Source organism: Bidens hawaiensis, unplaced genomic scaffold, assembly GCF_021521415.1.
Source record: "Bidens hawaiensis isolate Kalapana, Puna unplaced genomic scaffold, B.hawaiensis_p1.1 tig00024799_1, whole genome shotgun sequence".
In the NCBI taxonomy this organism is placed as follows: domain Eukaryota; kingdom Viridiplantae; phylum Streptophyta; class Magnoliopsida; order Asterales; family Asteraceae; genus Bidens; species Bidens hawaiensis.
Window position 1 is genome coordinate 180,153 of NW_027493916.1, and position 72,089 is coordinate 252,241.

The 72,089-nt window shown below is 36.3% G+C and overlaps 4 protein-coding genes and 1 pseudogene across 6 annotated transcripts; 3 read left to right on the top strand and 2 right to left on the bottom strand.

Moving 5' to 3' along the window:
• The first annotated feature begins 792 nt into the window (after positions 1-792).
• LOC143569909 (vacuolar protein sorting-associated protein 55 homolog) lies at positions 793-3,479 on the top strand. Of its 2 annotated transcripts, none has more exons than XM_077055706.1 (5): positions 793-1,019; positions 2,599-2,650; positions 2,777-2,816; positions 2,919-3,003; positions 3,132-3,479. In XM_077055706.1, exons 2-5 carry the CDS (start codon positions 2,618-2,620, stop codon positions 3,313-3,315), a joined length of 342 nt encoding a protein of 113 aa, XP_076911821.1. In that variant the 5' UTR covers positions 793-1,019; positions 2,599-2,617; the 3' UTR covers positions 3,316-3,479. The 2 variants fall into 2 exon arrangements, with proteins under 2 accessions (XP_076911821.1, XP_076911820.1); XM_077055705.1 differs by lacking the exon at positions 793-1,019 and adding an exon at positions 1,052-2,516.
• A 339-nt stretch (positions 3,480-3,818) lies between these two features.
• Positions 3,819-5,455, bottom strand: LOC143569905 (uncharacterized). The gene is made up of 3 exons (XM_077055702.1): positions 5,059-5,455; positions 4,909-4,962; positions 3,819-4,076 (listed from the first exon to the last, which is right to left on the bottom strand). Exons 1-3 carry the CDS (start codon positions 5,353-5,355, stop codon positions 3,843-3,845), a joined length of 585 nt encoding a protein of 194 aa, XP_076911817.1. The 5' UTR covers positions 5,356-5,455; the 3' UTR covers positions 3,819-3,842.
• Positions 5,456-6,439: 984 nt separating this feature from the next.
• On the bottom strand, positions 6,440-13,094 carry LOC143569910 (sorting nexin 1-like). The gene is made up of 11 exons (XM_077055707.1): positions 13,021-13,094; positions 12,792-12,914; positions 11,860-11,995; positions 11,626-11,759; positions 9,024-9,098; positions 8,784-8,943; positions 8,531-8,664; positions 7,945-8,013; positions 7,768-7,847; positions 7,489-7,549; positions 6,440-6,783 (listed from the first exon to the last, which is right to left on the bottom strand). The coding sequence occupies exons 1-11, from the start codon at positions 13,030-13,032 to the stop codon at positions 6,574-6,576; spliced, it is 1,194 nt and encodes a 397-aa protein (XP_076911822.1). The 5' UTR covers positions 13,033-13,094; the 3' UTR covers positions 6,440-6,573.
• A 1,888-nt stretch (positions 13,095-14,982) lies between these two features.
• LOC143569906 (protein S40-7-like) lies at positions 14,983-16,152 on the top strand. The gene has a single exon (XM_077055703.1). The coding sequence runs from the start codon at positions 15,016-15,018 to the stop codon at positions 15,718-15,720; it is 705 nt and encodes a 234-aa protein (XP_076911818.1). The 5' UTR covers positions 14,983-15,015; the 3' UTR covers positions 15,721-16,152.
• Positions 16,153-56,243: 40,091 nt separating this feature from the next.
• On the top strand, positions 56,244-68,885 carry LOC143569916 (polynucleotide 3'-phosphatase ZDP-like; annotated as a pseudogene). Its single transcript, XR_013141826.1, has 13 exons — positions 56,244-56,348; positions 59,999-60,007; positions 60,158-60,202; positions 60,291-60,483; positions 60,581-60,640; positions 65,667-65,741; positions 65,916-65,972; positions 66,057-66,133; positions 66,855-66,936; positions 67,015-67,131; positions 67,193-67,314; positions 67,382-67,510; positions 68,807-68,885. The product of XR_013141826.1 is annotated as a polynucleotide 3'-phosphatase ZDP-like (transcript).
• The last annotated feature ends 3,204 nt before the right edge of the window (positions 68,886-72,089 follow it).

A 72,089-nucleotide genomic window follows, 5' to 3' on the forward strand; every position in this document is an offset into this window, starting at 1 on the left:
AAATGATGGACTATTAAAATATTAAAGTCAACCCACTTTTTAAACCAACCACCACCACCACCCCATAATAGGCGTCAACACAACCCCCACACCACCCCACCACTACTTCACCCCCGCGATATATGGGGCGACAAGATTTTGTCGTCGATAAAGGTTAGAAGAATATTATTATTTTATTAAATGGACCAATAGCAAGCTTGTGATTTTTTTGGCTACAACATTACTACAACCTTAAAATAAAAATCGCTTTTTGCTGACGTGTCAAAAATCGCCCCTATTTTGTAGCCCTCCACTATACATAGCCTAACAAATAATCACTATTAAATACTAATAACTAATTATTAAAGTCAATGATCTTGTGATGAAGTGATAAGAAAAAGAGTTTGGTGTTTTATGTAACCCAGATTTGATTCTCGCTTTCATCATTTAGTTTCGGCGGCATAACTTTTTCGTACGTTAATATTTTTCTCAAAAAAAGTTGCAACATAAAAACGAGAATTTTATTCACTTTTATTCGAGTATGGTATTGCAATAGATTTATAAAGAAAAAATTAATATGTTACATAGGATATTCACGACCGGTTTCGACGGTCCTATGTTAAACATGTGACTATGAGCCCGACCGTTAGTAACATCTTTTTGACTTCGAAAACCAAAAGGTGAAATCAAATACCCTCATAATTGTTACGTGATTATCAGCATCTGTGTTGCCGTATCGCGCAAACACCCGTCTGGTAAACGGGATCATAATATAACTGGTACTTTTTGTATAATACAAAACTCACCCCTAACTTTCATTATTAGCACTATGCTCATAAGTCTCAAATAAGCGAAAGTAACGAAACACGCAACTAGCACTAGCAGTAGCACCGTGGATTCCGTTATCTTCCACCTCGTCGCGTCGTTAACCGTCCGTCATAAACATCCACCACTAGCTCACCGTCAACTAACACCTTTAATTCGTCAGCTCTTCATCGCTCATCTAACAAAGTTAACGGAGATGGCGATGACAGTTGAAGGTTAGCCACTTTTAATTCATTATTATTATTATTATTATTATTAAGTTTTAATTCAATCGTAGTCCGTAGACTTGATTTTTGTTAATTTAGACCTAGAATTTGATGCTCGGATGTTATGAAGGTATGCGGTTAACTGTTGTAGCTGATCTAGGGCTAGTAATTATAATTATAATAATGATTCCAGTTGGAAGTTAGTTATTAGGCTGATTTTGACCTAGAATTTGATGATGTTGTTATCGAGAAGGTGTGCGGTTAACTATCTGAAGCTAATTTTCAGCTCAGCATCATAATGATACTTGTTAGAACTTACTTATTTGACTAATTTTGACCTAAAAATTGATACTAGGATGTATGTAGTATGATGATGTTGTTGTTGTTTGAGAAGCTATGTGGTTAACTGTTGCGGTTGATCTAGGGCTAGTTTTCGACATCATGATGATACCGGTTGGAACGGACTTATTAGGCTAGTTTTGAACTAGAACTTGACACTAGGATTTACGTAGTATGATGATGTTGTTGTTGTTATTGAGAAGCTATGCAGTTAACTCTCACAGCTGATTTAGGGCTGATTTGAACATAGTAACGAATTAGTGATATCAGATGGAACAAACTTATTTGGCTGATTTTGACATAGAGTTTGATACTAGGATGCATGTAGTATGATGATGATGTTGTTATTGAGAAGCTATATGGTTAACTATAACTGTTGGTCTAGGGCTAATTTTTAACATCATGATGATACCAGTTGGAACTCACTTGTTAGGATAATTTTGACCTAGAATTTGATACCAGGATGTGTGTAGCTTGATGCTGTTGTTACCGGGAAGCTATGAGGTTAACTGTCACAGCTGATTTTGGGCTAATTTGCAACAACACAATAATACCAGTTGGAACTTACATGTTAGGCTAATTTTGACCTAGAATTTGATACCAGTATGTATGTAGTATGAATGCATGATGAATTGATGATGCTGATAGCCTGTTATTGCGAAGCTATTTGGTTAACTGTCACAGCTGATCTACGGCTAATCTGAACGTCATAATGAATTTATGATACCAGTTGGAGCTTACTTATTAAGCTAATTTTGATTTTTGACCTAGAACTTGATATAATTATGTTGTTATTGAGAAGCTATGCAGTTAACTATAGCAGCCGATCTAGGGCTCATTACAACATCACAATGATACCGGTTGGAACTTACTTATTAGGAACCATATTGGTTAATGGTTATAGCATTAAAGGTCATTAATAGTACAACATATAGACTGCTATTGGTGCATCATATGTCATAAAATCCATTTCCTTTGTTAATTTGATTGTTCGACCTCAAATTTGAAGTTGTATCTATGTAATGAAGCCATGCCAGTTAACTATAAATCAAACACATACTTAAGCTAGCTTTTCAGCTCCATCATTCTTTGAGTTCAACATAATTTTAACGTCTCTCCCTTTTTGTTGCATGTCTGCCACCCCTCTCTTGGATCGTGGACTACAGTGTAAGCTAAAAATAATAATTATTACTTTTTTTTAAATTTGTTTCCACTTGACAAAAGTTAATAAAGACATCATTGTTTTCAGGCTTGCTGGACTTGCCCTTATGTTTTCGTCTAGTCTCCTCTTACAAATCCTGGTATGTTTGATTTAAATTCTTTGATGTATTTAATAAAAAAGTAAATAATACATGAAAAGAAAGATATCATAAGAAAACACAAATGTACTTACAGTTTTCGTGTCTTATTTTCGTTATAATTTCCAGGCTTGTGCAATTTACAGCAACTGGTGGCCGATGTTATCAGGTATTATTACAATATAGCACATTTTTAACATATTAATTTTGCATGTTTTATTGAAAGTTGAATCGGAAATAAAATAATAGATTATGAAATGTTCATTTGCAGCACTCATGTATGTTTTGGTCCCTATGCCTTGCATGTTCTTTGGTGGTGGATCCACTGAATATTTACTCTCCCGTGATGGTGGCGGGTAAGTATTTGTAATTTCTTTAGTTTTTACGTTAGGTATTTGTATATATTTTCTCTCCCGCGACCCGTTTAGCAGTCCTAACTTTGACCCGTTTAGCAGTCCTAACTTTGACCCGTTTGGTATGACAGGTGGATAGATGCTGCCAAATTTTTAACAGGTGCTTCAGCAGTAGGGGGCATAGCTATCCCGATCATATTAAGGCATGCACATCTAATCAGCATGGGAGCTATGCTAATCGAGTTTATGTCATTTTTCATATTTGTGGGCACGGTTATGTGCTTTCATCGTGCTAATCTTGAAGATGAATGGTGATTCATTTGTCACGGGATTAACATGGTGAATTGAAGAAGAAAGTGAGAGCTACCAAGTAATTTTTGTTTTATAAAAAAGAAATGAGTATCATCTAATGTAAAGCTAAACAAAGTTTGACTTAATTGTGTTGGCTTATGCTTGTGATGAAGTAAGTTGTATTTTCTCGGGTTCATGCGTATATAAGTAAACGAGGCACGGTTTTCATTTCGAAAGATGGTATTTTGGTTGTGGTTTTGATTGGGTTTAGCTGGTCAGTATTAGAAGTTATATATTGAGTCGAAAACTTGTTTATTAAACCGAGCTTCGATCTTAAACTTGATTTTGGCTTTGAACTTGTTTAATCTTGATTCGATTCAAGTCACTCAAGAAGTCAAGATAGATAACCTCGGGTATTAACTGTCGATGGATGTGATTGATGGTTGGTTGTTTGCGATAACAAGACTGCTATATATGACAACCAAAAAAAGTACAAAAACAACATTGAACTTGTACAAAGAGAAAGGTATTTCAAAAAACCACAAGTAGTTTCATATTGCAGCCAATTGAACAGACTTTTGAAGGGCTGCTAGAAGACTTTTCATGATTCTAGGTTCTCCAGGAGGTGACTTGTCTTTCATGGGCCCGTCTCTTATCGCCCGAAAAATGGGTGGTTCACCAGCGGTGGCCGGAAAAACCAAACAGTCAATGTACACTGGAGTCTCGGTCACTCCGTCTCCGATTGTAATGAAGCCTAGCCTTACTCCTCCTTTAACTTTGTCCACCTGTTTCATGTTAAAGTTGAAAATCATTTACCTTTTAAGTTGTAAATAAGTAGGTGATAGTAAAAAAAGATGTATTGGTTTTTATTAATTCCCAACTAACATCTTTTGGTCGCTTCTTGTCCTAACTAACGAAATGGCTGCTGACGGTCCCATCTTTTAACGTATTTGTTCTCAACGGTCTGCAACTAACAGAATCCTAACACCGGGTCGCCGAAAAAACGCTTTTGGCAGAAAAAGTAACATTTTTGCCGGAAAACTCAATCTGAACATTGTCACCGCCACCAACCGACTCACACCAACGAGCCACCACACTTGAGCACCACCAACCAATTCTGACGATGGTTCTAGGGTTCCGACGACCTCAATAACTGATGCTTTTACTAGAAAAATGTTACTAAAGGTCCGATCCAAGGTTACAAAAATGTTTGGGACGAATATGTTGAGTTTTCCCGAAAAACGTTTTCCGCCCAAAAATGTTTTCCGACGACCTGCAACTAACGGCGTTAGAAGTCTGTTAGTCGCGGACCGTTGAGAACAAATATGATAAACGTTGGGACCATCAGCAGCCAATTCATTATTTGGGATAGACAGCGACCAAAAGATGATAGATGGGATTAATAAAAACCAATACCCCGTAAAAAACACTTTCAGTAAACCGTTCAACAAGAAGTCAGTTTAGTTATTGAAAGGAAAGTTTAATCAAATACTAATCAAGTTTATTAATTTTTCCACTAAAGTTCAATATGTCCGGCTGTTAAAGTTAAATGAACAAACACAAACAAACCCTTGTTCGTATTCGTTCGGTTCACTTCAATAACATTACATCACTAACCTTGAGAGGCATAGGAAGTGGTATTTGTGCACCTTGATTCATACTATTAGCCCACTGCCAACAAACACATTTCCAATATCATCACTTTTAAATTTATCAATCCACAGAATCAAATAGTAACTCAAAACACAAATATTATCAACACCTTACTTGAAACAATAACGTTTCAAACCGATCAAGATCAGTATTGACCGGAAGCTTCATCGTCCCCAACGACACTCCTTCGTCATCATCTCCAGCCGGAGTAATGCTGCTGCTTCCCGGCGTTGCTCTAACAACAACACTGCCAATAAACTGACCATTAAAAGCTAGTTTTGAACTCGGTTTTTTAAAACTTTTGGATGCATGAATTTGATAAGTGACTGGATTAGATGAAACTTGTGGTTTCGGACCGGCGGATTCTCGTATCTGTGGGAAGAGTTGTCTGCTGCTACATAGAGTAGCCATGGCTTGTGAATTGGATATGTTAGGAAAGTTGTGTTTGATGAATATGTTTACAAGATATGGTTTTTGGGGTGGTTGTGTGTTTTCAAAAGGTTGTTGATAATTTATGTGGTTGATAACAAAAATAGTCTTTTAACTATCAAGTGAATACTATTTCAACCCCTTGTTTATGCAACAAGGTTAGTAAGCTTTTGTATTACACATGTCACATGATAAATAAATGTTTTTTTATAATATTTATTTTAAATAATATATCATATTTTCATCAAAGACATTTTATAAAAATTAAAGAGACTAATGGAGTAATCATATTATTTAACAAAATAAAGAAAATCATTATTAGAAGAGATTAAGAGACTAGATTTCAGCTAAAGTCGACACGTGACATGCAATATTTATTAGAAGAGATGTGAGAAAACCAACTTTTAGATGGCCTACAAAGCTGACACGTGCCCCCATTATTTTTATTTATTACATATAGATATTCCGTTTAATTGACCGGATTGAAATGATGGCTTTTATTTATTTATTTTAAGAGACTAGATTTCAGCTAAAGTCGACACGTGACATGCAATATTTATTAGAAGAGATGTGAGAAAACCAACTTTTAGATGGCCTACAAAGCTGACACGTGCCCCCATTATTTTTATTTATTACATATAGATATTCCGTTTAATTGACCGGATTGAAATGATGGCTTTTATTTATTTTAATGACAACTCACACACCCTCTAACTCTACTCCTAAACTACACTCTTATCCAACACTTTGGTACAGCTAGGCCAAAATGCCCTTTGATATGTATGATTGAATCACTTGTTACTTTGAGACAAGTGACTTCGGTCCTTAGAATAATTTTGGTTCAAGTACCCCGCGTAGATCAACAAGAACCTGCATATTATTTCCTAAGATTAAATCCGTCTCTCAACGATCACCTTCAACTACATATGTTTCAAAATAGAGTCCCAAGGTTCTTTATCTTCTCTAGCGCGTACTAGATTCTTGATTTCTCAGTGAACGAACACAACGAACATGATTTATATGTTCATAGTCGCTTACAATCCCATACATCACACTAAATCCTAAAAACCAAAAAGCACCCAAATATTTTTAAAATGTTCCTTATGATTGTTAGGCATACACAATATACGCGCTTGCACGTCTTAAAACGTGTTGGATACTAAGATACAAACAGAACAAAAATACATAAAATGAAACATGTTATGAGACAGAGAGTGAGTCGAGTTTAGGAATAAGACTTCGCCAAGCGTCCGCAATAGCATGGGCTAAACGGGCTTGGCCCTTTGCAAATTCATGAAAAGCCCGGCCGAGATCTTGTGTTTTTTGATCTTGAAACCGCACAATTTCTTCGTTCATTAACAGTGCGATTGCCTCAAATCTTTTGGTTGCTTCCTGACCTTCAGCTTTCAACTGCATTCCAGTTACAAAAGAACAGAAAAAGGTCATGCATATAGACATGTCTTCGGGTGGAAAATGAGTAGGGATGTGCACAAAAACCGAGTAACGGACTCGTAACCAAAATAATTGACGTAACCGAACCCAACCCAAAACCAATGATTTGGTTTATGCTTTTTCAAAAACCAGATTTCTGGTTCGGTGTCAGTTTTGCGTGTACTTAACTGAAAAAAGCCCGTAAAAACCGGAGAGACCCAGCTTTTGTTACTGAATTTATGGATTATAATTTTTATTTTTGATTGTTAAATGTTTAGTAATTTAAAAATAAATTAATAAATATTGTACCCCGAAAATTTTAGGCCCAAAGTTTCAGGTCCAAATTCATTATATTGGGCCACATTTCCCCCAAAAAAATCAAGTTCACTTGGCAACACCGAAAAACCCAAAGCCAAACCGAACCCATTAAGAAAACTGAAAACCCAAAAAACTGAAACCGAAAGACAAAAAGAAACTTGAATTGTGGGGTTCTGCTGGCAAAATCTAGTCTTTTTGCAAGCTTTTTTTGCAAGTTTGCTTAAATATTGTTTACGGTATAAATCGATAAAAAAGAAAAAAAAATTCCAGATTTTGGGAGTATTTATTCAGGAGTTTGCAACCACTATTATATACTCTTTAAATTATAAAAATCTTAGTAGAGAAAGTACAAATAAGAATGCATACCTCCTCATATTCATGCTCTGCATCTAACATCCTCTCAGAACGAAGTATCCTTAATTTGTTGCTGAAATAGAAAAAAATTTAATGCAATTATGTTACATTGATACAAACAAATACTATATCTAATGCATCAAACCTCCTAAATTATATTATTCAAGAAACTAGATTATAATTGAAGTTATACAGACTTTGTTTTCATAATTAACACATGAATTATTTACCAAAAACTGATAATGAAACAGAAAATAATGCAAATATAATATATAAACATGGAAATCATACAGATCAATTTCCTTCAGTTTTATTTGTTCAGCCAATTCACACTGCTGTCTGAAAGCATTGGCCCGCTCTGCTATAGTACCCTGTTTTACAAATCAGAGATGAGAAAATGATGAATTTTATAAAATTATGCCGGTAAACATATTGTTCAACGTCGGTTTTTGGGAGTAAAAAGATTACCTTGATGGATTGTACCGCACGCACGTAGTCTTTCAAAGGTTTCTCAAAATTCATCAGAAGATGGTGAGCCTTCACAATACAAAACATAAAAATTAATCGGGGATACATCTACAACATAGATATATAATAGGTAAAACTAAGAAACGGGACAAATAGGTCAAAGGTAAAATTACAATAAAATAAATAAACAGCTTAAGAAATGGGTCAAATGGATCAAAGGTCCAACATATACTTCTAATGTATAGGCCTCCTAAATCATTAAATTCAATATTGAAGAGTGACATGGAGATGATATAACCTTCGTAATCTTATCCGCGACACTAATTACTATTTAGAAACTTAAAGTGTTTCATGCCCGTCCACTCAGACTCTACAAAGGTCTAATTTTTACGATTTCAAATCTCTGTTTTATAATTTAAAAATAGATACATGTTGGGATAACCCTAATCAAGAGAAAAAAGGAGATAAATCAGTCAGTTGGAGTTGTTTACCTGTTTACCTTTTTAATTAAAATAGCGTCAAACTTTGCTTGTTCAATCAAAATAAACATCTAAAAGATAAATAAAAATAAAAAACAGAAACTGACTTCTCGTTGCAGCTTAATTGATAGCATCTCTGATTTAGCTCCAAGCTCAGTAAATGCAGTCCCAAGAGCATCTTTTTCACATGCACCAAGAAGTTTAATTGCCTTACCGAAATCAGCAAGAGATTGCCCCAATTCTGCAACAATAATTGAACGAATTGTCATTCCAAAATATATATTATTTAAACAATAGTCTTATTTTTTTAATAATACCCATCTGACTTGTTTCCGTTTAAGATAAAACATAAACTAATACCTCTGTGTCTCTTTACTAGACGATATGCGTGTTTTTGGGCTTCGGCTACATGATCTTCAAGCTCAAATATATAACGCTTTAATTTCTCGTATTCAGGATTTGATTCTTCAACTGGTTTTTCTTTCCCCATGACTACATCGGTCACTTTAGATTGAACATCCTGTCACATTCATAAGATTATTATAGTAAAATATTAAATTACGTAAAAAATACCAATTTACCAAGAATTGTTTATTTTACCCTAAAAATCTGCATCAAATCAGTTTGTTTCTTCTTGAAGATTCCAGTATCTTGTGACCTAGCTCTTTCCATTGTCTGCAATATACAAAAACATGTAGAATAGATAATATAAACTACTGGAACGAACAAACAGCATGTTACGCAAGTAATTAATATATTAAATATACATTTGCATAATAGTTAATACTACACTTCAAATTACAACAAAAATAACTAAATTGTATATTTTATGTTAATATCAAAATTTATAGTTATATACCAAAAATAATCTATACTACTAAATAAATAAAGCTTTCCTTATGCCACGTGGCATCTTCTTATCACATCCTACCTCACCAATTCCCGCCTCCCACAACACCCCTTTTCCAAACCGGGTCCTATCCTTACCCGACCCTATTTATCTAATAACCACATAACAACATTCATCTTTTAGATAAAACCTAAATCTATCTTTCCCCATTCCAATTGATTTAGTTTATCTGCAGATAGACACTCAAAATCGACATGTCTTTCTAGATCCGACAATCCTTATCACACTATCTTATCATCATCTTCATCATCCATGTCTCATCGTTATGCCTACCGAAATATTTTATTCCGTCTGTCGCATACCTAGGACATCCTTCCTCTCAAAATCCCGCCTCCCACAATACTTCATCCACGGTCACGGGTTGGATCCCTTACCCAACCCAAATATAATTAGATTCATCATAATTATTTGGAAACCCTAAATTAAATTCATTATTCTCCTATCGTGTATCAGATCTCTCCAAGCGTATTCCCAGACTCCAAAATAGCCATCCAGTTTCATCTCCATCACCATCAACGTAATATATACTCTTAAAACCTTATTCTTAATGATTTATTTAAACATATATTTTATGTAACTGTTAATTTTCAACTCTATTTATAAAATATAATTCTAATCACACTCCTCAATTTACGCCCTAATTATACTCCTCTAAATTAAAAGTATTTAACCACGACTTTAATATTCTGAACAATTTATCGACTTCATTATTTAACATTTTTGTTTGAAGTTTTAATTTATTTATGTTAATTGCATATTTCCTGGCATTTTAATCAATTAGGGAGCCCTTTTTGAATTATAATCCTATAAAAATAAATTTATTGATTCATACTCAAAATAGTTATTCTCATTCCAAAATACCAATTAATTAACAAAAATATAAATACCAATTAACTCACTAAATAATTGGTAATTTTATAATGTTATAAATATCATAAGGTGATGACAAATACATATCGAATTAAGTCGCCTGCTCTTTTAGTAAATCGATTTCTTGACAACCTGGATTCTAAAATCCAAGTAAGTTTGTTTTTCCTATATTGATCATTATACTTTGTTACCACTTACCACACACAACAAAATAGGTAATTCTTTTATAAATTTCTCTAATATTAAATTCTTTATTTATTATTCACACATAAAACAAACATTAAAATGCTTACGCTTCCAACTTAGACATTATTGGATTTGTCAACAAACACTGTGAAATGGAAAAGAAACTAACAAGAGGTGGCAAAGATGCAATAAAGATCGATGGACATCAAATTAGAAGATCTGAAGTGAGATTTTTTAATGTTTATTTTATTATTTCATTTTTAGTAACTTATGTTAAATTATATAACTTATATTTGTAATTCACCATTTTCTTTTTCAAACTCATGATATGATTAATTGTATCATTATATTGTGTTCGATTATAGAATAACTTTTTCAATTTACGATCAATTTATTAGTAAAAAAGATATATTATTTAATTGTAATATATGTTTGTACCTTTTATATCTAATAACCAAATTTATTTATCATGATCTCTTTTTTTAAACGGTCAATTCGGATCACTAACGGGCCACTGATCTACCCGGTCATCTTCATTTCACCCTCAAAAGGAATTACACCTTTATATGTTAGAAAATTCGCTACCCAACTTGAGTCCCCTATTTTTTATTTTTTTTGGGTCTAAAGTTGGGCTTGAATCCAAAACCTCGTTTTTAAATTGAAGTCTTTAATTATGCGCTTTTAATCAATTGGACTAGAGATCATTGTCATTTATCATGACTTATTATTATTGATATTTTGATGGTTTTGGACTTATAAAATTAAATTTATTAAAACCGTGTTGTACACGGGTACCTATCCTAGTTATAAATATAGATAAACAAAATAATCAAGTACATAGCAAACGAGTTGAGCCCGGGTCGAGCTTGAAAAACTACTCACCAGCAGAGCTCGAGCTCGAGCTCTCTTAAGTTAAACGAACCAAGCTCAAGCTTAAATGAGCTCAGAGTGAACATGACCCAATAACTTAATCGTGTCAAAAGATTAAAAACCCAACTCAGACCTGAGTAACCAGATTATCTAAATGGGCTGACAGGTTAAATGCGTTGTAAACGGGTTGATCAGGCCAGTGAACTGCAATCAGATTGAATTAATACTCCATAAATCTTTAGTTCTAGTTTTGAGGTGGGTTGGAAACAGGCTGGCTAGGTTAACCAATTCTGACCCGTTAATCAAACAGGTTAATCGGGTCAACCCATTTACAAACCGACTGTTTCACTCAACCATAAAGGTTACCTGTTCATCAGCCTCTAGAAAGATTCTCAGATCATCACTTTGTTGAAGTTGATGATGTGATGCAACCCTATTAACAAATGTATCCAATGCTTGACGCCTCATTTCGATAAACTCAGCACTGAATCTAAACTTTTCTGCATTAATAATGTCATAATTGGTCATTTATAAGGGAGATTTAAATAAAAAATAAACATTAAAGACAGAAACAGAGTGATTAATGAATTGATACCATACCTACAGTGTTCTTCTCTGGAAGTGGAGGAATGAAGTTCCCCTTGTATTTCTCAAACAGACGATCATACAACCAAAGGAAATCAGAATATCGTCGTATCACAATCTTCTCTGAGCCCTGATATTCTGGAAAATTTGTCTGCAAAACAAACATTTTAATGAAATTCAAGTAGTATTTACGGCTGTTCAAAAAACTCACAACTCGCTCAAAAAAAGCTCGTTTACAAACGAGCCAAGTTAGCTCGGTTTGGTACTTTGGTCTATAAACAAGCTGGGCATGAGCCTGAGCCTGAGCCGGTTCATATAAATTAAAGCACATACACACACAGTGATTTTAACCTGCAAGGCATAGGGCGAAAATGACATGATGGCATTTTGGTAATCACACGCATAGCGTAATTACACTACAACACAATACATAACTAGCGTAATTTTATAACACTACCGTTTTATAAGTGGCATAATAATATTATGACGGATTTTAATAAAAATTGAAGGTTCTCTTAATATAAATAATAAATTATGAATTATGTAGTTTATAAACTACAGTCAATGTATACTACAAATACTTTTCATGTTTTTAGGTACGTAACAAGTACAACATTATAAAAACAGAGCCAGCTCGACCTTCTGACAAGCCTATCCGATCCTAAGCACAACATTTCAGCTCGTTAAATTTAACAGACGCGTTATTAAATGATTTAAATCCAAACACGAAAGTACGAAACGCGTCATTCACCTAAACATGTTTACTAAACAGGTTACACGAGACGAACCTACATAAGCCTACATTGCAGCTAGGTTTTATTTAATTTCAGGAGTTTAATCAGTTTATGAAATCATAATACATTAAATAATTAAACTACTATTACCTAATGAATTCATGAATAGTGAAATTAATATTAATAATATGAATATGAATATGAATAATATACCTTGGTGATGACCTTATAAGAGATGTAGGCTTGAACACCGTTGCCCATTTTAGCTGGATCCGTAACCGATACCGATAGAAATGGTGATCTAGGGCTCTGTAATCCATCGTTAGGGTTTACTGACTGCATGTTATTATTATTATTGTTAGTTAGGTCTTAATTAATCGAACTGGATAATGAATTGAATTGATTAATAATTAGGTTAGGTATTGTGCGTAATTAGTATTACCGTTGTCGTCATGATTTGATTGTTGCCTGCCGGAATTGAGATTCAAGCTTCGGGATGATCGATCAACATTTGGTAGTGTTACTTGACGAATAGTACTTGGTAATAGAGGTCCACAATGGTTTCGGTTGGGTTAAAATCGGTTATGGTTGGTTTTGGTTCGGTTTTCACCGGTTTTGTCTAGTTTTGGCCGGTTTTAATTATGTTAACCGGTTTTGGCTGATAAAATTACAAACTAGTTCTGAATCTACGGTTTCAATCGGTTCCAAAGCGATTTATATATAATCGGTTTAAAAGCGATTTCTTTACCAGATTCGGTTCAGGTTCAGGTTTTGACGGATTAAGGTTCGGTTAACCGGTTTTGGTGGAGAAAATTGCAAACTGGTTCCGAACCTACGTTTCAGTCAGTTCCAAACCGGATTCTACATAATCGGTCTCAAACTGGTTTGGTTTCGATTCGATTTTTGGATCGGTTCAGTTAACCGGTTTATTTGTCCACTTCTAGTTAGTAATAATATTTTGTTGACGTAGCATTTATTTTGATTAAAAAAATAATAATTTAAATGACAGGATATGTTTAACTAACCCACATCACAAAAGATACGAGTAAGTTTAAAATGGCATATACCAAAATGGCATGAAGTTATAAAAACGATCAATAAAATAGTATGTAAATCATAGTCAAGTGGGCCCCAAATCTTAGGTTACTCCACCGTTTCGGCGTCCACTTGCCACACTATTCGAAACTGATTTCATATATTAATGTATTTAACAAGTTTAAATTGTCATAAAAGACACGCGGTGTCGTAACAGATTTTGACAAACACATGCATTCATATGCTTGTTATACGTTGAGGACTATAAATATATAAAGTGTACGCTACGTCATAGGCGATCGTCACTAAACCTTGTACAAACTAGAAAGAATAATATGATTACGAAAGAGGACCATTTAGCTGACGTGCCGGAATCAGATAGAATAGAAAAAATCATTATTAATAAAAAATATATATAGGTTGTTATCAAGCCTTTAAAGCGATGCTACACATCAAATATTTCACCTTTCCAGTATTATACATATCCATAATATTATACGGGTGTATAGAATATGTATACCAATGTATAACATGGTTTGGAAAGTAAAGTCACTAGTCTAATATAAAGAATACATTCGATAGGAGGTTTGAAATATAAAGTCATAAAACGAGTAGCTAATTCCATTTACCTCACCGCTCTCTTTTTTATTTGTTACCCTCTTTTGTTCTTTAATACAAAAAGAAAAAACTAAAATGCCTTTGCTTTATATTCCAAGAATACTTCCTTCGGATTGAGGTTTAATAATTAACACTTTAATAAATAGAAAGTCATTTTTTATTGTAGTGGTAAAAAATATGAGTTTTTTAATGTAGATTCAGGTTCGAACTTAACTAACAACACTTTAGGAAATATTTAGGTGTCGCAACAAGGAAAACCGGGCTGTTGGTGATCTCAAGTTTGATTCTGAAGACGTCTGGGCTTTACCAGAAGTGGGCGTTTGGGCGGTTGTGTTTTTCTTGGAGGTAACTTGAAGACACTTAAGAGCTCCGTAAGATAGATCAAGCCGGCTGTCGGTGACCTTTTGTTATTGGATCAACTCTACGGAGTCCGTTCAAATAAAAATACTTTAATGAAAAACAATTATTAAAAAATTAAACAAAGTCAGAGTCCAAGTGGGCCCCAGCACTCTGATATTAACTCCACCGTCTCGGCGTCCACTCGCCACGTCATCTCATAACCACCTCCAAATCCTATCGATAAACCAATACATCACCACGGTCCCACCAAACCCCAATCTCAACCGTCCATCAAAACAACCACACCGAATCACCGAGAGTCCGTTCGCACCAGATAATTACCTCTCACCAACAATACATCTCAACACTCCATTTTACAGTAACAATAATAATAACAATAATAAATTAATAATAATAATAATCCAGTGTATACAGTATACCTCCGATGGACTCTAACGCTGTCGCTAGCTACCGTCACCGCCGGTCACCGTCATCCGACCGCTTCCTCGGCGTCTTCTCTCCACCGTCGTCCTCCGCCGTCATTTCCGTCGCCGGCGATGATTTCAGTGAAGATGACGTCTTCTGGACCGGAGATTTCGCCGAACATAAAAGTCAGCCGTTAGATCCGGTTAATCGTAACGGTAACGGTAACGGAAACAGTCAGTCGTCGTTCCGGCAGCAGGACAAGTACGGTATTCTGGCAGCATTACCGGAAGATAACGGCGTTAACGGAGATAACGGTGTTAACGGCCTAAAACCTAATTTATCTGTTATGAACCGTAGAACCTCTACGATCGCGTCAAATCCGTCACACACGCGCCTAATTCCGTCAAACACGCGCCTGATTCCGTCGATTCCACGGCCGAATAAGCACGAGAAGGATGTGGTGAAGTTTCAGCAATCGGCGCCGGTGAACGTGCCGTTGTTTGCTCGAAAACCGGTGCTCGGACGAGAGCTTGCTGACGTGGACGTGGAGGATGATGATGATGAAGAGGAGATGCTTCCTCCGCACGAAATTGTGGCCCGAGGCTCGTTGAGGTCGCCGAATACGACGTTTTCGGTTCTCGAAGGCGCGGGGAGGACGTTGAAAGGGAGGGATCAAAGGCTGGTTCGGAATGCGGTGTGGCGGAAAACAGGTTTTCTGGACTGAGTTTTGATTATTATTATTAGAATTATAATAATGATGATGATAATTATTATTGTTATTAGTTTCTGGTGAATTTGCAGTTTGGACTGAGAAGTTGAGGTTTTTAGTTAAGCTTTTACAGTCTGGAATATACTGATATAATATATATATATATATAAGTTAGGGCATATGTTTTTGTTTTGAATCTGCTCTGAATTGTGTAATCTATGCTGGTTTTAATGTGCATAAAGTGCTTGAGCAATGATTCTTGCTGTTTTTTAATGTGTTTGGATTATATAATATGTGGTTTATACTTTATATTATATATACCGGATTCGGTTTCCGTTTTCAGTTACATTTTCGTCAAGCTTCAGTTTATGATTTTAGATTCTGAACTTAATGTGCATAGAGTTTGGGCATACTAATGTTTGCTGCGCGTATGATCTCTTGAACATTTTATCAATTGCGATTATTAGTATTTGTCTCTGTTGCATTTGGTGTTTGGACTGAGAAGTTGAAGTTTTTAATTCAAGCTTTTACAGTCTGTTTGAATTAACAGTCTCTGGATTATATTATATAAGCTGGATTCACTTTTAGTTTTCGGTTACATTTTCATCTTATATTCAATTGATGATTTTAGATTCTGAACTTAAATGTGTATAGAGTTGGGCACACTGATTTTTGCTGCATGGTGGTTATTATTAATTTCTGTTGCGTTTGAAGTTGAAGTTTTTAATTTAGAGTTTGATGTTGAATGATGGCTGTTGATAGCGCTCATACCGAGTGCTATAGCGAATAATGTAGCGAAGCACTAGTTCATCACTATCTGATTTTGGCGCCTCCATAGCGAGTAAATAGCGGAATTTAAGGTTTTTTTTTAGCAACAAAACATGTGTATACAATAAATGGATTCTAAGTCTTTTCTTAAATATACGTACAGTCGTACACCCTATTTGAATACTTTATATACATATAAAGTATTCCTGAAATTTTCTTCTAGCGTATTGCTAAACATAAAATAGCGCCTGCTATTTCATCGCGATCACTGCGTCGTGTATATCTTGCCGCGATTGTCTGCTATTCGCTATTAACGAATCTGCTTCAATAGTAAGGATTTCTAAGTCTCAATTGTGTACTTTTTGTTGTTTAATGTGCATAAAGCTTGAGCAATGATTCCTGCTATTTTTACGTGTTTGAATTAAACTCTCTGGGTTATATATATACCAAATTCACTTTCAGTTTTCAGTTACATTTTCATCAAATTACACTTCTTTCAATTGGTAATTTTAGATTCTGAACTTAATATGCATAGAATACAGGCACACTAATGTTTGCTGCATATAATCTCAATATCTCATAATGATTTTATCATGAATTCACTTCCTTCTGAGTTTGATTTCATGTATTGTTCTTTTAGTGGTTTGAATGAAATGAAATGTGTATAACTTCGAGTGTATAAGCTGCTCTTGTTTGCAACTAGAAGTTATACACGTTTAATCCGACTAAGATGTCTTCACTGGCACTGTCGCGAACGATAAAGATACGATTGACTGAGAAGATGATTTCATTAATAAACGATTATTTGAAATATTTATCAATTTGATGTGATAAAAAGAGCAATTGTGTCATTTGATTTCTATATATTGCAACATTGCCTGTTACATTTCAGAGCTTTAATAAATTTGGGGTGGAATTTAATTTCTTCCTCAGCTTTCGATTATCTTCACTCGGCCTGACCTTCTACCAACAACCGATTATCGTCACCATGTCCACGTTTTTTTTAGTGAAATCACATATTTGGAGCAGGTTTCTCTACTATGGTTTCAAAGTCATTAGAACATGGTTACAAAATGGGGAAGGCGAAAGGAGGTAATTGATTCTTGTTCCGTCTCACCTTCATTACCACCGCATACATACAAGTAGAGTAGCCAGATTTTCTTTATTTGGATGCAGAAAATTTTTAGGACGGACAACAAGTCGTCTGTCACTAAGGTTCCGGTTTTTCTGTCCAGTTCAGTTACAGGGTGGTTCGAGTCAAGACGTAATTATTTATTAATTAAAAAATACATAATTAATAATTAAAATTAAAATAGATAATGTTATGGGCTTTATAAGTAATTATTATTAAGGTTTGTTGCCAAGGTTACTAAGGGTTCGGTAACAAAGCTTCTATGGGTTAGATGTCAAACTCCTATGGGTTAGATGTCGAACTCCTATGGATGCAATATCAAAATGCACGAATATGAACACTAATAGTTTTTTTGTACATGTTAAGTTGACGCATACCTGCAAGACTACAATTGCCCCTGTTCGTACACATCTCTGGTTTATCTATATCTATATTTATACTATATATAATACAGTAGAAACTCTATAAAATAATACTCTTTTGACCACCAAAATTTATTAATTAATCGATAAATTAATAATTATTAATTTATATATTAATTAATATTTTATTAATTTATAGTAGAACTAGTTTGAGCCCCGTGTATTATACGGGGAATTGATAAAATTTGAACGTTAATCAAAATACGACAACACAATTATCATATATTGTTTATAAAATTACAATTTGTATTAAAATTATAGGAATTACTAAAGAAACATTACGTAAATATTTACTAATAAGAAAAAATTTTCTTGTACACTACGTTTGCAGTTGTGTTGGTCAATATACCTAGTTTATCAATAATCAAAATTTTTAGTCAATGCCTACTGTAAATCTTGACAAAGCAACATATAGATGCTGTGTGAAAACACGGGTTCTTTCAAGTGCAAGCCAACCATAAATAATAAAACAAGGTTATGTATTAAATCTTAATCTTATATATATATATATATATATATATATATATATATATATATATATATATATATATAGCGAAACCTCCTTAAATTCTCTCAAGCCATCAGATTGTTTTATTTGTAAATGAATGTTTCTCATGCATTCAAATCGAATGCACGGGTATGAGTATCACCAAACCCAGATAGCTTTTTAAACATGTTACAACATCTCATTATATTAAAGATTAATCTCATCAAATATTTGATACGGAAATCCTCTAAAATATAGATATACTAAAAATTAGTATCCGTTTTTTTTAAGATATTATTTATAATTAAGACACAATTTTATAGTAAAAAAAAGGGTCATGAGTCTCACCAAACCCATATAACTTTTAACCGGGTTATAATATCTCATTTATTTGTGAACTCTTCCATCATCAAATCCTAAGTATATTTATAACTTCCTTACAATAAATAATATTAAAATCCAAAAAAATATATTAACATTATAAATGAATAATATAAAACAACCTCGTATTATAGAGAATAAAAGCTAGTTATATATATGATATCTAAGAAAAGAACTTTATGATTGTAGCTTTCCAAAATAAACCAAAAGAATAAATTTAAATGGTTAGTATATGGATAAACAAATTTATGAAAATGTAGTCGATGTATATAATGAAAATTTTAAAGGAAGAAAGTATTTTAATTGTCTTTTATTTTATATTCTTGAAAATACTAAAAAAAGTTAATAATAAAGCAATCTTTCGACCACTTCTATCCAATTTGGCATGTTTTTTTTCTATAGCTAAATTGTTTCATTTTATTACGTTAAAATATAAAAAGGAAAAAAAAGAAATAAATAAATAAACATTAATACACTTGCTTTATACATACATAAGAATAAAGCTATTTTAGATTGGGTAATGACCCATATGGGATCCAAATAACAAATGGGTTAAAAAAGTGAGGATGGTTAAGAGAGTGACAAGTGGCACATAGTGGTATTTCTTTTATTAGAGTAGTAGATACTTAGTTTACAAACACCTTTCAAGCTTCCACTTAATTATCTGTATCTATATTACATTATAATGCATATAGGCAACCTTTCACCTCCCATTTTCTCTCTCATGAGACACTTAATATTGGACTGAATGCTACCTTCAATTCCATTTAGACAACCTTTCACCTCCCACTTTCTCTCTAATGAGACACTTGTATATTTAATGTTGGACTGAATGCTACCTTCAATTCCATTCATTGTTTTGTCATTACCACATTCGTTTCTTGAGTCTGATTTAACCATTGAATCTTTCATTTGAATGCAACAGATGAATACTTTACCCTTTCCATCTACCCGCTATTGAATCCCAGATCCGTTTCAATTGAAGCCTACTTTAAGACCCCATCTTCAATTCCCAAATCACATCTACGAATTATAGGATTTGCCTCCATTAGTTCAATTTCTTATATAAAATGTTTTTCTTCGATGTATAAACGCATTGACCGAAATTCTATTGTATACAATGTATGCATATCAAATGAACGACCCAATTTGAAAGAAACCTTCAATCTCCCACCTTATTATGCTTCTTGTGTTCAATGTATCACTTTATGGACATTAAAAATATTTTCTATATAAATACAAGATCAAAATAGGTTAACACAAACAAATCATACACACAACATGGCTTATCAAAATTATTTTTCAAGAAACCTTCATAAATCATTCATGTAATATGCTATATATAAGAATTTATTAATTTATATTTTATATGGGGTCTAAAGAAATTATCAAAAATGTATTATCTTATAATTTTAGCGAATTATTAATTTAGCATCCTATCCCCGAGTCGGGACCGACAAAAAATATTATCTTAGAGAGTTTATTAAATAATCGAGTATTAATTTATCGAGTTTCTACTGTACATAACTCATGGGCAAATTAAGACACTTGGATTTTAAGTAATTTACAACTTAATTAACAAATGGTATAACTTAAATAGCATGTTGAAGATGGGCAAAATAGTAAACTTCAATTTCTTTAAACATAGTTACAATATTGCCTCCTTAACTTTAAATAACTTTTGTAAATTTAAGTAATAATTACAACCTTAACCCTTTAACTTTTAACCATGTATTCTTTTTAATTTTACATTTAACCCAACTTTCACCTACGACTTTTAAACTATCATAATTTTTTTCATACACTAATATTTTTAAATAAAATCAGCACCATAAAAACGAGAATTTTATTCTCTTTAATTTGAGAATGATATCGTCTTAGTTTTTTTTTAGTTAAAAAAATTAACATTTATGTAGCGGTGTTTGCTATCCGGTTTTGATAGTTTTAAATAAACAATTAGTAGGATCACGTTAACCAAATTGAAAACCGTTAAAAATTGAAACCAAACCATTATCCACGGTTTGTGTTCCTGCTGTATCGCACGGGCACCCATCTTCTATAATATATATATATCACATATTAAATTTTGTTGTCTTTCAAACAACTAATTTTATTCAACAACGATATGTATCACACTCTCAAAAGTAAAAACCAAACATAACAAAATGCGGAATTTCGACATCAACATAAATATTACTTTGGTCATCAACTTTATCAACATCAGCTTCAAATGGACCCCTTAGACTATTGGAGACTCAGAAATTTTCTTGTAAAGAGGCTTAACCAAAATTTTTGTGGTAGGCTTGGTTTGATTTATCAATTTCTAGATTGATGATGTTATCAATGTAGACATATAACATAATAATCCAATGATGTTATCTAGAGATACATAAAATCTTCATAAATAGGCAGCTGAAATGTAAGAGCATTCATATAGCTATCACATTCTAACCACTAAGAATTGCAAGTGTGATTTTTATAAAATATAGAGTGGTTTAAGTTTTGTGAGATGAAGAATGATCACAGTGAAAGAAAGAGAAAGATATAAAGGAATTTGAAATGAATGAAGAGAAAAATTTATAATTACAATCAGTAACTGAAAGGCCATTAATTGCAAAAAGAAAATTTGTTTAAAGAAATACTAAGACTACAAGTAAAAGTGACGTTGCATCTTAGTCACCAATGAAAAGTTTTCCAAAAAATGATACACCGATGAAAAGCCTCGTAATCCTCTTTAAATAATTTTAATTTTTTATTACAAATAAAAATATAAGTTAAAAAACAAAAATCATTCATTAGCATAAACGTTTCCCCAACAATCGTTGTATATACAACTAACAAAACAAACAATAAAAGGCATAGTGATGTTCATCTAATTTTGAATTTACTTTTCCTTACAAAATGTAACCATCTAATTTTGGATCCAGTTCATTTTAGTCGAGAGGATATTAGTTAAGTTTAAACAAATCAAAGTAATTTAATTTTTAATTTATATATATTAAAGAAGAAATTATTGTGTAATGATAGAAATGAGTTAATGAGGTACATGGAATTTTGACTCTACACTTTTTACAAAAATAATAATTGCTAACCGAGACATCATATATCGCACAACTCCTATGTGCTTAGTCACCATTAAACATGGTCTAAGTACGCTTCCAATAACGTATCAACATTATTAGTTTGTTTTCAAAATAAAAATAACTAGTATTTCACCACTGCGCGTTGCTGCGGAAAAACAACTTGGTTGACATTCAGAATTTCGTAAAAGAATTAAATCAAAGTAATTTCATATACGGTTAAAGAATTTAAATCAAAGTGAACTCATATACGATTCGTACAACTCTTAATGCTATATACACAAAAATACATAATACAATAAAGTTTCATAACTACCAAGTCTAATGACCAAACAACACCATAACCTGTAACTTGTTCCCATATCATCTCTTTTGCTTTACTCTGCAATTAAGATCAAAAACATCACAACTAGTTTAGTTGGAACAACATTCTTGTCTTGTTTCATTTTCCATCCATCAACTCTTTCTTTCCATACCAGATTTCCTAATTATGTGAACCCGAATTCTATCGCATAATCAACTACTCTAATATTTGCTGCAAACAATATACTTGACGCTAAACTGAAATAACTACTTGTAAATACAAAGTTGTCTAATTACTGAACCATAAAAGACATACATGATTGATTCATATAGGCCTGAAGAGGTAGGTCCCAGCAGAGCCCAGTTGGACCCGCAAGACTCACCTTGAAGAGGGACGTCTGCGCAAGGACCAACTGGTTCCGCAGGACCCACCATGCTCAGAGATGAAGACCTTACGCGCAGTACGCCAGCTGTTCCCGCAGGAAAAGCCTCCCAATGGTGAAGTACCCCGCCTGTTCCCGCAGCTGCGGATACAAGCCATCAGGGAAGGCTACCCACACTAATAGCAAGGCTACACGCACAAGGCACTAACTCTCAATAATTCAGTAATGTCACCTGAAGGAATGAGCAAGGCGGGAATACTCCCGCCCAAATGAGCCAGTCCGTACGCTTCTGGAAGATCTTTTGTACTATACCTGCCAAGGTATGAACAAAATAGACAAGATCTGACCAAAGCAGCCCATGAACCAATCACAGGGTGACAGCTCACCGACAACAGTACGAGGAGAAGCACGCTCTAGTACAAAATGTCACTATCAGCCGCTGCCTACTCACCAACCCTTGTCGTGGCACGTACATAGCCTGCAGTTGGTGGAAAAGGAATAGTACACAGCCGGCCATGTCACTATCAGCCGCTGCCTACCCACCAACCACCAGCATGGCACGTGCGTAGCCCACAGTTGGTAGAAAAGGAATATTATACAGCTGGCTGTACCTGCTTGGAAACCTACCTTCGGCTATAAATACTCCAACACCTTGGAACGGTATCATCATCTTATCTTCTCTAGCTATTTCTCTTAATATACACTTATATTCAGAGCAATATAGTCTGATTCTCACGCCGGAGGGTGGTCACAAGGAGGAACCCCCCCCCTTCTCAGTGACGAGCTCACGGTCTCTGTTTTGCAGGTCATCAGAAGAATAACCATCTTTGCCGGACCTAACCCTCGTGGGAAACATCTACTTAACCCCCAGATTATCCGTAATCTGCCGGGGTCACTTAGTGTTTCTTCATTGGCGCCATCCGTGCATAAAAGCTAGAACTAATTCTTTTTCAGTTTTTTCAAAACTTCTGGAAAGATGGTTAAGGTTACTCCGGTGCCAAGGCCAGCGAGTGACCAAGAAACCCCGGTAACCACAACCCCAGCTACTGGGGGGAACACCGGTGAGTACACAAATTTTACGAACACTACCCCGGTTACACAAGCCGGGGCAAGTGCAGTAAACAATCCTCCCTTGGGATACATTGATACCCAGGTGGAAAGACAACAGACGAGGCTCCCCCGCCAAACACTTGATCAAGTTAAAGCGTGGGCGGAAGCACGTCAGAAGGAATTCCAAGCTGAGTTGGATGAACGCTTACGTTCACTCCAACAGGCTGACGAATTCGGAAGCACTCGACAACAGCTCATCATGAGCAATGAGTGCGAGTACTTGGACGATGATTGGGAGGAATCCGACAGTGACGCAAACCCTCGCCATAGGGCGAAAGGGAAGCGCAAGGAAACGGACTTCCAACCAAGAAGGAATTTGGGAAAAACCTTCAAACTAAGGAACGTGGGGGGAAACCCACGTGACTTCTCCAAAACCTTTAGACCAACTATTGCAAATGCGGGAACGTCCAAGTTTGCAAGGGACATTGCAGAAGCAATCGCCCCGAAGAGTGCCAAACATATGTCCAATATCGGCACTTATGATGGTATATCCGACCCAGACGATCACTTGAACAGATTCATAGCGGGGGCAACCGTCAGCAACTGGACGGAACCCACATGGTGTTATATGTTCCAGATGACGCTGGTTGGAGCGGCCAGGGCGTGGTTTGATCGTTTACCGGTCCACCACATCTATGATTGGGCGGATTTCCAACACAAGTTCAGCCAACACTTCAGTCAACAGAGGAAATATACTGAGGAGCAGTGGACGATCCTCAACTGCGGTAGAGAGGAGGATGAATCTTTACTAGACTTCATCACTCGCTTCAACTCGAAGAAGCTGAGTTTGGACACCATAAGTGAAGATATTGTTCGCGCCGCTTTTCATCCAGGGCGCCGAATACCCAGAGCTTATCCGCACGTTAACGGGTAAGGACGGCATGCCATCCACATGGGATGCCATCATGACGGCGGCCAAGCGCTTTGCCGAAACGGAGAAGCAACTGGGTAGGGATCTTCCCCAGAATACACACCTCTACACGCAGAGGACTAGAAAAAACAACGTTCGGACCGCCCGGAAAAACAAAAAGAGGAAGCTAGGTATTTGGCAGTCAAGGGTAAACTTTGACACCTCATCCAGCTCTCGCCCTCTAGTAGGCGGAAGGGATAACACGCACCCATCAAGCCGAAAACCCCGGTGGACGCCACTCACCAAAAGCGTCACGGAGATATTTGCCACCGAAAAACTCTCATGGCCAAAAGCTCCAATGATCCGGCAGCGACCTAATGCGGATCAGAGTAAATCCTGTGACTTCCACGGGACAAAGGGTCACACCACTGAGGAGTGTACATCCTTGAAGGATATTGTTGAAACATTCGTCAAGGATGGAAGACTTACACACCTTGTGGCATCAATCAAGAATGGAAGGAGGAATGATAACCGATACAAAGGCAACGGACGAAAGCCCGTTGACATCAGCATCCACATGGTTCATAGTAACATCAGAGGAAGAAAAAGACGGACAGAACCATGTGCGTGGAAGGAAGCTGAGGTGCGCTTCCCGCGAGTGCCAGGAGGTCCCAGCAAAGAAGGCCCTATCGTCATCAAAAGCCAGCTGGGGCACTACATCACTTCCCGCACTCTTGCTGACAACGGCGCCTCGTCAACGGTTATGTACAGGCAGTTCTTCGACAGCTAGACGAAGAAGACAAGGAACGCCTGGAAACGGTCTACGCCTCGATGGAAGGGTTCGACGGCAGCACAAACACCCCCCTGGGTATCCTATCTTTCCCCGTCATTCTCACAGACGGGAAACACTCCCTCACAGAAGACGTGGACTTTGTCGTAATGAGGAAGCCGCACCACACATACGACATTCTCTTCGGGAGAGACGGGATGGCAAGATTCAATGCCGTGGTATCTTCAGTCCACGGCATGATGGGATGGCCAACAGCTGAGGGTTGTAGCGATGATCACCGGTATTCCCCAGGTATGCATCGCATCTGTGTCATCTAAACCCAAACCAAAGATGACTAAACCAACCATCACCGAACCAGAAGAATGGGCCTTCAATGGCAAATACCCTGACCAGGCTGTTACCATTGGCCCAACAGTCACTGATCCTACGCGCACCTTACTCAAACGCTTGCTACAGAAAAATGCTGACATCTTCGCGTGGACACCAGCTGACATGACTGGTGTACCTCGAAGTAAGGCAGAGCATAAGCTCAACTGTGACCCGGCTTTTACGCCAGTCATACAAAAGCGCAGAGTAATGGGGACGGAACAAGCCAACGCGTGTAGAACACAAGTCAAGGAACTCCTTGACGCGGACAACTTGTAAATACAAAGTTGTCTAATTACTGAAGCATAAAAGACATACATGATTGATTCATATAGGCCGAATGTAATAAAACAAAAAACTTAATAAAAAATAAACCTGATGCAAGTGACACAGTACATCAAATGTGTTCAATTACTCCCTGTTGAAGTTACTCCAAAGTCATACAACCACAAATATCATTCATTTGTTTGTTTTATGTAGCACACCTTCAAAATACAAATACCAGTCATATGCTTAAAAAAGGTCTTTTGCCCGAATCATATAAAGACAATATTTTTGTATTCCTATAACTAAAACCCTAATTTCCCCAAAGAATTGATTTTCTGAAAAAAGAAATCTGATTAAAGGTTGTAAAATTATACAAAAACCCTAATTTCCCCAAATGCAGTACATTTATATTCCAATGATTCAAACCCTAATTTGCCCAAATCCTGAAAGAATGGAGCGTAAGTTGAAATTAAGATACGTTGGAACCAAAACTAAGTTGCTTATCTGAAAACGGTGCTCAGATTGTACTCCGGCTTAGTCTTCAATTCAATTTACTCGTACAACGAACGTAGTATAAAATCGAACACCGGATCGTCGACGTACATTGATTTCGCGAGTAGAAGATCTGAGAGTGAAACCTAAGGTGACTTGTTGAAGTAGAGAAGAAGAAGAAGCTTTCTGGCGGGCGGTAAGTAAAATAAGCAAACATCAAACACGTATTCTATAAATTAATATTATAATATATTGTAACTGTCATTATTGGAATTCGGACGGTGGTTGATGCAATCAACAGTTCCTAATGTGAGACAACGGCAAATTGCCTTTTAAATATATATATATATAACAAGTTCTTTCACCCGCGCGATGCGACGGAGGCATAAACTCGTGAGAAAACAACCAATGTTAAAACCTTAACTGAATGTAAAAGTAATTTCACTATGATCTCATTTACTCAATTATGGGAATTACATGGACTGAAATGAGAACTCAAATTCTAAGAAATAGGAATCACTGAAATAAAACTAAATTGCAGTGCTTGCATGTTCACGTCTTTAAGTCATCAGGTTCGATTAAGTTGACCCAAAGTTGACTCGTCTCATTTGACCCGATATCTTTGACTATTGGTGTAACGGCAACATAATTAAAACCTACGAGTGACCGGCCATCCTAATTAAGCTACTAAAATGAATAAAGGGTACATAAACCTATCAAGTATCATCATCATCATTGTAGGAATAGAGATGTTGCATCCGGTGAGACCCCCGGCTCGAAATATAGTGGCAATAATGCTTGTGGATAAAGAACAACAAAGTTTATACTATTGTCTAGTTCTAGCGAAAAACAGTATATTTTTAATTTGGATACATAAGTAAAACAATTGATGCTTGTTAATATAATTGCTCTTTGCTATTATACTTTTGGTCATTACAGTTCTATAACATAATATAGTTAACTGTCTGATCTTCCATCTAATATGCGTTCTATTTAATTGGTATTTCAAGAACTTTAATAAAATGGAAGTACAATAGGTGTATTCACAGTTACAAACGATTTTAATTTAAAGGTATTTTTAAGTTGGGAACCATACCAGGTGAACTACCCTGCATAGTAGATGTAGACCATCATAATTGAGATTCCAACTGGTTTCCTAACATTTGAAGATTTTTAATCATAGACAATTAGTGGTTCGAATACTATCTAAGACCACCCGTAGTGGCAACGTTGCCACCAACGTTGTAGACGAAAACACAGGGGGTACACAAATAAAAAACGCGCATATTGGAGCCGTTGGTGGCAACGTTGCCACCAACGTTGCCACCTGCGTTATGTGAAGTTTGATTTTGGCTGCGTTGTATACAAAACGCGCATATTGGCACACAAATAAAAAAAATAGCCGTTGGGGTGGGTCTTGGAGCCGTTGGGAATTTTATTTATACTATACAAATAAACCAAACTCATTTTGTTTAACACACTCCTTCCACTTCTATACCAATTTATATCTTTTACACAAATATTTCTACCAAAATATTTCCAAACAACAACCAAAATATTCTCGGTTTCGGCCAATATGCCCGTCAAGGCAAACCGAACCAATCTACCGCCCCGACGCCAACCGTACCCGTCCCGCAAATGTATGACCCGCAAATGGCCGCGTACTTTGCACTTCTACAAAACTCTATGCCAAATGCGGTGCCCGGTTTCCAATACCCAATGACAAACATTTTTGCCGGTTCGGGTTCCCAACCCGCCCCGGAGACCCAACCCGAGGTCGAGTTCGTGCCGGTTCGGGTTCAAATTAATGAACTCTCGACTCCAAGATTTACACGAACTTGGAACCCAACGACTTCAAGTAAATTTGGACGCCGTCGACCTACTTAGAAGGAATGAAATGGACAAAGACATCGAGGTTTTATCAAACGAGCTATCCGAAGACGACCCGATAGTCCAATCTCTAAAAGCCGCTCGACGAGCGAAAAATTTAGAAAAATATAAATGAGTTTTAGTTTTATTAGTATTATTTATGTTTTTTTTAATTTGATGTATTTTTTTTTAATTTAGTTTAATGTATTTTTTATTTGGAAGTTTAATGTAATTTTTAATTTTATGTTAATTTATTTAAATGATTTAGTATTTAAAAAAACAAATAAAATTAATAATGACTGGGCGCCACGTGGCGCATAATGACTGGGGGTGGAGAGTTATGACTACAACATGTTTTTGTAAAAAACCATAACTCTGACTGAACGCCACGTGGCGCATAATGTCTGATAGTGGAGCTTTATGACTACACATGGTCTAATACATACAAATGACACGCCTACAAATAATGGTTATTATATTCCAAAAAATGGCACGCAACATTTGAAGTTATTACTAACTTTATTCGCAAAGCAGAAAAATGTTGCTACCACATGATCTAATACCGTGGAGACCAAGACATATTTTAGGTAAATAAACAGATAAACTCATCCAAAGTTAACCGAGCAAGTTATAAGCAAATTTCTCATCTGGCTAAAGATATAAGATATACGTACAAAAACATAGTTGTTTATGCCCAATTCAAGCATATATTTAAATTTGTTTTAGTCTTGGATGTATAAACCCTAAACAAACAGGTCAACTAACCCAGAGGTGAAAGTTAGTAAGTCAATTATTAACAAAAATCTATTGTGAAGTTCGATTACAGTTAACAACAACGATTTAAAATAAAAGAGGAAAAAAACGTGATTAACGAAACCACCCGACCCGAACTGAACCCCACCGAATAAGCCCGAACCAATTAACACATTAATTATTTTTTTGTCTTACAACAATTATCTAACCTAATCACCATAGCTCTTTCTTTGGAAATCAGGAAAGACAAACTTCAATTACTGCAAGCGAGAGTTATTAAACAATTGTTTTTTTGCAGGCAGTATATGAGTAGCGAAACTAAAAGGAAAACAAAATAACACGTTTTAAGGTACTGAAAACAGTTAATTAATTAGCGAATTACAAAGCTTTTTAAGAGGAGCCGTAGCAGCAATCAAAGTTTTACGTGCACTTGCTGGTGCAGAAAATACAACTCAAGAAGCTGTAGTGGTGGTGAGAGGTGAAGCCGAAAAATAGAACTCAAGAAGCTGTAGTGGTGGTGAGAGGTGAAGCCTAGGTCACCGTTGAGACGAAGATAAAGAACAACTCCAATCAATGCCTTTCGCTTCTTTCATCTTCATAGCCAAGTATGAGGGCAAAGTCAATTAGGGATTTTGCTAAAATTAAGTTGTGGTTGAAAGTTATCTCTGTGAGTTGATGAGAGAAAAGCCGGTGGAAATGTGTGGCTGGCTGTTAATGAAATGGTACTTTTGTGAGTATATGAAAACTAGAATGTTGACCCCGTGTCAAACCATATGCGAATACTCAAACGATGTTCAAACGTTACCACAAAATCAGAAGTTGATTAACATTCATTTATAACATTTGAGACTTTCATGTACAAAAACAAAACCACCTTATGCGTTGCAATGTTTCATCATCGCCAAGAAACAAACCCTATCATCTACCGCCGCGACACTACCTCTACAACCGGACACTCACCGCAGCCCATGATATTAATCTTCTGATTTCTGCTTTTTTATTACGATTGATATCAAGAGATTCTTTGATTTCCTGTAATGAGAAATATATCAATTACTTGAAAACAGTGCAGAAAATATTATTATTAGAGAAAAAGTAATCAAAACTTGGCTTACATGAAGTATTTCATACTTCAATTGTTTTGCTAAACCGCCAAAACTTTAAACATTCTTCAACATTATAGTGGCGCTGCAAAATATTGAACATTTTATTAAAGCAACTTAATAGATAATCAAACTCCAAATTTCATATTAACAAATGAATAATGAAAGCAAGTTGCTTGAAAATGTAAGCATAACCATTAGATATCTAAAAGGATATTTTTGCAGGCTGCTAACCTAAATCAATCAACACCATAAGTCACCAATCTTAATTGCATTACTAATGTGAAAATTCAAGAACGAAGATCTATACCCCGACAACAAAATCTCAGATGTAAATCAAACTAAGCATAAACCTTTTTCGTAAATCTTCCAAAATTAAATCCAAGATCTCGAACTATACTTTCCGATTTGTCTGCATCTCCAATCAATCATTCCATGATTTCAAACTATGGAACCTGAAGCCTACATACCGAAAAACAAACACGAATTAGGGGATTGTTGGGACGAAGATTAACAGCAAAAAGAAAAAAAATAACCTTCCAAAGAAACCAGCTGCCTAGCCATACTCTTAACTGTAACAATCTAAGCCGGATAAGACAACATCATTGCGTATAAAACTTAATCGGAAGAGAACCAAAAATGAGTAAACCAAATCATACCCAACAACCACAAAGAACTGGTGGCAAAAAATACCAAAATTACGCCATAAACTAATTTAACTCAACCATGCAACAACAGACAAATAAAACTCAATTATTCAAAAACGTAACCATAATTTGCTGAAAAAATACCAAAATTACGCCATAAACTAATTTAAAAACGTAACCATAATTTGCTGAAAACAAAAAAAAAATAACAAATGAAATTAGGGTTCATACCAGCAGGCGAAGCCGGAAACGGTGACAAAAGACTATGATCGGTGACGAAAGAGAATAATCGATCACTTCATAGCCAACGATCCATGGACAACACGAAGCAAAGTAGTAAAAGCTAATTTAGTCATCAGGTTGTAAAACTCACATCATTAACGTTTTTCAAACCAAATAGCGACATCAAAAAATGATGACAGGAAATTAGCGAAGTATCCCACGGTTGAAGATGTAGTAATAGACTAAGTAGACACATAGACGGAAAGACACTGCCTCCAACAAAGCAGGGCTAAGCACTTTTAAATCAAACCAACAACAATGTGAATCTGTAAACAAATAGACATAGTTGTCAAATAAATAAGATGGATAAATGATGAATTTAGAATATGCACAGTATACTAACTAACTAACTAACTAACGTTGCACCATTCAACCTAATGTAATATTAATTAACTTATATTGTTGAAGGTATCAAACAATTTCAATAAGCAATGACAAACAACGAAAACTCAAATTATAAATGAACATAGGCATTTCAACAAACACCTTGTGAGCACAACCAACATAATGAGAATCAGTAATGTTTAAAACAAAACACAAATTTCCAAGATAATTTGATTAAGTTGACGTTATAAAAGTTGGTTCAAGAAGCCTATGGAAAGAACTGAATACTTGGTTTCAATTGGCATCGACAAACATAATTGCAAATACCAAAAAACTAAATTGATGAATACAGGCATTTCAGTGAACAACTTGTGAGCAGAACAAACATAATAATTAATGAAACTCCAAACAAAACAGAGATCCTTGACGAAAATTGGTTATGTTGATGTTTATAAAAGTTACTTACTGTGAGCTTCAGCTTCAGGGAAGGGAACAACCCAAACCACGATTAAGTGGTTACAACTCAAACAAAACAAAGTACAAACTGCAATGCAACAAAAAGTTTGCAATTGTAATATATATAATCCTCCCACACCATTCTTTCATATACGGCTCGTATAGGGCTATACGGTCGTAAAGCAGCTGAATCGTGTCAGTTTGTCTGATGTCGGCCATAGTTTATAGTGTCTCGTATAGCCCTATGCAGGTTGTATAAGACTATACGGGTCGTATAAACCTATACGACCGTATAGACATTTTTTTGATATATTATTTGACTTGAACCATATTTTTTTAACAATTTTTGTTTTCTGACTTTTTCATGTATTGTTTAACTTGTATAGAATTATTTTTTATATTGAAAAGCTAAATGATAAGATATTTTAGAATATAATACATAGATTTTTAATATTTACATAACAAGTTTGGCTAAGTAATTTATGGCTATACCTCAAGAACATTCATTTAAGATTGTATTATGTTACACTTTATAATAGTCCATCCATAATAATAAATCAATGATTAAGCAAATATTTTCCAAAACATACCGATAAACATCTGGTCCACATACATTAAAATAAAAGACAATCTGAATCTTTTTACAATTGTTTTCTATACGAACGTATAACCCTAATATAGATTTTATGGTTTGTCAAAAAGCAATACGAGTCATTTAATGTCTATACGGCTTATATAGGTCTATACGGTCATACATGTTACAAAAAGCTGTTTTTTGTCCCCATGTCAGTCATTCTTATCCTATACAATCCGTATAGACATGTGGGAGTGGTGTACGAGGATCGCATCCCAAACAAAATTATCATTCTTCGACCTTGTTGAGTTACGAGGCACACAAACTCAACTATTATGAATTCACTTCCTTTTACGTTTGATTTCATGAAGAGTTGATAAAGCGATTAGAATAGAAGAGAGCAAGTATTATGTTGACAATTTCCAAGAAACGGGAATGATCAAATCCACATGTTCAAAAGCCAAACGACCACATAGTATCCACTTGTTCGCATAAAAATATCAAAATATGAAGAACTAATAAAAATAGACTAATTACAAAAACCAAGTTCTTATTGGTTCATTACTACATTGGTTTTTGACTGTTTTAATAATAAAAATTCACTAACCCCTCTCAAAAGTCAAAACAAAACACTCCTACCACTCTCCTTAAAACAATAGCCAACCACAAAACAATATAAGTAAGCTTCAATACATTATACTGACATATATATTTTGATTTCAAATAAAAATGAAAAAATAATCATACTTGGCAAGTCAGTATATCAATAAGCGTTTATGGTTAAATCTCATCAAAGAGTTATAACTCTTTTCCCATATTAAATTTTTCACATCATTCTTGCCTTCAAAATTGTAAAATAAAAAAAAAACAAATAATAACAACATTTAAAATAATGTTTACTGTAAGAACAACCGAGGCACACAAACTCACCTACAAACCCAAACCCTCATAATAATCCGTCAACACAGACAATTACGAACGTAATAGATTCATCAAGCAGCGAGTAATCACCCCACAAACATATTCTCACAGTACGAAGAAGCTTCCCATAAGGATAACCCTAACGAAAAGCCTCTAAAAGTGGTTTAATTTAGCGCGGCAATGACTCAAAACGCTTCCATTTGAGCAATTGGAAGGCGATCTTAAGGGCCACGCGTGAACAGATTGAAATTGAACAGTAATTGGTTGATTATTGATTGATAATTGAATCCCTAGGGTTTGAATGAAAGAGATGAAGTGTGGAGTGACGGGTGTGTTATAATTATTATGAGGTAGGGTTTTATGGAGAGGTTTGGGTTAGGTTAATTAATAGCCCATGGGAATAAATGGGCTACGAAGGGTTATTATTGTAATGGGCTAAATAGATTGACCCACTTCAAGTTGGAATATTGGTTTTGGGCCTGAAGTTATCTGGGCTCATTTAAGAAGATTTATATATAAGTAAATGTAGAGGTGCACAAAAACCCGAACCTGAAAAAAAACCCCGGAAGTTCTTGGGGTTTACTACCCAGAACTGTACCTGACTCTATCCGTAGGGTACGGATAGGGTATGTATTTTAGTATCAAAACATGTATTCAGAACCGGACCCGATTTGTACATGGTAATGCCCGAAAACTGAAACCAGGTTTTTCCGATACCAAATCTATACAAGAAATTACCCAATAATTAACTGAAAAGTACCCCCCCTCCAAAAAAAAGTGCGCCTTAAAAAACCAATACATACCCGGATTTAGGTTTTTTTTTCAATACCGAGAAATATGGTATACAAATACCCAGTTTTAGAATATGATATAAATTAACTGTTAAACCATACCACCAACACAACTACTTAACCTCGCATTTCACCTTGACTTGCGTATATACTGAATTATATTTTGATAAATAAGCGTCAAACATGTTTGATGAATCTTTTCAATGCATTTGTTGCAAAACCAATGTCTTTTTGTTGAAAACCGGGTTGTAAGCTATTTTTCCAGTTAGTTTCAGCTCCACCACCATTTATGTGTCAGTCAAAATGCAGTTGCACAAGTTATGCGTCGTTTCAATTCATACTCTGGATAATCTGCTTGACTTACGTTTGGTGATATACTAAAAAAATCACAGGATAATAAACTCTCAATAAATAAGCAGTTACACGATGACCTGCTGTGCTAAACGCGAACACGACACGATAACTAATCCTGTCATTTTTTCCAAACACAAACACAGACATGTTTAGTAACAAGTTAACCCGTTAAGGCATGTTAAGGGACCGTTTAAAGACACAATGAGTGATACATGTGTAGCGAAACCAAATTTTTCAAAACGAGCATAAAAGTATTAATTAATAGATAATCCATAACATATTTGAAAAAAAAAACACACCACAAATCCATAACATACTAGAAACAAAATACAACAAATACATAACATTTTGAAACAAAAAATCATAGATGCAAATCATAACATCCATAAAAATATAATATCGGGTTCTGCATTAGTGAAATATCGTTTGTAAGTATGACTTTTGGTTTAAGAATTCAGGAGTGTGAGTGTGAGTGTGTGTGTGTGTGTATATATTAAAATAAAAATCTACACATGTTACTAACAAGTTAACATGTTCTTAACCTGTTAGGACGTACACAAAGTAAACATGTCGACCTGTTTAAGGCACGAAACATGTTAAGCTTAAACCAAAACCTGTTAAAACCCGTGTCGTGCTGTGTTAATATGCCCATGTCATAAATTGACAACCTTACATTTATAACCCGATCCTCGTGGAGGTCATGAAACATCTACAATGTTTTCTCACTTTTTTTTACATGTCATCTTATGCGTGAATATACGTTTAGACGAATTTTAGACGTATCAATCATTTTCAATCACATTAAATGTTGAATTACCTCTAAACATATAGACGACATAATTTTCTTTGTGGTCCCTCAAGGGCAAGACGATGTCTAACACGAAACCTTCTAGTTAATTAGCTCATGTATGATCATTAGTATGACTTAGGTTTTCAATTTTTTACTAACTTTTATTGAATAAGAAATTGTTATAGCTGTAAACATCACTACATCAGCAACATTATTATTATTATTATTATTGATTTATTGTTCTTGATTTTTTGACTACATCTGTCACTGTCTAACCTTACTAATAAATGACACCTTTTTTTTATGAGCATAGAATGCGAATATTAAAGGCATAGATCTTGGTCTTATTTTATTGTTCATTGACCCCTCAAATCTTAAAAAGATATATTATTTAAATTATAATAATACTACACGAAAGAACTGGTAAACGGATGAATTGATTTCTCGACTTTCTGAGTTTTGACTCATCAAATAGAATATATTATGTAAAATGAAGAAGTTATGCATGCTGTTGACAAGGTACTGTTGAATAGTAAAATGAAGAACTTATGCTGTAAATTGTATACAAATCCAGATTTCTTGACTAAATCCGCTTGTTATTTTCAGTTTTGTATATTTGTATATTTATTTTATAATGTAACAAGAATAATATGTAATTAATGCAAAATCTTTTTTAATAAAACCTCTATATATAACTAGTTTTTATCCCCCGTATTACGGGGCTGTTTTACATTACTCTTTTTTAATATTTATATACTTTTTTGGGTTTAATTTTATTTATTGTAATGAAATTTATAATATAGTTAGAGTTTGATGATACAAAGATTTTACAAATAACTAAGATGTTATAGCCCGGTTTAAAAGTTATCTAGGTTTGGTAAGACCCAAGACCCGCTTATTTTTTTACTATAAAATTATTTTTTAATTACAAATAATATTTAAAAAAAATCATATAATAATTTTTAGTATATCCTATTTTATAGGATTTTCACATCAATAATTTGGTGAGAATAATTTTTAATTTAATGAGATGTTATAATCCGTTTAAGGAATATCTGGGTTTGGTAAGACCCATACCCGTGAATTCGGGTCAAATGCATGAGAAACCTCCATTTAAAAATCAAGCAAATCTGGTGACTCCAAAAGAAGGGGGAGCCACCACATCGCGACACATAGGATTTTTGGGTTCTCGTTTATATATATTGATATAGATTTAACTAGCTTTTGGTTTATTTTTTTAAAGTTAAATATTTTATTGTCCTTTCTAATATGGTGTAGTGGTAGGAAGTATGAACCATTAGTTTCTCAATTGAGACCCAAGTTCAATCCTTGTGTCTCAATGTAGGAAGTTTGGGATCATTGTGATCTCCAGCTCGATCCTGAGGGTATTGGGGTTTACCACCAGTGGGCTTTAAGGGCTCCGTACAACTGGATTTGCCCAAATGACAATGACCTTTTGCGATTGGGTCACCCCGAATACCTAGACATTTTATGTTTGTTGACTGTTTAAAAAAAGTTAAATATTTTATTATTCCGGTATTTATTAAATGTTATTTCATTGTTAAATCTAAACTATTTTTTCTTAACCTATCCTTATGTAATATATCCGTCCGGCCCGACCATTTTGATGTCCTTTAGCTGTCATCAAACTTGAGGCCTTTTTTGTCAATTTTTTTTATTTACCCCAAGTAAGCCGAGACACCATGGTTGTTTCGGCACAAATCGAAAAGTAAAACAGTACATCTGAAATAATTTAAATGAATGCGCCGACGAAACAATAGATAGCATACCTGTGCTCAAGGGGATAGAAAGCATTTTATCGATCAGCCGGTGTGCTAATTTGTTAACAAATAAAGAGGTCCCAAATGGTTACGAAGTTAATCAAAGTAAAAGTATTTTAGAAAGTTGATGCTGGAACTAAACTCCATTTAACATAGAATAATAATTCATATAGTTACTATACAAATGCATCAAATCACCAGAATAAGAATTCATCAGTATTTGCAAACTTATACATGAGAAATTATATTATAAAACTCACTGTTCAATCCTAGTAATCATCAAAGTTATAATCTTGTATTCTCATCTCACATGGAAAAAACTGTTAAAACTGGTAAAAGAAAGTTAATAATTAGAGACAAAATACTCTTCGACTTATGTTAAAAACACAAGATACATATAACAATCTATAACAAGCCCCTGATCAAAACTCAGGCACTTTAAAAGTTTTTAGAAAAAGATAAACCTAAGCGACTGGGGTTTTAGAGACACGATTAATGAACGGTATCAATCACTGATTTTGGATTGTTGGAATACCGAACTGACATAACCTTTAATCTTCGGCAGTGTTGTCTTCGAACCTTAAAATTTCGGAGCTCAGAACGAGTACCCCCCCCCCCCTCAAATCACGGTTTTAATATGTGATAAATAATTTGACAAATTTACCTATCGGGCTGTATATCCAAAACCCAATACGAAAGAAAAAAACTGAAATGATCCATATAAAACACAAATGAATCGAACACCTTTTTATTTCATGAACTGACATTTTTTTTATTGCACAAAGAATCATTTTTAAATAAAGTTATATATAAAATACATATTTAAATGTTTTTAACAATTATGACTCTCTTATAAGACTGGGCCTGGTCAATCGCCCTCCCTTTAGGCCGGCCCTGGTCTTTGACATGAGTTGTTTTGAGTATCGTTTTTTTTCCTTTTTTGAAATTTACCTACTTTATTTTTTTTATTTAATTTCTTTTAATTGTTTCATACATTAGCAGCTATTCTTTTTTAAGAAAATCACACCATAAGATCTCAAAAACTTGTTTCTATTTTCAATTTGAATAGTAATGCTATATTAATATATATATATATATATATTTCTATAATAAATTAAACGAAATTATGATGCTTTAGCTTATTATTTTAGAGGTCCAGAAAGTAATTAAGATGCTAAAGTTCTTGTTTTACCCTATTTTTCCGAACACCTTAATGAAACGGACCTGATCTACAAATTAATAGTGAAACTGAATTTTAAAGGCCGGGAGGACATAAATTCATTAATTTAAAATGGTATACTAATAATGACAAATTTAAAATTAGGGTTAGGGTTCCTAAATTTGTATCTACAAGACTACAAATGATGAAATGGTCACATATAACCATGCATGTTGACTTCTTCCATGACACTGGTCACTGAAAACGTGTAGAGAAGATAGTAGTTGTTCACATGTAGCCCGTATTGTACTTTCATGCAACTAAAAACGACACTCAACGTTCCAAGTCTTTTTAGTAAACAAGGAATATTGACTTCTTCCATGACACTGGTCACTGAAAACGTGTAGAGAAGATAGTAGTGTTCACATGTAGCCCGTATTGTACTTTCATGCAACTAAAAACGACACTCAACGTTCCAAGTCTTTTTAGTAAACAAGGAATATTGGAGACTATTTAAATCAACTCACGTGGGCACCAACAAGAATGTGTCATATATAATGTTCGGAGGAGTATAATTAAAAACCAAAAAAGACTAATTTTAGCTATGGGATAATATGATATACAAGGACAAATCTTCTATTTTTTATTATTAAAAATAAATAAAAATAACATCTTTATTATGTGGATCACAATACAATATAATATTGGAAAATTCATATTATATATATATATATAGAGAGAGAGAGAGAGAGAGAGGAGAATGTTAACGTCCAAATGAAATTAACGTGCTAAACGTGAGAATCAAGTAGAGTAATTATGTAATTACATCATAGAGTAATTATCATAGTGTAATTACATAATTACTCTACTTATATATATAATTACCCAACTTGATTCTCATGTTTAACACATTAATTTCATTTGTAGTTAATCCAAACCCTATATATATATATATATATATATATATATATATAAAGAGAGAGAGAGAGAGAGCAATGTTAAAATAAGAAGTAAAACTATCCTAAGAAGTTTAAGAAGTGTTTTTTACCCTTAAGAAAATAAAACACACCGAACAAAATAAAACATAGCGAACAAAAAACACACTAACAATATCCACCATCAGATGATCACATCCAAACGCCCGATATTACTTCTCACACTTCTTACAAATAACTCACTTCTTATTCTAACCCCACCCTATATATATAATCGTTGATCATAGATTAACTATATTTGAATCTTGCATACATGGGACATAACTTTACTGGGGAGAGGAGGGGTTTAATTCGCTTCATGTTTTTGGGCTCTGAACTTTAAAATACAACCTATATATTTTAGGTTTATATTACCTATATGTGTTAGGTATTGTTTTTGGACTCTTAAGTGGTAATATATGATTTTTGATAGCCTAAACTAAACCAACTACAATAACTCGTAATTTTTTGTTTGGGATTTATGGACTTTATATGGCGAAACTTTTTTTTTTATTATTGTGAAAGAGCTTAATAATAGTTTTTAATATTTCAGCTCATTCAATTTAAAAGCTTAAGTCTCGTCACTAATTGCATAAATAACACACACATATATATATATATATATATAAATAAACACCATTTTTGTGCTTTGAAAGTTACAAATGTCAACTATTAAATCAGAATGTTCTTTAATTTTACAGTGATTTCAATCCAAAAGTCTAATTCTCGAAGGTTTTAGAGAGGGACATAACTTGACTTATGGTTTTATAAATAAAAAAGTTTTTCAGGTTTAATAAAATGGAGTTCTTGTCCTTGGATAAATTTGTTTTCCATTTATCTATTTGTCTATTATTTAAGTATCGTATATAACCTCATTAGGTTTAATACATAACTTAAAATCCAAAAATAAGTAAAATAAATCAAGAAATCGTTAACACTAATGTCATAATTTAAAAAAAGAGAAAAGGTAAGTAAATTCAATTTGAGGGGAAAAAAAGTTCCACATTCAAATTACTAAATTGAGACTTTCTTAAATTCTTTAAAATTGAAGGAATTTAATTAGATAAAAGGGTCTTTTAATCAAAACTAAATTTGCATGTAAAGTCACACGCTAAATAACACTGTATTCAATTATCTAGGAAAGTTTTGTAAATCGTGGGCATATCATTTTCAGATTAAAGTATCGCACGTATGCTAGAAATCAATAGACGGATAAAAAATAAAGTTTTTGTTAATTAAGATCTTCATTGCTTCAGATCTCCATCTTGTCTCGTGCTATTTTCTTTTTTTACTTGGTTCTTGATCTTCGTGTCTACTCTTATTTTATATTACGATTTGAGAATCCAAACAACTATAAATTGGTTTTCAAAACAGCCAACGAATACAAGATACAAGACCAAAAATAAAACCACCACAGGTCTAGGTTTGATTTTGCAATGAACAACACAACTACTTCAAAATGAAAAGGTAAAAATATTTTGCCAACCAAAAGTTTTGACAAAGTAAAAACAAAATTGCTTTAATTGTTGTATATCGGATTTGCGTTAGAGATTTATAAAAGTGGCCATGGTACAATTGTTGGGTTCTGTACACGGGTTTAAAATCAATTACACAATAAGAGAGTAAAAGGGTATACAAAATAACCGGAAAAAAAAAATAACAATAAACCGAATCGTATCCGTAACAAATAAAAAAAACCCGATCCAAATCTTGAGTTTGGTTTTCGGGTCGGATATTAACCGAATCTGAAATCCCAGTTCGCTTTCTTGAAATTTTGAATTCGGAAAACTGAATAAACCGAACTATGTTATGTGTGTGTTTATATGTTTTTTTTTTGTTTTATTTTATTTTATAAGTTTTATGTTATGCGTCTAGTAGTCAAGTTAACCAAGCCTAGTCCACCAAGCTTCCCTTTTCAAAATCCTAAAGTGTATAGAAATCAAATGACATCCAAAATTCCAAATCCATCTCCACGATTCCACTTTAGTCTTCTTCAGGGAGCATCCGCGTCCGCTTTCCACGACTCGATTCCACTTTTCATGGGTATTACTCAATAAATTCCACAAATCCCATGTAAGAACCCTTATGAGTTGTACAACGCAAATTCAGTTTTTCAAATTGAATTCTGGTTTTTTCGATTTTAATCAAACCAGTCTGAATCGAACTTGGATGAATTCAGTTCGGTTAAAGTAATTTGAATTCGGATCGGTTTGATTTTTGGATTTAAGAAAGAAACTTTAAATCCGAATAAACCGATCCAAACAACCCAAATAACCGTTATCCGATCCGATGAACACCCAATCTGTGTATAGACCATTCTTGATCCAAAAAAAAATACAAACATACACAAACATAGTAAAGATAGATCTACATACATTTCAGATTGCATACCAAATTGAGACATTAAGACACAAAACTCACCTCGAATACAAACCCGAAAACCCTTTCGCTCTCCTTGGTTTTGACTTATTATTGCTTAGCGACGGCGAGCTGCGGTGATATGTGACGTTCTCTAGCAGCTGGTGATGGCAGCAGAATGAGATGGCGGCGATGATGTATATATGTACGTAACCATTTGAATCTTGCCTTAGAGCTGTGTTAGTTGACTTTTGCTTCACTATAAAAAGACTTTTTGACTTTTGCTTTCTTTGATTATTTCCATAGCTATAGAGCCAGTTTGCCCTAAGACATCACAATAAAAACTATTAATGTGATTTAACTATTAATATAACATAGTCATAAAAACTATTAATTGTAAACTTGATTCATGTTTAGTGTTGTTGACATTGGGTCGGTTTTGAGCAAAAACTGAATCAAAAAGCAAAAGCAAAAACTGTTGGGTTTCGGTTGATATGTTGAGAATATATACCCGTCGGTAATCTGTTTGAAAACAAATTACCACGCCATGGTTTTCGATTGATGTTCAAGGATAAGCGCAGTGGCGAAGCTTGGATGAAAATGTCGAGAAGGCCGGACGAAAGTACGCATTAAAAAAACCGTAAACGGAGGGAGCCAGGATCAAAATTTCGGTTGAAAACGGGAAAATTTACACTACGTATAAAAAATGTCGGGCGAAAACTAGTAAATATACACTGCTACACAAAAAAACGGAGGGGGCCGGGGCCACCCCTGGCCCCAACTATCCTTCGCCCCTGGATAAGTGCGTTATCTTCAATAACCACCTTCATTGGCGGATTTCTTATTAGTTTAAACACGGCTATAAAAACTTGTTAATGGACAAATGGATTACGTAGGATTGCTAAAAGATATGATGTACATTTGAAACTAGTGAAGGACAATGTTACTAGAGAAGATCTAAGTAGCTTTAAAAGTCAATATCTTTTTAATTCGGAAGCAATTCCGAAGGTTATTAGAAACAAGAATATTCTTCTCAGCACATGCATGGAAATTTTGTGTACGTTTTTTTTTCCTCCTTTCACCTACCTTCGAGCTTGTGCCTCCTTATATATACACTCACGCACCCCTAACGATTACATATTGATCATTTTTTGCTGAGAAGAAAACCAAAAGACACGCGACTAATTAATTAATTAAGATCGCAGCGAAGAAATGGTGACACCCGGGTTTAGATTCTACCCAACAGAAGAAGAGTTGATATTGTTCTATCTAAAGCACAAGATAGAACCAAGCACAACAAGATTGCAGCAAAGTACCGAAACAGTCATACCCGAGCTTAATGTTTACGATATCTATCCATGGGACCTCCCACGTTAGTACTTCATTCACATCTTTAGTATCTGTCTTTTTATTCATTTTTATTCTTCTTATAAGTTGGTGTGATTACCGACATGACTGCTTGTCCTAAAGCGGATTCTAAAGGATGAACTTTTTTCGTAGAAGAGATATATATTCTGTCATTTAGAATTCTAACACGTGAGAATATGATAACGTATAACTTTTATATAAGATTTATAAAAAACGCATAATCATGCAATTCAAAGCAGAAAATTCGAAATATTGAGTGTTGATAGAGTTGTAATCACAGAGCTCTTAAGACCTGTTACAAAGTTGAGGATAAACCCTAAAATAACAATTTTTAAAATCGAAAAGTTGATGCCATACCTTAATCTTATAAGTAAGAATTATTCTCTTTTGTACAATCTTAATCTTATAAGAGGCTGTTTGGTTCATTCAGACATAATTGAGTCCGATATGAATAAGTCTCTGTCTTATTTAGCAACAACATGAGTCTGACTGATTCAGACATAATTTTAACTATTCGGACGTTTTTTTTTGTCTGGAACCAAACAGTCTGAAATCTAAATGAATCAGATGTTTCCATTTGAATAGTTCTATTTAGATGTAAACAAGCAACCCCTAAGCTGGTGTCCAGATCTTAAAGTAACTACGGTGTCGGTTCTTATTAAAGTAATAGATAATAAAATCGGAATCTTTCGAATATATCCATCTCCTATATATATATATATATTCCATAGCTTAGAATTTTAACACGTGACAATATGATAACATGTAATATTTGTATAAGATTGTTAAAAGGCACAAAATTATACAATTCAAACAGAAAAATCTATAGATTGAGTGCCGATAGAGTTGTATTTATAGGTAGTCAAGCCCCTAAGACATGTTACAACGTTAAGAGTAAACCCTAAAATAATGAAATACCAAATTTATATTCACATGGTTCGTCTCATGTATAATATTTATGAATCAGAATATGCTGGAGAGCGTTGTAGAGGAGACCCTGAACAGTGGTTCTTTTTCATTCCGCGACAAGAAAAAGAAGCGCGAGGAGGAAGACCATCCCGCCTCACGAGTTCTGGCTACTGGAAAGCTGCTGGCTCACCAAACATTGTTTACACTTCTAGTAACCGAGCCATCGGGATCAAGAGAACCATGGTTTTCTACAATGGTAGAGCCCCCACCGGAACAAAGACCAAATGGAAGATGAATGAATACAATGCTTTTCAAGATCAATCCCCAAATAACAGAAAACCAACGGTATATATATTCATTCTTGTTTGTTTCTTATTTAATTTAAAAACTGTGTTATCCAAATTGAGTTTGTCCACGAGTACACGACCTCTATTTTGGAAGACAGAATAAAATTTAACTTTATATAGTTTATAGAACTATTGCATAGAATGGAAATAAAAGAACATGATAATATGATGGGTGAGGACGTACCAAACATCGGAAGGGAGTATTTGTAGAGGTGCATTATAAGATAATGTAGATTGATAAAAGGGTAATTTATAATTCTTGTGTATTTGACATAAGTTACAATTTTTATCCAAATGGAAATGCATGGAATAAAAGAGGAGAAAAGTTGAAGGTTTTATTGTTGGGATGACCCAATATATGATGCCAATTCTTGTAGTTGATCTTGTGCAATGAGAAGAGTGACGGATGACATGAAAATCGAAGTTCATTTATGTCAATGCGCGCTTGTCATTCTGTTACGAACCTCGTTCGTTAATCAAATGTTCCAAAGAAAATAGACGGAAACCAGATTAGAAAATAGAGAGATAATAAGACTTAATTCATATTCTTCATTCATAACCATAACTAAACACTTACGAGTGTTTAAATAGCAAAACAAAAGATAAGTAACTAAAATAAAATAACTACTACCACTATACCACTAACAATAAACCTACTGCATGCAACATGGAGGAAATAAAGGAAATAATAACAAATGCATTATCCCACGTTCTCTTTATGCTTGCATGGCATGTAGTATGATGTGGCACACATCACATTCCTCTATAGAAGGGGTAGTTTGGAATTTCGATCCTTGATGACAAAAAATTAGTCAAAGGAGAGTTCGGATGGTGTTGACTGCCGGGATTCTATTGGCGTCTAGTCCATGGTTTGCTATTGAGCCTGCTATGAATGACAAAGGAAGACACGGGTTGATGTATTCCCGGATTATTTGTGACGGTTTGAGCTAAAACAAGCTCTTGTCTTGAGCATTGGGGTTGCTTGATGTGACCTCTTGAAGGTGAGGCACATGTAGTGGCCAAGATATTCAAGCTTCGAGGGGGATTTATGCATTTGGTAAAGATAGGTATGATTTGGAGGCTTATATTGGGCATCGACAAGGGCACCGAATTTTTAGAGATCGAGCCCATGAAGAAGAGCCTCGATTTGGGTTTCCCAATCAAGGTAATTCGTGGAAGTTAACTTATTGGAGGCAAGAATCGAAGACGACGACGATGATGTTGTGGTCTTATTGATGAAGAGAGCTAGGCTGCTCATTTGAATCCGATAGTGAAGAGGTAGGTCCTAGCAGAGCCCAGTTGGACCCGCAAGACTCACCTCAAAGAGGGACGTCTGCGCAGTTGAACCCGCAAGACTCACCTTCAAGAGGAACGTCTGCGCAAAGGCTAAACTCGCAAGACCTTGGAGAGACGTCTGCGCAGAAACCAACTGGATCCGCTGGACCCACCATGCTCAGAGACGTGACGTCCTTACGCGCAGTACGCAAGCTGTTCCCGCAGGAAAGCCTCCCAATGGTCGACGTACTCCGCCTGTTCCCGCAGCTACGGATACTAGCCATCAGGGAAGGCTACCCGCGCAGCAAGGCTACACGCACAAGGCACTTAACTCTTAAATAATTCAGTAATGTCACCTGAAGAAGGAGTGAGCAAGCCGGGAACACTCCCGCACAAAGCCGGGAAAACTCCCGCCCAAATGAGCCAGTCCGTACGATACTGGAGGATCTTTTGTACTGTACCTGACGAGGTATGGACAAAAGATCTGACCAAAGATACGACAGCTCACTGACAACAGTATGACGAGCAGCACGCTCTTGTACTGTATGTCACTATTAGCCGCTGCCTACTCACCAACCTGTCGGAGGACGTGCATAGCCTGCAGTTGGTGGAACAGGAATAGTACACAGCCGGCCTGGTCACTATCAGCCGCTGCCTACCCACCAACCACCAGCATGGCATGTGCGTAGCCCACAGTTGGCAGAACAGGAACACTATTCAGCCGGCTGTACCTGCTTGGAAACCTACCTTCGGCTATAAATACTCCAACATCTTGGAATGGTATCATCATCTTATCTTCTCTAGCAATCTCTTAATATACACTTATATTCAAGAGCATTCTAGTCTGATTCTCACGCCGGAGGGTGGTCACAAGGAGGTACCCCCCCTTCTCAGTGACGAGCTCACGGTGTCTGTTTTGCAGGTCATCAGAAGAACCATCTTTGCAGGACCTAATCCCTCGTGGGAAACATCTATTTAACCCTCAGATTATCCGTAATCTGCCCGGGGTCGATTAGTGTTTCTTCATTGGCGCCATCCGTGCATAAAAGCTAGAACTTATTCTTTTTCAGTTTTTTCAAACTTCTGGAAAGATGGTTAAAGTTACTCCGGTCCCAAGGCCACCGAGTGACCAAGAAACCCCGGTAACCACAACCCCAGCTACTGGGGGGAAAACCGGCGAAAATACAAATTCTACGAACACTACCCCGGTTACCCAAGCCGGGGCAAGTGCAGTAAATTTTACGAACACTACCCCGGTCACCCGAGCTGGGTCAAGTGCAGTAAACGATCATCCCCTGGGATTCATTGATACCCAGGTGGAAAGACAACAGACGAGGCTCCCCCGCCAAACACTTGAACAAGTTAAAGCGTGGGCGGAAGCACGACAGAAGGAATTCCAAGCTGAGTTGGACGAACGCTTGCGTTCCATCCAACAGGCTGACGAATTTGGAAGCACTCGACAACAGCTCAACATGAGCAATGAGTGCGAGTACTGGAACGATGATTCGGAGGAATCCGACTCCGACGCAAACCCTCGCCATAGGGCGAAAGGGAAGCATAAGAAAACGGGCTTCCAACCGAGAAGGAAGTTTGGAGAAACCTTCAAACCAAGGAACGCGGGTGGAAACCCACGTGACTTCTCTAAAACCTTCAGACCAACTGCTGCAAATGCGGGAACGTCCAAGTTTGCAAGGGACATTGCGGAAGCAATCGCCCCGAGAAGTGCCAAACAGATGTCCAACATCGGCACTTATGATGGTAAATCCGACCCAGACGATCATTTGAACAGATTCATAGCGGGGGCAACAGTCAGCAACTGGACGGAACCCACGTGGTGTTATATGTTCCAGATGACGCTGGTTGGAGCAGCCAGAGCGTGGTTTGACCGTCTACCGGTCCACCACATCTACGATTGGGCAGACTTCCAGCAGAAGTTCAGCCAACATTTCAGTCAACAACGAAAGTATACCGAAGAGCAATGGACAATCCTCAACTTCATCCGAGAGGAAGATGAGTCTTTACTAGACTTCATCACGCGCTTCAATTCAAAAAAGCTAAGTCTGGGCAATATTAGCGAAGATCTTGTTCGCGCTGCTTTCATCCAGGGCGCCGAATACCCAGAGCTCATCCGCACCTTAACGGGTAAAGATGGTATGCCATCCACGTGGGATGGCATCATGACAGCAGCTAAACGCTTCGCGGAAACGGAGAGGCAACTGGGTAGAGATCTTCCCCAGAGCACAAACCTCTACACCCAGAAAACAAGAGAAGACAACGTCCTTACCGCCCGACTAAACAAAAAGCGGAAGCTAGGCATTTGGCAGTCAAGGGTAAACTTTGACACCTCATCCGACTTGCACCATCGGTTAGGCGGAAGGGATAACGTGCAGTCAAACCGAAACTCCAGATGGACGCCACTCACCAAAAGTGTCACCGACATATTCGCCACTGAGAGGCTCCCATGGCCAAAGGCTCCAATAATCCGACATCGTCACAATGCTGACCAGAGCAAATACTGTGACTTCCACAGGACAAGAGGCCACACCACCGAGGAATGCGTAGACTTGAAGGACATCGTCGAAGCATTTGTCAGAGATGGGACGCTCACGCACCTCGTGGCGTAATGAACGCTGAGCAGGCTGATGCGTGTAGAACCCCAGTTAGGGAAAAACACGAATAAAACTGCAGCTTCAATGTTGGAGACTACATACTGCGTAAACAACGAGATTCCGAACCAAGTGCATATCGGCTCGAAAGGCTCGATGACACTCCCATCTCAAGAACCTGGAAGGGAGCTCAATTACACAGGCTGCATGTAGATCAATTCCAAAGTTGTAAAGAAAAGGCCCAGAGCCACTTCTAATGGAAATGATTCTCCTTATCACATTGATGCTGATGGTCTTACATTTATACTTATGAACTTTCCACACTGATATGCCGGTCTTCACCGCATACATAAGTGGGGAAGTAAGTCGTTGCGTGTGGAAGGCGGCAAAACCCGCATAAACACAAAAAACGGCAAACCTTCACGCAGGTCAATTATAGGTAAAGTTTGGTGATCCCACTAAATGAAAGTGCCGGTCCTAACCGCACAAATCATGATAGAGGAAACCGAACTAACCTATTGACAACCGTGCGTCGAACGGTTAACTTATTCAAAACACTTAGAAAATTTCTAACGAAAAGATAAGGAAAACCTCCACGCAGGTCAGATATAGGTAAAGTTTAGCCATCCTACTAAGTGCAAGTGACGGTCTTACCCGCACAATCACGAAGGAGGAAGCAAAACTTCAACCTATTATCTACCACGTTCAAAGGTTAACTTATTCTAAACACTTAGAAAATTTCTAAGGAAAACCTCCACGCAGGTCAGATATAGGTAAAGTTTAGCCATCCTACTAAGTTCACGTGACGGTCTTACCCGCACAATCACGAAGGAGGAAGCAAAACTTCAACCTATTATCTACCACGTTCAAAGGTTAACTTACTCAGAACACTTGGATGAGAAAGTTGCTAATTTAAACTAAAGTATGCATGAGCAAGTCATATAACGTTTATAAAGCAAGTCATCCAGTGAAAGTAGCGGTCCTACCCGCACAAAGATTTATATTCCATAATAATTCAAGTATTACAAGAATGGCCGAGTATCTACCCGCCTACAAGAATATAAATCTATACAATGTAAACCTATCCTAACAGTGGGAAGGGATCTAAAGGTTCAAGCTTCAGGACCACTCCCTCCAAACCCACTTGTACCCGCACCATCAGTTGGCTGTGGCGGTTCAAGGAAGGTCTTAAGAATGGTTAGCCCATCATCAGCAGCAGCAACTTCGTTCACCTTCTCCACCACCGGATGCGCGAAGGCGGCATATTGGTTCACTGCTTGGTCATATACGGCTTCAGTATCCACATCATATAAAGGGAAGTTCGAAGGCGGGATGCCCTTCTCAACGAACCCTAGACCAAGCAGGAAGCCAGCCTTTTCCCCATCCTCATGAGAAGCGTTGAGGGCTGCGCTCATGGCATCGTCGTAGGATATGTCCGTGAAGACTCGATGCACAACCTACAAGAAAAAAATACAAGTATCAAAACCTTTTCTAAGTACAAAGAAAAGCGTAAAGACATTATGAAGCTAAGCTTACCTGCGGCAACGCTTTTCGTAGAAGCCATTCCTTGGCAACCAGAGCCTCCTGGAGGGCAGCTTGAGCTTGGTTACGGGCGCGTTCGGCTTCACTTTTGTTAAGGTTGGCGAGCAACACTTCCTTAGCAGCAACCTCTTCAACGCCCCTTAGCTTCCGCTCAGTGTGGTCAAGCACGCCCCTCTGGTCCAAGATCTCTTGGAGCTTCTTGGCGTCTTCCATAGCCAAGGCATCATGAGCCTGTTGAAGCCTCTCTAGCTTGGCTTTAAGCTCCTCATTCTCAATGCGTAGAGGCTCAGCAGCAGCTTCAGCCTTGGTGGCCCTCTCAGTTGCGTTCCGTGCAGTTTCCTTAGCCAGCCGAATCTGTTCGTTAACAGCTTGGGCAGCCTTGGAACGGGCCTCGAGCCGGGCCTGAACTTCAACCTCGAGGGCCTTGAAGGCCTTCTCCTTTTCCGCAGCCACTGCGGCAAGCCTCTTGTTCTCCTCCCGGATGGCCCGCGCCTGAGCCACTTCCAGGCTACGCGCCGTCTTTAACTTGTCGTTTTCACGACAAAGTAACTCGACGCGCGGCTGCATCCGGGCAAGGAGAATCCACAGTTCATTCGACAGCCTACCCTCCTGGTAGCTGGACATGGCTTCCCCCAGCGCCCCGGCGGGGGCGGCGTGGCGCGCCCATTCGACGCAGTCTACAGGCGTCCGAAGGGTGGTTCCCCGGCGGATGTTCCACCGCGGAACAAACACCTCATTCGAATCCGACACTGCAAAAACAAAAGGCAGTTAGGAAAAGATGATAAAAAAAGAGGCCAACTTCACCCTACGCACCTGTAGGGTCGACAACAGGCCGGTAGCCGCCGAACCCATCACCTGAACCTAACGGATATCCATCCAAGAGGTCAGGCAGTTGATAATGAGGCACAGATTGGCTTGAAGCCCCAAACATACCTGCTGAACGGGCTGGGGGCGAGGTAGTTGCCGGCGCGGGAGGCACGGTCGAAGCCGCTGCGGTGGAAACCAACGGAGGTGAACTCACCGGAGGTGAACTCACAACCGTGGCCGCGGCTGCGGAAGAATCCACAGAAACACTCACCGCCGGCTCAGTGAAGAAATCAGTGAATATGGCACTGACAGCCGGCAGAGACGTCGTCACAGTTGGAACAGTTGGCTCAACCGGGTGAGCAACTAAACTAGCTGAAGCAGGCGCAGTCGCCTGGATCATCGCCTCAGGTAGGTTGACCAAGCCTACCGTCATGGGTCCGGAGGTGCTCCTCCCCGCTCCACCCTGGAATGCGGTAGTATCCACGCCTGCACAAAGAAGATATAAGTATAATGGCGGAAAGCTATGCAGTTAAGATAAAGGAAGTTTATACTTACGGGTCCTTTTGAGCTTGAAGGTGCGAACAGGCGGGGACGAACCCGATGGAGCCGGCCTCTTCATACCGGTCACCGTCGTCGTCCTGGGCTGCTCGGAGGTGACAGTCGTCTCAGCCTCCGGAGCAGTGGTCTCAACACCACCTGGGTTCCCCGCCGCCTCCTCGCTCTCGGTCTCCGAGTTTGACCGGTTGCCCTGATCGGCGGTAGAGGCAACCTTCGCCTTGCCCTTCCCGCCAGCAGCCTTCTTCTTCCGCGTGAAGAAAGGACTGTCTGCGGATTCCTCATCAGAAGATGACAGAATTAGAGGAATTCCAGCAGAGGTTTCAACATTGAGAGGTCGAGGGTTAAATAACTCCTTACCTGGCCGCGTGGCGCTCAGAATCGGGTGGCCTGGCGGGTAGACCTCCACAAACCGATCCATCGTTTGCTCCAGGATGGGCAACTCGTTCTCATCGAGAGCACGAGTACCCATCCGAGCAGGACCATCAGCCTCCCGCGGATGCAGGAGCGACTGCAAGTCATTCCCCTCTGAAATAAAAAAAGAAACATTTAGAAGAAAAACCTAAATCAACAAAGAAGACAGAGCATACCGTAAGGGATAGAGTTCAAACCGTATTCGAGGACAATGGGAACCTGTGGCGCCTCAGCCCCAGCATCCTTCCACACTCGGCTCATACCGAGCATCACCATCCCAGACTCCGAAAAGCGGTACACCGGAGACTGGATCCGGGAAATCTTGGCGAACCATTCCGCCTCCTCGTAGTTGGAGGCGTGAAGGTTCGGGAGAGCTCTCCCGTTCTTAAACGTCATCGCTATCGGGACGACGCGAGCGGAGATATAGAAGAACTCCCGCTTCCAAGACCGAAGACTGCGCTCGGTTGCGCAGATCTTCAGACCCTTGATCCGATTGACCAAGGTATACCACCCCTGGATGCACCTCCAAGAATAGAAGGTCATCAGGCGGTCGACATGGGGCTCCACGCCCAGAATGAGGCACACCCATTCAAAATGGCGGATCTTTGCGATCGCCATGGGGTGTACCTCCGTCAGGTGCACACCGTGCCTCTCCAAGACACGGTATACAAACTTCGTCAATGGGAACCTGAGATTCCCATAAACGAAGAATGCAGCATACACCCCTATTTTGCCCTTGGGGGCATCGTACACCGTCTGGTGTGGCTCCGGAAACTCAGGCTCGAACGGCTCGAGCATGAACTTCCGGACGATGTACTGATAAAGCTCGGTGGGAAGAGCACACTGGCATTCGCCAGCAGTGCTCTTATCGTCTTTATCAGACGTAGACGTCGGGATCTCGACGTACACGTCAGGTTCCTTGGCGGCAGCCTCAAAATCGTGAGTAGAAGACATGGTTTGGAGGTAAAGAAGAACGATTTCAGGAGAATGCTTGGCAAAAAGAGTATTCGCCGGAAATCGTTTAGAAGAAGAAGAGAGAAGCGAAAGTGTGGATTAAGATGAACCCTCTCCCCCTTTGTGTACTCATCGCAATGAATGCGATGAATTTAATGCGGAGGAGAGAGAAAAACGAAGGTGCAATGAAACTATGATACGTGGAAAAAGCAAGCTGGCAACAGCTGTTGACAGGACGCGTGCCGTAAAATTCGCGGCCACGCGCCCGAAAAGTCGCGCCCACGCGCCTGAAAAAGCGTCTGGAATGACCATATACTGTTACGTCGCCATAACTTCCTGCACGTCCTGAAACTGTCAGAAGCGACCGTCGGACTACACTAACGTCCCTTCAACAGTTTAGACTGTTCTTATCCTTTCACCAACTCTTCGAATTTCAAAAAATTCATAAAAGATTCAAAAGTAAGCGGGAATATACCCCTTACCTTGGCAACCAAGTAACTATAAGACAGGTGCGACTACAGTGTTAAGGCAAAACCCTTCACATACTTAGCACCCGCAAGGAATTGAAGCCAAGAATACCTTGGAAGTAAAGTAACTATAAGACGAGTGCGGGTACAGTGTCAAGGCGAAACCCTTCACATACCTAGCACTCCGCAGGGAATTGAAACCAAGAAGGATCTCCTGGGCCATGCTTGAGGAAACGGGAATAACATCCCCGCATAGCGGGAACATCGAGAACTAGATTGTTTGAAGCTCCAAGATGGAATTGGTTGTTTAACATAATTGATCACTATGTTCAAAATTACCAAAACCTCATGGAGAATCTACACAACTGGAACTCAACGCTCCTGACTTGCGAGGAGGTTACAGACCTACCCGCATCATACCCAAAGATCAAGCAGAAAAGTCGGGAATTTCTGCACGTGACATTAGGACTTCTGCGGGAAGAATCCCCATGGAAAACCTTAAAACTAAACCCTTTTCAAAACCCTTTGCTTAAGTCCAAAAGTTCACCTCACTTATTAACAATTCATGAGAAGAACATTGGACTGGGGGGACTTGAAGAGGTAGGTCCCAGCAGAGCCCAGTTGGACCCGCAAGACTCACCTCAAAGAGGGACGTCTGCGCAGTTGAACCCGCAAGACTCACCTTCAAGAGGGACGTCTGCGCAAAGGCTAAACTCGCAAGACCTTGGAGAGACGTCTGCGCAGAAACCAACTGGATCCGCAGGACCCACCATGCTCAGAGACGTGACGTCCTTACGCGCAGTACGCAAGCTGTTCCCGCAGGAAAAGCCTCCCAATGGTCGACGTACTCCGCCTGTTCCCGCAGCTACGGATACTAGCCATCAGGGAAGGCTACCCGCGCAGCAAGGCTACACGTACAAGGCACTTAACTCTTAAATAATTCAGTAATGTCACCTGAAGAAGGAGTGAGCAAGCCGGGAACACTCCCGCACAAAGCCGGGAAAACTCCCGCCCAAATGAGCCAGTCCGTACGATACTGGAGGATCTTTTGTACTGTACCTGACGAGGTATGGACAAAAGATCTGACCAAAGATACGACAGCTCACTGACAACAGTATGACGAGCAGCACGCTCTTGTACTGTATGTCACTATTAGCCGCTGCCTACTCACCAACCTGTCGGAGGACGTGCATAGCCTGCAGTTGGTGGAACAGGAATAGTACACAGCCGGCCTGGTCACTATCAGCCGCTGCCTACCCACCAACCACCAGCATGGCATGTGCGTAGCCCACAGTTGGCAGAACAGGAACACTATTCAGCCGGCTGTACCTGCTTGGAAACCTACCTTCGGCTATAAATACTCCAACATCTTGGAATGGTATCATCATCTTATCTTCTCTAGCAATCTCTTAATATACACTTATATTCAAGAGCATTCTAGTCTGATTCTCACGCCGGAGGGTGGTCACAAGGAGGTACCCCCCCCCCTTCTCAGTGACGAGCTCACGGTGTCTGTTTTGCAGGTCATCAGAAGAACCATCTTTGGAGGACCTAATCCCTCGTGGGAAACATCTATTTAACCCTCAGATTATCCGTAATCTACCCGGGGTCGATTAGTGTTTCTTCAGATAGGGTATTGTCAAAGCAAGAAGACTAATTTTTTCTTCTTTTTTTGAACCATTACTTCATTACAAAGTTTAATGTTAATGGTAAATCCTTATAGAATATATGAATACATGGGATACAACACAAGCAGGGGAGCATCGGAGGGTGTACGAGCCGCACCATCGGCTGGGGCACATAAGGTTCGAGGGCAAAAACTTTTTTATACATATATATATATGTATATGTTTTTTTTGTGTTAAAAATAAGGATATTTGCAATTATTTATGATATAAGTACATGCTCAGAATGGTTTCTGCTTATAGTAAATCGGTCGATAAAAGTTTTATCCATGTACGCTAGCGAATAAAAATTTTTCGTTAAGACATACGAGTCTTTTTATTTTTGCTCGGCCGATGTATTTTATTTCTCGAAGACGGCCCTGATTATACAAGGAGAACAACCACCAAGGGATACAGCTCTATAGATAAAGCATACAAAGAGTCATTCTATAATTTTCTAGTGTCGACCATCTGAATACCGTGCACCTATTATTTGCAAGATCGTTTTGTACATGTTGAAGTACGACGGATAGGGATGAACGATGAAGCTAGTCTAGAGAAGCTTCATTTTCGGTTTGGATTAACCTACCCTAATCAGGTTTATATTCCATATTATGAAATACTCTCAAAAGAATTCTAAAGAGATAAAAAAAAGATCAAATATATGTAAAAACAATTATTATTGTTTACAATTGAAAAATATAAACGAAAATTAATTTTATGTCCTACAAAGATTCTTGTAATCAGAATAAATTTTATACCAATGTAATCTCATTTCATTCCATTTTCTTACTTAAATGTTTTGTAGTCATCATATATGTTTTTAAATATTCATGCAACTTCTAACTTAATTTTATTGTATGACATGCAAACTATTAAAATGCAGTTGATTAAAGAATTCAGTTTGTGCCGAATTTACGTGAAATCAAACAACTTGAGATCATTTGACAGAAGGCCGTCGGGTGTAACTATAAATGAGCAACTGCCAGCTGATTCGCAACCCCTTCAAAATAACGAGCATCATGCAAGCACATCAACTGGACCTAGCCGTCCGGTGATGTTAACGAGCTTACCTGAAACTAGTCATGATCATAACTCCTCAAATGATCAAAATGTTAATAATCATTCTTACCCTATGAGGGAAATTAATGACCAGCCTTTGTGGGATTGGGAAGAATATTTATATAAATGAGTCTAAGTGACCGTGGTAATTAGTTAAGCATAATTTGAATAAGAAGAAGATTTATATTTTATAGTTTTGATAATATATGTAACGATGTAAATGAAAGTCTTAGCTAATTACAGTGGAAACTCTATAAAATAATACACTTGATACCATCAAAATTTATTAATTAATTGATAAATTAATAATTATTAATTTTTATATTAATTAATATTTTATTAATTTATAGTAGAATACTTTGTTTACAAACACCTTTCAAACTTCCACTTAATTATTGTATACAATGCATGTATATCAAATGAACGACCCAATTTGAAAGAAACATTCAATCTCCCACCTTATTATGCTTCTTGTGTTCAATGTATCACTTTATGGACATTAAAAATATATTCTATATAAATACAAGATCAAAATATGTTAACACAAACAAATCATACACACAACATGGTTTCCCATCTTAAAGTTGTGAAAAAAACAACAATGACAGACGAGATTCGAAGAGCATTATGCAAGCATAACAAGGATAATCCAAGTCTCACTCAAAAGCAATTGCAAGAATGGGTTCATAGTAACTATGGTTTGCAGGTGAGTCAAGCGACAATATCGAATACAGTTAAGCGGTCTTTAGAGTATCTCTCACTTGCGAAACGAAGCTATTAAAGTGGCAATTACATTGAACAATTTCTTGTTGAGCTATGAGAAAACAACACCAGAAGTTCTTACCATGCTAAGGAAAATTAGAGACGAGATTCAAGGGAAAATTGATTTCAACAAAAAACAAAAGACAATTGAGTCATTTTTCAAGAAACATTCATAAATCATTCATGTAATATGCTATATATAAGGAATTATTAATTTATATTTTATATGGGGTCTAAAGAAATTATAAAAAATGTATTATCTTATAATTTTAGTGAATTATTAATTTAGCACCCTATCACCCGAATCGGGACCGGCAAAAAATATTATCTTAAAGAGTTTATTAAATAATCGAGTATTAATTTATCGAGTTTCTATTGTAATTAAGTGGTATAGTTAACTTTCTTTTGTTGGGTTAATCGGTTTGTTCGCGGGTCACACTCGCCACAGATCAGTGAGCCAGACGGTTCATGGTAGCGTGTCAGAAGCCGGTTAACAGATCACGAGTCACGTTTGAGGGTCAATTGAACAGGTCATCATCATCCATCAGTTAAGGAGTTAAATGTATAGAATTAGTCCAAGTTGACCAAGTTTTTTGGGATTGGATTTGTAACAAATGGGCGTTGAAGTCTGTTGTTGAATACTTGGTCAATTTCAACATCTGTTCTATGTGTTTTGTTTTATTATAATCTTATAATATTTATGTGTTTTGTTTCATCATATATGTCCTATAATAATCTTCGGCATGGTCGTTTAATTATTGTTTTTCAAGAGATTTTTATATATATTCTTTCCTTAACTTCCTTTATTACATATATCCCTAATGTTAAATACTTATTACATATTTCCTCTTTTAGTATATAATTACCATTTTACCCTTTTTCAATTTACAATCCTAGTTAAAGTTTATAATATCATGTAAGACTAGTTTTATTGGTGACATCCTATCAGGTCATGGCACTACTTAAGAAATAAATAAAAAGATTAAATCTTTTTTACACCCCAACCTAGGTCATAATCCCAACCTAAGTCACAACCCACATTTAAATTAAATATTCTTTTCTTTTATATTCTTTAAACAAATTTATTTTTTTATATAATTTGATTTTTATTTAATAATTTATATTATTTAACTTATTTTAAATATTTAAAAACGCAGTCTTGTTTAGTTTATTTTTATGAACATTTTCATATAAATTTTATTAAAAACAGAACACTTTTAAAAATATGTATTTTTTAATATTATCACGTGTAAAGTTTTTGTATACAATTTGTTTTTTCTAATAATTTATATTATTTAACTTATTTTAAATTTTTAAAAACACATTTTTGTTTATTTTATTTTTATGAGCATTTTGATATAAAATTTATTAAAAACAGGGCATTTTTCATTTTTAAAAACATGTATTTTTTTTAATATTATTATATGTAAATTATGTATGCGCAATATTATCTATTGTATGTTTTATCTTTAGTTTATTTTTAATTAGCGTGTAAGATGTTTAATTATCAAGTTACGTATGTGTAAGATATTTGATTTTTCAACTTATGTTTTTTATGTATGTGTAAGAGAAAAATAATATGATATTATCTGCTCATTCTAACATATATTCATGGACCTGTAATTAATACATGGAGTATTAGTCTTGATAGATTTGAGACTAGTACATGGAGTATTAGTCTTGATAGATTTTTTTAATTTCAATAGATTTTATAGAATAAATTAAAACATAAATAATATATATGTATTATGTATTAAAATAATTGGGTTGAGTTGGGTTGTGAATAAAAGTTAAAAGTTGGGTAAGGTTGGGTTGTGTATGTGGAAGAGAGAGAAATTAGTTTTTTTATTAAAATGTTGGATTGCCTTTTATCCTCATTTCTATAATTACACTAAAATACACTAAATTTATCTCTCATGTTTAATTAAATAATATTTTTTATATCCTTATCATTACAATTTTCTCTCTCCTCTACTCACAACTAATTCAACAAATATTAAAAACTAGTTTTTATCCCTCGTATTACGGGGGTTGTTTTATATTGTTTGTTCTAATATTTATTTATTTTTTGAATTTATATTTTTTTATTGTATGAAAGTTAATAATATACTTATGGTTTGATGATAAATTGTTTCACAAATAAATGAGACGTTATAACCCGGTTTAAAAGCTATATGGTTTTGATGAAACCCAAGACTCGTTTATTTTTTTTACTATAATATTGGTTTTTTTAATTATAAATACTATTTATGAAAGTTAATAATATACTTATGGTTTGATGAGACCCAAGACCCGTTTATTTTTTTTACTATAAAATTGGTTTTTTTAATTTAAATAATATGTATATATATATCTTTTTTATAATAAATATGATATTGATTTTTAGTATATCCTATTTTATAGGATTTTTACATCAATAATTTGGTGTGAATAATTTTTTATTTAATGAGATGTTATAACCCGTTTAAGAAATATATGAGTTTGGTAAGACTCATACCCATAAATTCGGGTCAAATGTATAAGAAGTCTCCATTTAAAAAGCAAGCAAATCTGGTGACTCCAAGAAAAAGGGGAGCAACCACATCGCGACACGTAGGATTTTTATATTTTCGTTTATATATATTATAGATAAATAGAGGCAAACATTTTTTCTCCAAATTTATAAAAAATCACCACCTTTTGTTTTTCCACCGTATAATTTATACTCTCAATCATTCAAAACCTATAACTTATAACCCATAAGTTATTAGCAAAATTAAGGAATCCCAAACAGCCCTGAGTATTCAACGACCTCATACTAGAAAAACAATTAATCCGGCCACCATCTCCGTCGACAACCACCGCCACCACCATCAACAAATACTATACTATTTACAGGGCAAACGTAAATAGTTAGTTATTATTATCCTTCAATAATCCTCCTTTTATTATCCACTTCCTAATATTCTATGCAATGTCTTCTTCAGGGGATAAGGATTCTTCTACCGAAACCAAAAATGAGTCAAAGTATAAACCGAATACATACATACATACATACATACATACATACATACCTTATCGATTTTGTCCCTTCGCTACTAGTATAATTTCAAATAATAATTAAACTGAAAACGTGAATAATCAATACTGGTACTGCGACCAATGCAGCTCGATAGGTATTGGCTGACCGAGTCTCAAATAAAACTCGTTTAGTTAGCAAGCCTGAGCTCGAGCCAATCGTTTAAGGTACTAAACAAGCTCGACCTGAGCTTAGGCTCATTTAAGGTTTATCCAAAAATATATAAGAAGTGTATTTAAATTAGTTAATAAATGATAAATGAGCCAAGCTCGAGCTCTCGTAAGTCAAAACAAGCCAAGCTCAAGCCTAGTCGAGCTCAGGCTCGGCTAGTTTACACCCCTAACTGAGACTCTTTTGTACTTGATTAAAAATGCCTGTACGGATTTTAATGTTGATAGATTCTAGAGACTGAAATAAAAGTCGTACATTATATCCAACATGAAAGGAAAGATTTGAAATTATCTAAGTTTTTATTTCGATTTACATGTGAATCTTGTTATATGTAATGCTGCATAACTTTGCATTTGTATTTGTAGGCCAATGTGGTATTTTGTCATAGATTGCCAAGCATTGAAAAACTATGAAAGTTTCATAGTCAATTTATCTATCTGCATTTTACTTTGTGATATGTTTTTCCATTTTTCATATCTTGAGTAAACTGATGACATTCATGTGATTCTGCTTTGTGTTTATAGACTAATGAAAAGGAGGAAACTGGTCAAGAAAAAAAGAATGAAAAGGTATTTTGTGATGCTATAGATATACATACAGTTGTAATAATCGTTTCCTTTCAACTATGATTTTTCAGTACGTCAACTTTGTATAAAGATTGTTGCAGAGTATGCAAAGTCAGGAAGATCATCATGCAGGAAATGCTCTGAGAAGATTGAATCCAAATCTTTTATTGGGATTGACCAGTTGGGACCCACGCGGGTTTGCAAATACTAAATGGCATCACTTAGACTGCTTTTTTCCTTTAGATGTAGCACCTGAATCAATACAAGGATTTGCAGATTTGCAGGTGAACATTGGGTTCTTTTTATTATTTGTTAGAAAGAAATTGAGTATATTATTTATTTGATCATTTGTTTTGACCTGTTTACTTTCTCATTGTTCAGAGCAGCGATCAAGAAAAGTTGAAGAAACTGGTGGCTCAACAGGATCAATCTTCTAACAAGGTACTGCTTACTTTAGGTTGTGTATATAATTGTACTGGCTGCATTATATACCAACAGTTGTCTGTAACATCCTAAATATTCTAATAATAAATAAATAAAGTTGCGTTAGATCGTCGTGTGTTAAATAATATTAACTAGCATCTAATATGGAAAAGATCATGGACTTGGATTAATTAAGATGGATTAAAAGGAATGGGCCTTAGGTCCATGGCCTTTAAGGGATATAAATATCCCCTTAAACCATCCTAAAACCCTAACTATCATTTCATCTTTCCATATTTCTCTACACACACATCCTACACCCCATATACGGCCGAGAGAGAGAGAGACGAGCGAGATCCGAGAGCGAGTAAACGTCGGTTGTGATTAGATCATTGTTATTCGAGTCTTATACAAGATCTGGAGTTCCTAAACAAGCTAACCAAGATCAAACGAACACGTAAAGGTATGTCTTTCACCTTAAAGTTTACGTTTTTATTAACGTTTAATCTTGAAACTTAGAACGAGAATGGATCGGGTTTAAACGAAACATAAAGTTGTAAACTTGATAATAAACCTGAGTGTTATGAACCCGAAAATGGAAACGGCTCAATTAAATGAACCCTTAAACTAGTATTGAACGTTTTAACTTAAAGGTTCAACCTTTACGCGTTTTCGGGCCGAATCTTATTCAAAAACGGCCACGGGAATGTTCGCGAGATTGATTAGCATCATCTCCAAGAGTTACGGGTTGAACATGGATGTTAATGAAGTTAAAATCAAAACCCACCGCTACTGTTGATAACTTCGCCTATCCTTATGTTCGCCTGAGGATAAGTTCGCACGTATGCAAGTTCGCCTGGGGTTAACTTCGTTACATGTAAGTTCGCCCATGGCTAACTTCGCTAGACACAAGTTCGTCTATGGCTAACTTCGCTAGTTATAAGTTCGCCAAGCTGTGAACTTCGCCTAATACAAGTTCGCTTACTTAAGTTCGCTGAACCCCATGTTCGCTGGACTCTAAGTTCGCCGAGCCATAAGTTCGCTGAACCCTAAGTTCGCTTAAGTTAAGTTCGGTAACGAATCGGATTACGAATCAGACTTAAATCGTTATGAGGAATGAGTTAACGAATTAGGAAATAAATTAAAATCCTAGTGGAAAATGTGTTAAGACAGTTAATGGAAATAAAATTTTTCCAAGCTGACCTGGCAGCTTAACCCCAGCCAGGGGCTCTGCCCTTGAACCCTGCTAGGGGCTGCCGCCCCTAGAACCCCGCTGCCAGGGGCGCTGCCCCCGGACCCCCGTTCGTTGTGGGCTATACAAAGATAGAAATACGATACAAGTAGTAATAGTTAATTGATACGTGTAATTGTTATACAGTTAACTGTGCCCAACTGAAGAAAGGAATAACTATTAACGGTGAACGTAACCGACTTCAGGTGAGTTTCTATCCCCATTCTTTGTTATGTTTTCGGGGCTGTGTGCATACTCGATGTGATTAGTTAATACACTTATCCTAAGTGATAAGTGTATGCCATATATGTATTATGTGAAATGTATGAATGCTTTCTTGTCGGTACATGAACGATCTTCGGAATTGCATGTACTGCCAGGTAATGGTTTGATGTTGTATGTATGTCCTATGATGAAGATTGAATGATGTATGTATGTATGTATGTATGAAACTTACGATTATGTATATAGAAAAGTATGCTCTGGAGATATAGAAGGAAGGGTGACCGGACCCTAATAATATCCGAGGATGAAGGGTGACCGGACCCTAATAATATCCTAGGATGAAGGGTGACCGGACCCTAATAATATCCGAGGATGAAGGGTGACCGGACCCTAATAATATTCGAGGATGGAGGGTACCAGACCCTAATAATATCCGAGGTATGTAGGGCGAATGCTCTTTATAACGTAAGGCAAGTTATGATTGTGTACGATGAATGATGGACGGGTTTAGTATGTAATGCGTACCTTCGGGCACGTACATGTGTATGTAAAGTAAGTTATGTGATTAACTAGAACCCACTCAGCGTAGCTGACTTTTAGTATGCACGTAGGCAAATAGGTTGAGGCAACTCGCGTGATTGAAGACACATGGTGTAACATCCTAAATTTTATAATATTGAATAAAGAAAGTTACGTTTAGTGATTTCGCGTTATTAATTAATTAATATCGAGTTAAGAACGGATCATGGACTTAGATTAATTAAGGTAGACTAAGTGGTAGTGGGCTTAGGGTCCATGGGCTTCAAGGGGTATAAATACCCTCTTAAACCAACCTAAAACCCTAAACCCTCATTTATATCCATCCAAATCTCTACACACTCAAAAACACACACACACCTCCTTATTACTATTTACGGCCGAGAGAAAGGAAGAGGGTGAAACGACCAACGAACATCGAATAGCAATAGATCTCTCATATACGAGCTAGATACAAGATAACCAAGCAAAACGCGACCAACCGAACGTATAAAAAGTATGTTTTGATTCTAAAGATTACGTTTTTATAGACGTTTAGTCTTGAAACTTAGAACGAGTATAGATCGGATATAAACGAAACATAAAGTTGTAAACTTGATGATAAATACGAGTGTAATGAACCCGAAAATGGAAACTGCTCGATTAATAGATAACACTAGTATTGAACGTTTTGAACTTAAAGGTCCAAACTTTACGTGTTTTCGGGTCAAACCTTATCCAAAAACGACCATAGGAATGATCGCGGGTTAGTCAAATACCATACCCATGGATTTCTCGGTAAAATGATGATTATTTTGGGGATTAAAGATGAACAGCAGCGGCTGCTGACAACTTCGCCTGCAAGCAAGTTCGCCTAATTGATAACTTCGCCTAAGGCTAAGTTCGCCTAATTGATAACTTCGCCTAAGGCTAAGTTCGCCTAATTGATAAGTTCGCCTAATTGATAACTTCGCCTAATACAAGTTCGCCTAGCTGATAACTTCGCCTAATACAAGTTCTCTTACAGTAAGTTCGCTTAATGTTAAGTTCGTTTATTGTTAAGTTCGCTTAATGATAAGTTCGTTGGAGTTAGCAAATTAGAAAATAAATTAAAAACCTAATGAAAAATGTGTTAAGACAGTTAATGGAAATAAAATTTTTTCAAGCTGACCTGGCAGCTCGACCCCAGCCAGGGGCTCTACCCCTTGGACCCTGCTAGGGGCTGCCCCCCCTAGACCCCGCTGCCAGGGGCGCTGCCCCCGGACCCCCGTTCGTTGTGGGTTATATAAAGATAGAAATACAACATGAGTAGTAGTAGTTAATTGATACATGTAAATATTATACAGTTAGCCGTGCACAGCTCAAGAAGGGAATAACGATTAACGGAGAGCGTAACAGGATTCAGGTGAGTTTCTAGCCCCACTTCCTTGTTATGTTTTCGGGGCTGTGTGCATACTCGATGTGATAGTTAATACACTTATCTTAAGTGGTAAGTGTATGCCTGGTATGATTTATGTATGATGATTGCTTGACGGTGCGTGAACGATCTTCGGATATTGCATGTACCGTCAGGTGGTAGTTAAGATATGATTGATAAAGTATGATGAAAGATATGATGTATGTATGAATATATGATGTATGCATAATGTATGTATGTTATGATGATGGTACGTGAACGCTCTTCGGAGATTGCACGTATTGTCAAGGAAAGTATGTATGAACAGGTACGGTACAGTTACACGAAACAAAGGGACCAGACCGTAATAATATCTGTGATGACCAGTATAATATCTGTGATGTTAGGACCAGACCCTTATAATATCTGTGATGTTAGGGACCAGACCCTTATAATATCTGTGATGTTAGGGACCAGACCCTTATAATATCTGTGATGTTAGGGACCAGACCCTTATAATATCTGTGAGGTTATAGGGCGAAAGGCTCTTTAAAACGTATGATTATGCATGTAAAGAAAGTATGAAGGTAAGAATGAAAGTATATGCACTTATGTGTGTATAAAAGAAAGTTAAGAGGTTAAGTATGAAATGTAAGAAGGTATTGTATGATTATGTGATTAACTAGAACTCACTCAGCGTAGCTGACTTTTAGTATGCACGCAGGTGAGTAGAATGAGGCAGGTAGCTTGAGGAGGACACATGGCAGAGTTGGACGAAGCTGGCATCTGAAGATTTTGCTATGATGTTTTATTTTAAAAGACTATGTTTTGTTTTTAAATGACTATGAATGCTCGATAAGACAAGAATTATGGTTATGAAATGTAATGTTTTATGAAAGTTTTTATATTCCGCGAATGTTTTAATTAACTCTGATATTAGAACTGCGTTTATGAGTAAATCCAACACGAATGTAGGGCTACCGGTAACGGGGCCTTACACGTGGCATGGAATCGAAGATACTGGCATCTCGAAGAAATGTTGTGATGTTTTAAAAGACTATATTTTGTTTTAAATGACCATGAATGTTTTATAAGACAAGATTTGAAGGTTATGTAAGATACTGTGGTTGAAGTTTCATATTTCACGTAAAGTTTTAATTAACTCTGATTTGTAGAACCGTGTTTATGAGTAAATCCAACACCAAAGTAGGGTTACCGGTAACGGGGCCTTACATTGCCACCTAAGATGCACAATTTCCGTTTAAAAAATAATTGCTAAAAACTCGATTTGTTCTATTACTTTGAGATCCATGCTTGTGAAGCTAAGTGTTGTAAAAATTTTCATGAACCATAAAACATTTGTTTGCTTTTATTTTCATTGGCTTATTCTGGTTGGTGACAAGCAAATGAAGATGGTGAAACCGCAGGGATTAGATCAGAAGAGTGAAAAGGTATTAAGACTTTCAGGCTTCTTAGACATGTCAAAATCATCACTATAAATTCATTTGGAAGCTGTATTGCAAGTATAATGATCTATTTTTAACTAGCAAAAAAATAAAATTAAAAAATTATTTTAGTTACATTCTTTACCAGACTTTCTAGCTCTTTTGTTGTTTTCAAAGAGTTTCATAATTTTTTATAAATTGTAATGATACGTTTAACTTTCTAATTTTTAGATATCTGATACACTAGACGAGGCCATTGGATCCGAGTTAGCATTTGCAGTTTGTGATGTCAAGGACAATTATAAGGTAAGATCACCAGTCAATGATTTTTACTTAATTTTTATCTCAAAAATTTAAACTTAAAAGGAAATGGATCCAAAGTCGCTTAAGTGTTTCCTTAAGTAAAAATATTTGACCCATTATCTGCCCTGTCCATTCTACCATCTTATATACTTAGTCTTAACAGTAATTTTTTTATAGGGTGCAACACTACAACCGAAATGGAAGGCATTCCAGACGAGCATATATCTTGAACGGGTGAGTTCATGTTAACGAGATTTTTAAGGTCAAAAAGTCAACACCATGACATGCTTTGATTTTAACCAATCATATAATATGTAGGATGAAGGCCTCCATGATTCCAAAAAAATTGCTGCCTTTGATTTTGATGGATGCCTTGCGAAAACCTCAGTTCAAAGGTACTTGCGAATATATATATTATCTTCAAGGTGCCTGCTTTCCAATTCCCTTCTTTATGGTGTGTATTTGGTTTATATAATTAATGTTATTATCTAAAAGCGTGAATCAAGCTGAGAATAGACGAGCTCAATCTAAAACTAAGTTTATTTAATAAATAAGCCCGGGCCCGAGCTTTTCGGTTATCGAGCCTAAGCAAGACTTTTACTGATATAATTTTTCTTTAGTACATTTGTATAAATTTATGTAATAATATTTACTTTATATATAAATATGATTAAAAATCAATGAATATTATATGCTATGTATAATAGTTATAATTAAAATATATGTGAAAATAGTTATTCATTAATTAAAAAATAATATATTAGCCGAGCTTTAGCTTGATAAACTACGTGCGTTTCGAGCTTGAGCTCGAGCTTTCTATAATTTAAACTAGCTGAGGTTGAGTCTAGCTAAGCTCGGGTTTAGACCGACTTGTTTACACCCCTATCTAATAGTAAGTTGCCCCTTTGTTTAAAAAAAAAACCAAAAACCTAATTTGGCCGGTTACTCTACTTTGTTTCTCTCTAAACTCCAGATTTTGAGTGAGAGAGAGAGAGAGAGATGTGGATTTTATTTATCTAGTATTTAGATGTATGCAGATATAGTTTGTAAATTCAAATGGGTTCTTTTATAAGGGTAAAATAGTCATTTACTCTTAATGTTTTTGTATAATTACAGAGTAGGTGCAAACGCGTGGTCTCTTATGTATCCTTCAATACCAGAGAAATTACAAAGCTTGTATAATGATGGATACAAACTGGTTCACAACTTTCCCTTTTCTTTTCCGTTTATTTTTTACTTTTATAAACTAACTTGACCCACAAACACCTTTGACCAGGTTATCTTCACTAACGAGTCAAATATCGAGCGGTGGAAAAATAAGCGTCAGGTAGCTGTGGACTCCAAAATTGGAAGACTAGATGCTTTCATCAAGCTCGTAAATGTCCCGATTCAGGTAGTGGTGACCGCATATAACTGTTTTCTTTTATAATAATATTATTAACGTTTGTGTACAGGTTTTCATTGCTTGTGGCGCAAGTAAAGGACAAGAAGTGGATCCCTTTCGCAAACCACAACCAGGAATGTGGCGCATCATGGAACAACAGTTTAACTCAGGAATTCCAGTCGACTTGGACCAGTAAGTATTATCATTATTTTTTAAATTTAATTAATGTTATAATAATAAGTGATTTGTGACATTAAAGGTCATTTTATGTTGGTGACGCTGCTGGAAGAAAAGATGATCATAGTGATGCTGACAAGAAATTTGCAGAGGAACATACATCATCATTTATCTTTATTAATAATCTTCTTATTTATGATATCTGTGTAATGTAATATTATTGTGGTTGAAGAAAATTGGGTTGAAGTTTTACATTCCGGAGGAATACTTTGATGCCTGAAGAAGGAAGGATACTATAACAAGTCTACTTACTATTTTGTTGTTTTAACTTGCTCTGGTGTATAATGAGAGCTAGCTCTACTTAAGTAGGTTTGCATGAAAGGTTAATACTTTAACTTCCTAATATAATTAAAAGCTTGCTTCTTGCTTTGTGACGGTGCGCCAGTGGAACTATACTTCACACATAAGCAGCGCCAATGCGTGATAGAAGCATAACAAACCACAAGGGACTTGAGCCACAAGCATGTTCTGATCTTGAGGCACGTTTTCTTGCATTCGCCAAGCGTTGCTTTGTTTGTTATTGATTGACAGCATCCAGACGATCATTATCTATCTCGGTTCACAATCGGAGGACCCAGATGGATCGAGCCCTTGAGTGGGTTGTTTTTGATAATATTAAGCTTCTTGCTGTTGAAACATCTGTCGGATACTTGTTAATTTACACAACTGCTGGCTGGCTTTCTTATTCATAGACAGGAGAAATGATTCTTATTACTTAACCCTAAAACTTTTTTAATTGGATTTGCTTCTCTGGAAACTGATCAGATTAGAATTCAAAGTCTATAAATTATTTGTAGCTAGGCAATAATTTTTATTTTATTATTACAGCAGATAAAAAAGAAAATAAAAAATATCAAACAACCTAAAATGAACGAACGTAAAGGGAAGCTCACGAAAATGAATTAACGAATGAAGCATGTATTGTGTTTGTTCAATCGAGTAAACGTTTACTAGATTGAACAAACATGAACAACTGCTTTATTCATTCATTCATGTTCGAGAACGTCCCTTTACGTTCGTTCATTTTGTTCCAAAATGTTTGTTTAAGTTTGTTTATGTCTGTTTGTGTTTGCTTATATGTTCATGAACTGTTCGTTTACTTTTAATACACAACCACGAACATGCCCATTTTCTAAATGAACGAATATGAACAAAAATATTGTTCGATTATGTGTTTGTGTTTGTGTTAAGTCAAAGTTAGATGAATGAATTCGAACATACCCCCCTTTGTGTTCATTCGGTTTGTTTTTTACAGGCCTATGTCAATATTCAAATGTTAACAACTATGATTCATAGCATTTGTATCAAACTTTCAAATCCAACAAGGAAACTCAAATTTGTAAAAATTATTATTTGTAATTTTAAGATGATCTCTTTGAGTTATATGAAATAAGTGATTAGATTATGTGTTATCGTTGACGTCATCCCATAATATTGTGTCATGCAGTGTTGACTTGACGTTGGCTGTACACTCGTTGAAGTCCATTGAAGCCCTGTTGAAACTACCTGAGCTTGTTGTGGTTTAGGAAAATAGGGCCCATAACGATTTTTCTGTTTTTAATTTAATTTATTTTTCTTTCTAATTTGTAAACTAATTAATTACATTAAATAAAATATTACACGCAACAAACAATACTAGTCTAGTGCAAGATCATTGGGATGTGTAGCCCACAAATTCTCGCCAACTCATGACGAAGGTGTCCGTGTACCTCACGGTTCTTGACATATATGACGTTTTGGAGTTTTTCTTCATTAGTGATTGTCGATTCGGGTCGTGGGTCATCACCTTGGTAGTTTTGATAAAAACCATACATTGGTCCTCAAGAACCATGTTATGTGGAATTAGACAAGTGTAGACGACATCCATTATTTTCTCCCTTAACCAAATCCGTAGTGGCCTTGCAATCAAATGAAATTCTTTCTTTAAAACTCCAAGCGCCCTTACAATATTCTTGCGTGCCGATTCTTGCTTCTTCGTAAAGTACTTATGTTTATCTTCAATTGGAGTGCATAAGCTTGAACAAGTGTCGACCATTCGTTTTAAATGCGATCAACCAGTTCATAGCCATGCTTGGATTTGTCCCTATTTTCATAAAATGCTTTGGCGGGTTCAATCTAGTTATTAATGTTATCGAATAGCAATGACTGTTCGATTATATTTATGTCGTTATTTGACCCGACAATATCAAAAAATGCATGTCAAAACCAAAAGATCTTGCGAGGCCACCGCCTCAAGTATTGTCCTGGGCCGGTCACCCCGGTGGAACTGACCTTTCCTGTTCATAAGACACCTATCCCATCCAACATGCATACGTTGAACAATGTTGCATGATCTTCACGTGAAAACTTCTATTGCATCATCTCGTAAACATATACCACAATATCAATAACCATGTTGTGTATCTTTGCATCGACAAGACTAAACAAGCTTGTTTTGACGGGTTAGTAATATATAAGCACCTATCTTTCATACATGAAATATATGTTTTAAAATATTCTGATGTCTCCTAGCTAGAAACATGCAAATACAAATAAAATATATAGAAATCATGTCTAGTAGTCGAGGCTACCAAGCATTACAGGAAAAACATGTTTTTCGTCGTGCACCTCGTATATGCGTTGGATATCATATAAAGTTGGTTGGCGCAAATTTCTCCGTGAGTAAATTGATATGATCCATACGTATAAATATTTTCAAGTATACACTAAAATTTAAGAAAAATATATAAGTTATATATATATATGTGTGTGTATATATATTGATTTCTTTTAAAAAACACTTTAAGTTTTAAGAACTCGAAAGAACTCAACATAACACATTTTTTTTGAATTTTATTTACACACATGTAATACGTAAGTGCAATTAACGTAAAAAAAATTACAACATTTTTTACACATTGAATCGACTTATTACACATGTGTAACTAACGTTTAAACTTGTGTAATTATCAAAAATCTTTATTCTCTTTCCTGATTAATTTTTTAATCAAATTTATTCCCAACAACATATTTAATACCCATTTAATTGATTGATTGTGTGGTCCATATTGAGTTTCTAAAGTTCTTACAACTCATCAAGTTTTTAGAAAATCCTTCCCCCCCCCCCCCACACACATACATGGAGTGAGTTCCTTTGGGAACTTAAAAAAGTGGAGAACTAGGGAACACCCTTCCCAATAGGGGTGTTCTAAATCGGACATCCAAAACTTTTGATAGCGGTTCAGATATCCGAAAGCAAATCTGAAATAAAAAAAACACTACCTGCTTTAATCCAAGAGTAGGGTTTTCAATCCAACAACCTAAACTAGCATAAAGCATCTGGGTTTCCAATCTAATAACCTAAAACATAAATTGATCAAAGTACCCCATCCATCACCACCACCACCTTCGAACCAGAAACCCAAACAAACACGGTGAAAATGACGAAATCGAAGACGAAGAAGATTAACATGATTACGAAGAAGAAGACGAAGCCTATTCAGACGACGAATATGGACATGGTAATGGCAGAGGTGAGTTGTAACTAAAGTTGATTTAGAAGGTAGGGGATAATGAAGGATGACAAAGGCAAATGCAAGATGATTAAAGAGTGAAGATGATGATTCGTATGATAGAGGTGAGAGTGAATCTAAAGATGATGATGATTTCAAAGCAAGAAAGGAACGGCAGTTGAAATGAAGAATGAAACTTTTAGTTTGTTTTGAAATTAAAATTACGGTTACATCTATTCATATCTTGGGTATATAATAAATATATAAAAAAATTAAATTTATATTTCGGATATCCGAACTATCCGAAAAATACCAAAACTGCTATCTAAATCCGAATTTTCGGATATTCGAGGTTCGTATATCCGAAATTTCGGATACGGATTCGGATATTTTTGAACACACCTACTTCCCAGTCCTTAGATTATATTCCCACATCCTTATGGTACACCCTTAATCACCTAACTCACATCAATTTTGTAGGTTAAAAAAAACCCTAAAAATCAAAAAAATAATTTAAAATATTATAAAACTAAAAAACGAAAAAAATAATAAAGTAAAAAAACCAAAACCTTTATCTAGCATCCTCCAAAAGAAAAACCAAAATTTTTGCATAGCGGTGAACTCGGGTCTACTTCTAGCCGACAATTCGCTTGTTAAACGCATAAATAATTGTCTAATCATTCGAAAACGTCGCCTAAAATGATGTTCATCATAAAGGGGATCGAGGCTAAAATAGTGACATACCAAAGTTTTTTAGCGCCCACTCGTTCACGATCAAGAGGAGATTGTCTTGTTAGCCTTTGTCACGTTTAAGACCGGTCAACCGACATGTTAATCGTTATCCTCACCGCATTCTTGGTTGTCTTCCTTGATAGAATTAGATAAAGTAAATGAGTTTCATTCCATTTTTGGTTGATTGTTGAGTATATTGGAGAAAATGAGTAGAAATGGGGATTTGTATATTATGAGGTATATGATAATACGTGTGAATATGGATTTATATAGAAAGTTAAATGCTTTTTTTTTTATTTACTTTTTTTATTAACCCAACGGTCAGCAAGCACCCCAACCCTCCCCCCCAAAAGAAATAAATAAATAAAATTTTTCTTCCAACGGCTACTTTCATCCGTGATTGGGCTTGCGGAACGTCGTTCGCGGCTCCCATCAAGTCACAGCGTTTCGGTGTGCGCTACTGAGTAGAATGTAACGTTTGTTAATGGTCATTACAAAACAGACTAC

Coding starts and splice junctions, on each gene's coding strand:
- LOC143569909 (XM_077055706.1), top strand. CDS start 2,618: ATGTTTTCGTCTAGTCTCCTCTTACAAATCCTG. Junction 2,817..2,918: donor CTGGTGGCCGATGTTATCAG/GTATTATTACAA, acceptor GTTCATTTGCAG/CACTCATGTATGTTTTGGTC. Junction 3,004..3,131: donor CTCTCCCGTGATGGTGGCGG/GTAAGTATTTGT, acceptor TTGGTATGACAG/GTGGATAGATGCTGCCAAAT.
- LOC143569905 (XM_077055702.1), bottom strand. CDS start 5,355: ATGGCTACTCTATGTAGCAGCAGACAACTCTTCCCACAGATACGAGAA. Junction 4,963..5,058: donor TTGAAACGTTATTGTTTCAA/GTAAGGTGTTGA, acceptor GTTTGTTGGCAG/TGGGCTAATAGTATGAATCA. Junction 4,077..4,908: donor CACTTCCTATGCCTCTCAAG/GTTAGTGATGTA, acceptor AACATGAAACAG/GTGGACAAAGTTAAAGGAGG.
- LOC143569910 (XM_077055707.1), bottom strand. Junction 9,099..11,625: donor TTCTAGAGGCTGATGAACAG/GTAACCTTTATG, acceptor TGTATATTGCAG/ACAATGGAAAGAGCTAGGTC. Junction 8,665..8,783: donor TCTAGTAAAGAGACACAGAG/GTATTAGTTTAT, acceptor TTATTGTTGCAG/AATTGGGGCAATCTCTTGCT.
- LOC143569906 (XM_077055703.1), top strand. CDS start 15,016: ATGGACTCTAACGCTGTCGCTAGCTACCGTCACCGCCGGTCACCGTCA.